This window comes from Heterocephalus glaber, unplaced genomic scaffold (assembly GCF_053883595.1).
Source record: "Heterocephalus glaber isolate CG9 unplaced genomic scaffold, H.glaber_assembly_v1.0 deba00000331, whole genome shotgun sequence".
Taxonomy (NCBI): domain Eukaryota; kingdom Metazoa; phylum Chordata; class Mammalia; order Rodentia; family Bathyergidae; genus Heterocephalus; species Heterocephalus glaber.
Window position 1 is genome coordinate 65,858,784 of NW_028258142.1, and position 71,520 is coordinate 65,930,303.

The following is a 71,520-nucleotide window of genomic DNA, read 5'->3' on the forward strand; positions in this document are numbered from 1 at the left end:
ACAACAGCCACAAAGCCTTGGTGTGTCTGAAAGGCTGAGCTAAGAGCCAGCCTCTGATCAATACCTTTCACAACCTTAGGAAAATGGAGGAGGAAGCCACCAGTTAGCTAATGATTCTCCCTTTAGAAATCGCAGGTGAGGCTGGCTGGCTCCCAGAGAAGGGTCCGGGAGATCACCCTTCATCAGGCCAGTTAACAATGGGGTGTTGTCTCCCTCTCAGAGCCCTGAGTAATGGGAATTTAAGCGGCCTCTTAGTGTAGTAATTCAACAACTATTGATTTTGATGACCTCCTCCCCAAGTTCATTTGCCTAATTAATTTGATTTTTTCCTGTGAGCTTGAAATTACACTAAGATAAAGTTTTCTTCCTTCTTCCTGTCTGTCTTTTCTTTCTTTTTCTATCTTAAAATGTTAACTTTAATTACAAATTAAAGAAGAACCAGCTGAGATTAAGAAATTTAGGCAGGACTTTATTAGCATTAATTGGTTCCAAATAAAATCCTACATGTGATCTAGGCGCTTAAAAGCAAAGAGCTTTTATACATAATCAGTGCCTGTATAAATTTTTGTTGAACTAATGAAAATAAAGATGCTTACTTTCATATAATCTTTGTCTTAGCATATGAGATTTTTTTTAAAAAGTTGTTTATAAATCCAAGTTATAACTCTGATTCATTTTGGACTGTGTTTTCCTGTACTGTATGTATGTCTGGTGTCAGACATAAAAATGGTAAAATAATGTTGGTAGTTGTGCAGGTTGGTTACTAGTTACCATCATCCATCCTCCCTTGGGCCCAGCTAGGGTCCTTATTCTTTCCTTATGTGCCTAAAAAGCAGACTGGGGTTTATGTGGCTCAGATGCTGTCCGCATTTATCACTGACATTCAGGTGGAAGGCAGAAAGAGGACATGTGAGGAAACCTGATGCTGGAGGGCCGTGTCCTGGTCAAAACCTACAGATGAACTCCTTAGAATGCAGAACTCATAGGCTGTCTTCCAGGGAAACTGTTTGAAGTTGCATATGAAACTAAAACCTCTATTTTAAGTTAAGTTTAATTGTCAGGACTCTCTTATACTTTATTGACCTGCATGCACATGAGATGCTGAGAGCCCTGTTTGCCCCCCGTGGAGATCAGATGCCTTCCCAGCAGTTCAAGGGCGGAATGTTATGATGTGTATGTTGGCTTTCACCCATGGTGCTGGCTCAGCTCTCTCCCTCCCTATGGCAGGCATGGAAGTCAGAGAGTAGGTCCAGAGCTGTGAAAAAATAAGTTTTTGTTGTTTAGAGCCATACCTAACTTGTGGCAATTTGCTACATAGCCATTAGGAAACTGATACACTGTAGAATACAGTATTTTTAGTAAAAGGTGCATGAGCACAGCTTAGCAAGGACAGGCCAGTCAGTGTTTGGATGTGCTCAAGGTAATGTGTGCACACGGAAAAGCACTGCTAGTGAGTTTTCTTTCATGGTCTAAGAAACTGCTCAATTATGAGAATTTTGCACAGCTATGAGAAGACTAGTCACACAAATATTTTTTTTTCATTTATCATAGGATCAGGGAGTATGGAAATGTTGGTTATTTATTTTTTCATTCTGTATACATCATTACATCAAAAACACAGTTTTTGTGCACTTTTCTTTATTTTTTTCTTTATTTTCTTTTTTTGTGATACTGTGCGCTGAACCCAGGGCCTTCTTATTGATCTATATCCTCAGCCCTTCTGCTATTCTGTGTTTTGAGACAGGGTCTCCCTAAGTTGCCCAGGCTGGACTTGAACTTGCGATCCTCCTGGCTCAGCCCCCCAGAGTCCTGGAATTACAGGGGTGCGTCACTGTGCTGGCTCTGTATTTCTCTCTTGCTAGCTCCTACCCCAGCGCTCTGAAGAGAGAGGATGGTCAGCATCATATGACAAGGAAGAAAGATGGCCTGTGTGCACTGATGAAAGGAAACACAGCATAAGGAAAATAAGAGCTTACCGGTGCGTGCCTGAGCAGAGGGTATTCCGGAGGGTTTCAGGGAGAGGCGACCTGTAGTGGGGCCTGGATGAGGAAGAAGGGTGTGCAGGAACGGAGGAGGCCGAGGTATTGCTCCAATAAAGTCAGATCCTGGACCCGAGCCAGTTTTCACATTCAGAGCTTGCTGACTAAAGCAATGACGAGTTCCCAGGAGGAAGGACAGAGGTGATTCGCCCAGGATTTGCCTGAGGTGTCCATTTGAGTCACTACACACAGGGAAAACAGAACCCTAGGACTTTTCCAGGAGTGCTGGACACAGGAACTTAGCAGGGACACCTGTGGCATTGGTGTGGCCCCTACCCCCACCTGAGGCTCTGGGCAAATGTATATGGTTTGTGTGCTTGCCCTCAGCTCCCTGTAGCCACATGTCCTCCTAGCACTCGTGTTCTTGGATCCTGAGTGACACCCTTTTCGGCTCCTTGGCCTGTGGATAAGTAAATGCCACCATCGTAGGAGCCTCTAAACTGCCCCCACTATGGGCCAACACAATCAGTCAAAGCAATAGTGCACCGCTGAGATGTGGGCCTCTAGGCCAGCCCAAAGGACACTGGATGGTGGTCTTCTCCCCCACATCTGTCTGGCTAGACAGCCTGGCACCAGTGCACTGGATGGCTGAGTCGCACGCAACCAAACTGCAGCCCAACTGCAGCTGCTGAACACAGCGCTGTTAGCAGTCTGCCAATACAGACTGACACGCCCTCAGGTACGTGGAATTCGACATTGCTTTGACAAATGTGTTTTTTAATATTTTGAAGAGAAACAGTTTTTCTCATGGGGAATGGACAATATTCACTCACTGGTTTTCTCTAAGGTATTATGAACTTTTCCGGGAATCTTCCTATGGAACACTAGCCACAGTGATGACCTGTTACATTGATGACATAATGCTCATCAGGTAGGACAAACTAGTGCACTGCAGGCTTAGGACCATGGAGGAGATTCAGGGACCTGCCACTTGGGTAAGATGTTGGGGCTCCCTGCTCAGAGGTGTGCTGAGATACCTCCTCCAAGCTGGAAGATAAATTCTTGCTCTTGCATCCCCCGCTAGAGAGGAGACCTGGTGCCCCATAGTCACAAGCCCAGGAGGAGGATTCCTACAGTGGAATGTGGTGAACAGAGACAGACGAGCGAGCTGCAGGAAACAGAGATGACGAGAAGTAGTGACGGGGTTGAAGCTTGGTCTAAACCCACTGCTGAAAAGCACAGGTTCACCCCAAAGTATGCAAATAGTGTTAGGGAGTTTGGAGGATGGATACAAACAAGAGGATTGGAAACATGCTTGAAGGATAGTCTTGGAAAAATATACTTTCTGGGAAGAAAAGGCAAAGCAAAAAGAAAGGGACATTTGTCAGCATGTAAACCTATGTGTGCACTGACCTTTGGTTCTAGACATTCCACCTGGAACATGCCCCGCAGATACGCCTCCGGCAGTGTGGAAACACAGAAGCGCTCCCCACACAGCCCCGCTGGGGTGGCTGAGAGACACACATTTTCACGTTGATCTGTATACTGAGCCGCTCGGCCCGTAAACCAAGCTTGAGCCCTCCCCGCCTTCCAGCTGGCGGTATGGAATCCTCCATGTGCCAAGGGTATTAGCTGAGTGCAGGGCTCTGAGACAGCTGCTGTGGGTGTCCTGCGAGCTGGGCAGTCTGTTCACTGGCCGTCCACTGCAAACTGTGGAAACAGTCTTAACTGTCCGTACATGGGAAAGTACTGAAGTTGGAAAACATCCGTACTGTGGAGCGCTATGCGGCTGTGAAAGGGAACAGAGCAGTGCTTCAGCAAACTACATGCAGTGATTTCCAGGATAAACTAAGTGAGATAGGCAGGGTGTGTTACAAAGTATAGTGTACTATCTGTCAAGAGAGAAAATGAGGATTATGCGAGAAAACACATGAGATTTGTTACCTACAAATGTTTGGTGGGAACAGAGAGGAGTGAATGGTATCACTGGAAACTGCACAGTAAGAATGGGCTGCACAGTGAGCTAAGTGTAATAATGCCTAGAACTACACCAGCTCTGACCTTGCGCTTGGGAGGCAGGCTCGGTGCCACTGGGCTAAGTCCCCAGCTCCTCAAATGAGTTAAATTGTCTCACAGATGAATACCACAGCCACAGTGAGCCACACACACGGCCACGCTGGGGCGGGGGGTGGGGAGCACTAATCAAGGAACTTTGGAAAACAGTATTTTTTGCTCCTACAATTGATTGTACAAAGCAAAGACAAAATGAAGTGGATATGAACACTGCGCTCTCCCTGCTGCGTTTGGTTTTCACCGTGGTGTGGGTTAGAAATTGTGGAACTTCTTTGTATGCTTATTGTGATTGAGTACATAAGTAAATGTATGGAAAGTAATGCGAGCCCCAGTCTCTTACTGTTGGAGAAAAGTCACAAGAGAACGGCGGGGGGGGGGGGGGGGGTTGAGGCTGCTAGGATGCTGTGATGTTGGATTCCAGTATGAACTCATGGTTTTTAACCCATACACAGATGGACGTGTATTTCCGAGCTTTGTCCACTGAGAGGGCAGACACTCCAGCTGTAATGAGCATACTGAGTGGCTGGATCAGGGTTTCTAAATAGCGTCATCCAATAAAAGGGACCAGGAATCTCAGGATATGGTATGGAAAACACAGGATGGTCCTGAAACGTCTCATGGTGCCATTAAGTGCTCAAAAAAATGAGGGAGGCAACCTGGGAGATCGCAGGAACCAGCCTGAAGAGCCTACAGGGCCCAATGCAGAGAGCTGGCAACACTGTGACAATGGCAGGGCGGAGCACAGGAGGTCCAGTGCCTATGAGCACACCCTTCCACTGCTACACACGCAAGTAAGGCAACAGGAGGGCACAGCGGATTCCAGAGAACAAACGCAGGAGGAGGAGGGGAATAGGAAACCCATTAGGCCAGCACCTCAGTAATAAGTGTGTAAGCAGAATCACTGATGGGTGCTTCCCTGCTCAGGTGGAGCTGACATCACTGGTCTTAGGACAGCCACTGACAGTTTGTAATAAAGACAGTGAGGCCATTACTCTTTACAGACTAAATTATTCTGACTTACGTTTACACAATTTATATGGACTCTTGACTTCCTTCTCAATTAATTTCACAAAAGAGAATGGACAAACAGGGACAAGATACTGTTGACTACATTACCAGATAGTTTGGGAATTTATATCTCATTTCCAAAGTTTCATGCTAAGTCTTCTTGGTGGACATAGTCTAATTCCAGCTTTAGATAGGACTTCTGAAATTGCCCCACATTGATAAGATTGATATGCAATAAGCCACACATTGTCTGAACTGCACTTTATATGTAACAGTAGAAACTTAAAAGATTTATAAACCTATGATTTATATCTGAACGGTGATTTCATTCCTAGTACTTAGCTTTATAATTCTTCAAAATCCATGTTTCTGTTGCCCTTTGACCAATAGATCAAAAAAGTAGGAATGCCTGTAGTGGCCGCTGCATGTGCTCAATTCATTTGTACACGTTGGGTCTAGTCACTGTCTCCTGGGGTCCTGGGCGTGGGCAGGCCTGGTGGGTCCGCCTGCCTGGCTGAAACACTAGTGCAGCATTGGCTCTTCTCCAGAACCAAAGGGCAAGCAGCTAAGGATGCAGTGGAGAAATCACAGAAGGAGATAAATGCTGTAATCCCAGAGTCAGTATCCTGATGCTACCTGATCTTTGCTCTGCAGCATTCTCTGGTCTTGGCAAATCAGTTATTTAAAGGGAGATGAGAGAAGATAGACAGAATATTTAAAAAGTAGGCAATGTTTGAGTTTTCCAAGGATTTGGACATTTTTACTACCTCTGTAAAAAAGTACAATCTTTTTTTTTTTTTTTGGTACCAGAGGTTGAACTCTGGACCTTGCGCTTTCGAGGCAGGCAACAGATCCACTGAGCTAAATCCCCAGCCCAGAAGTACAATCTTGTGAGCCAATGCAGCTCATAAACTTGTCTTAAACTCTAAGGAAGGCCTCAGTCTGAAGAAGCAGTTCAATGACTGTGTTCTCTTCCATAACGTGCCACGAATTGCATTAAAGTAATTGGCTTCAACTTCTCTTGAACACACCACGAATTGACGAAGGCTAAGGCTATATCATATGAAGTAAAGTACTAAGGACACTGTATGAAGTACATCATACTAAGAAAAGTACTAAGAACATGTATGAACCATATTATACTAAGAACATTAACAATGATGAACATTCCTCCATTACATCATGACATGGGCTTACATATTTCACAGCCCAAACTCTACAAACAAATGATCCATTGGGACTCAGCCACACTTTCAGATTGACTCGAATGAATTGATCCCCTGCCCCAAACCACTTCCTTCCTTCCTTCATTCCTTTTTTTTCTCTCTCTCTTTTTTGTTGTTGTTTTTGGCCTTGTGAGACAGGGTCTCACTCCGTAGTTGTCAGGCTGGCCTTGAACTCACTGTGTAGCCCATGCTGGCCTTGAATTTGCTGGGCTCCTCATGCCTCAACCTCTCAGGTGCTGGGATTACAGGTGTGTGGCACCATGCCTGGCCCATCTCCTGCTTTAGATGTTCCAGTTATGGCGACGATCTTGGTATTTCCACGTTCAAAGTGAACTTCTCCACTGGCTGGCTGGCTGGCAGTGGCCGGGCCTTGTGGGAGGGTTGCCGTCTGACTATAGAGAGGGTCACACCATCTTCATTTGGCTACTAGGCCTAGCCCCTCTTTAGGACAATGGCACTGACTTCTCTGTACAATAAAAAAGGGATCCTCAAACATCCTTTGGTTTTGTTTCAAGGGAAACAGAAATCAACACACATGTATAGCTATAAGTGAGCAATTACAAAGTAAATAATACTAACATTTATTGATTGTTTACAAGAGCCAAATTAAGATATTTAGAAGTATTACCTCATTGATTTTCCTGATAACCTGGTGGGGCAAGAGTTTCCTTACCCCTATGTTATTGATAAGAGTTGAACTCAGGTCTGAGTGAGCCCTGGCCTTTTGAACCCTATGCTATTGCTTAAAACCTCAATAAGTGAGATAAGAACTATCTGAGAGAGAGAGAGAGAGAGAGAGAACTGTTGCAGAATTAAATGATCAACCATTTGTGTTGGACAAAACAAATTTTTTATTGTGGCAAAATACACATAACATCAAATTTACCATCTTAATAATTTTTAAGTGTACATTCCAGTGGTGTTATGTACCTTTACATTATTGTGCAACCAATCTCTAGGACTCTTCTGCCTAAGAAACTGAAACACTACACCCACTAAACAAAAAAATCCCCATCCCATTCCTTCTTCCCCGTAGCACCTGACAACCACCATTCTGTCTCTATGAACTTGACTACTCCAGCTACCCTACATATTTGTCTTTTATGACTGTCTTGTTTCCTCAAGGCCCGTCCATGTTGTAGCATGTGTTAGAATTTCCTTCCTTTTTAAGGCAGAATAATTTTATGCTGTATGTATCTACTGATTTCCTGTTCATTTGAGGATAAGCACTTGGGTTGCTTCCAGGTTTTGGATGTTGAGAATAATTCTGCTATAAACAGTAAATGATTTTATTTTTAACAACAACAAAAATCTCCAGGAAAAGAAACAAAATGCTCTAGAGGAAAACATTAGAAGTGTGTGTGTGTGTGCGCGCGCGCACGCGCATGTGTGTGGGTACCAAAAAGTGCCATGATCCTGAAATGGTGAGGCATTTGCGAAGCTTTTCTCAACTCCTCCAGAGTTAATTACCAACAGTTAACCACCTGTTTCTATTTTTCCATAATTCTTTCCATTTCCTGTTCTTATAGTTGTTCACATACTGAATTATGGTTATTCAAGTTCATTTAGTTCATCAAATTATTCAGAACTGAAATTAGGTCTTATCATTCTTTGTGTCTCCCCCCAGCCTGAAACATGAACTTGGCCCTAAACAGGTCATTAGCTGTACTTTGAATAAGTAGCATAGGGGCTGGGGGTGTAGCTTGTTTGATCCCCAGCACCGCAAAAGCAAAATCAATCAACAACCAAGTAGGACAAAAATTCTCATTACTTTCAAGAAACTCTGGAAAATTATTTTTCATTTGAGATATCTTATTAAGGAGACAAAATTCGACTGTGGATTTAAATCACTAACAAATTTCAAAGGAGTTATAAAAACTACCAAATTATTTTGGCCAAAACTTGGCCATGGATTTAAGTGTCAAGCAAATTATATTTCATAGGAACAATCACATTTTGTTAAATATCTTATGCAAACCACTTACTAGAAGCTTACTCTTTGCCAAGCACTGTTTGAAGCACTTTAAGCACATTATATTATATTATATTAGTTAGTACTTATAATAATCAATGTAGGTGGTATCATTGCAGTCTTAAAGATGAGGCCATAGAGTTTAACTCCACAACATACAGGGCAAAAAAGTGGTAGGGCCTGGATTCTAGTCTGCCTGTGCTCTGGGCCCTGCTTCTACTCCAGATGTTGTCACAGTGTACAGGGAAATCTGTGTGTTCAGATACTCAAGCAGCTGGGCAAGGTGTCAGATGAGGACTTAACATTCATGGGCATCTTGTGATTTCTCCTTGTTTCCTTTAAGGACAACTAGATTAGTGGGAGAAAACTCAGAATCCACTGCAGTCTCAGGTTGTTTCACAAGTGCTCTAATCTTTGCAATTTATATAATAATGGAATGAATAATAGGTCAAGATGGACTCAATGAACAAGGATGGCTTCTATGGAAATGAGTTCATGCAATTGTAGTGGGCAGAACTGTTGGCCCAAGGAATCTAAAGACGCTTCTGTGTGCCCTTTCATCACTGGCTGGGTGGGAGTGAGATCTAGCAGTTGGTGGGGATGCAGGTGATGGACACCCTGAGTCCTGACAGAAGTGAGGACTGGTACAACTCTTTGGATCCACAAACTGCAGTCTATACTGAAATTGGAAATATCCTTCATTCAGTGACCCTATCACTGGGAGTCTCCCTGTGAAAACTAAAGTATCCTAAGGTTAAGATATGCATACAAGGATCTTTATTAGAGTGCTATTTGTTGTGATAAAAACCTAACATCAATTTACATGCTCATCAGTAAGGTAACAAATGGGTCCATAGAAGGTGATCTGTTCTATGGAGTCAACTATTTTTTTTTTTTCGGATTTAACTATTAAAAGACCAAGTGAGATTTATGCCAATGGACCTGGTCAGACAGCTTTAATAGACTATTCGGTGGATAATGCAATTGTGGAGCAATGTGTTAGACTTCTTGTAAATGACTGCAACAAAAACAAGTTATGTTTTTACAGGTGTTTATAAAGTTGGACATGACACGTAACTTGGTAGCTAACGTTGGTCACCCTAAGTGAAGTGAGAACAAGGAATATAGAATTTCTCTTATGCCTTTGGATTTTATCACTGGTTACCATGAGTATATACTACTTCTATAGTGGAAAAGATTAATAGAGAAAAAATATAGTCTTCAAATTATTTTTACATATAAAGATTATTAATCTTATAGTTTTAATACTTTACCTGGTCAAAGAAAAGTCCTTGGATTAAGTTTTTCCCTAACTCTTTTCTCCAGCCTTGATTTCATATGGGGAGGGTTCCATCGTCTTCTCTTAGAATCTGTTTTTTCCCATGGATGTCCAACAACTTTGCCACAGTAAGCACACCAACATATCCATAGTTATGGTTCTAGCACTGCATCCCTTTGATTCATCCTGACCTTATGTGGCTCAATCCTTTTGACTTATTTTAGGAAGAGCTCCTGTGTGCAGTGACTCTGTTTCATTCTTTTTTCTCCTCAGTCACTCAGCCCGTGAATGTTTTCTAGCTCAGCCTTAATGTCATCAGATTCGCCATTGTTGACCTTTCTGACCCACCCTGGGCTTTCATACAACTTTATTCTCTGTACCTACCATTCAGGTATTATAAGCAGGAAGTGACATAAATGATGAGAATTAGGTGCCCATAAATTGTTGGAAGGGCTGGAGGAAAAGGATCTAGACTGGGCTCCCCAGGAATGGCTCTCGGGACATGACGAAGACTAAACTACTCCACCAGGGTGGCTCCTATCTTAGAGTCTGCCCTGGAACCCACAACTTTCGGACACACTCCTCACCTTTGATCCAGGGGTCAGGAAGCCAGGCCACTGCTTCTCCTGTCACACCTTCCATTGGGCCTGCAGCAACAAAGTACCTGTCATACACAGAAGGCTGGTAAGTGGGAACTGGAACACTGCTGAAAAACCTCAAGTCTCTGTGCTCCCACCCCAGCAGAATAGTTGGAAGGGACAGAATGGGGCCTCCGGATCATTTCCAATTCCAAACAGCACAAGCGTGTGTCTCTTTGGTTGAGCCTATTTCATGAACAGGAGCCTAGGTGCAAAAGTGTTGCTTCTACAATGTAGGAAAGCATCGCTGAAGGAAGAGAGAATGGAGTAACTTCATGGCCATGGTTTTTGCTACAGCCTCCTGGTTTTCCTCCCTTGTACCTCCCTGGCCATGCTTCTCCCATCTAGGCTAGCTCATCCTACTTCATGAGATCTTTAAAAATTGTAGTTTCCCAAGAATAAGTACAGGATTCTCTTTTCTCTGTACTAGCTGATCCCATCCATGCCCATGACTTCACTTACCATGCACGCTCAGGACTTTGAGGCACAGCTCTCAAGAGCAGAGCTCCCTTCTGTGAGCTCCAACCAGAATGTCCTGTCAACAACCTCCCTGGGAATGCCTCAAAGGCATCTCACCTCCTGCCTGCATGGCAGCATCAGAACTTGGCCCTCCCTCCAAACGCTTCTCTCCATGGATGGCACTGCCGTCCATCTACCTGAGCATGACAGAGGGAATCATCTCTCAGTATCTCACTTGCCCATACCATCTGGAATCTAATTAGCAACTGATTATTGACTCTACCACTGAAATATCCATCCATATCTTCCTCCATCTCCACTGCATCTACCTTAGCTCAAGGTATCATCTTGTGATATCATCCTGTTATGAATCATAGCAGTAATGTTAACAGTTCTCCCCATCTTTCCTCTATTCTCTTAAATCCAATTATTCTCCACACTGCGACCAACAGGCCTTTAAAAGGTTATTTTCACTTCTCCATGGTTTAGACCCTTTGATGGCTTCCTGTTTTCAAACAATCTGCATAAACTGGCCTCCTGGCCTCAGCTCCTGCTGCTCACTTCTTGCTTATTCACCATAGTGCACTGACTGGCCTCCCCTCCGTGATTCTGAATGAGCTGTGCTTGTGCTCAGCCCAGGCTTTACACAGGCTGTTCGTTCCCTTGATCTGGGATATCCATACCCTTGTCACATCCCAAACTCTGGGCTCAGTTCCCACCATTAATTTCACACCAACCTGGACTCTCTGTTCCTAATATTTACCACAACTGGAATACAACGCTCGTGTAGTTATTCCACGTTTGTCTCTGGCTTGAACGTAAGGGTAGAAGCCATGTCTCCCACTAGTTACCAGAACCTGCCACAGTGCCATGCACACAGCAATGATTTAACAGTTAACACTAATAAAGTTACAGTGCTGGATCCAGGTACTATTCCAAGCTCTTCATTTTTAGTAACTCATTTAATCCTTACAACCAACTATTCTGTTGATGGGACAAAATGCCTGACGTACATGACTTAAGGAGGAAATAGTTTATTTGGCTCATGTTTCCAGAGGTTTTGGTCCATGGTCAGCTGGTTCCAAAGCTGAAAGATTGCAGTGGAGCAAAGCTGCTCTCTTCATGGCAGCTTCAAGGAGGGGTCAGGGGAAGAGCATCAGCGAGAGATATTCCCTCCCGAGGCACACCTTCTGTGATGACCTCCACCTGCACATTCTAACTCCTAACAGGACATTCAGTGGTGAACATCACTGGATTAATCCATTAATGACCCCAGTCACCTCAATAGGACTCTTTCTAGTTAAGTTGACAAGATTAACTGGCACATAAACCCAGGATATAGGCATTATTATTATTATCCTTATTTTATAGATATAAAACAGGTACAGTTAAGTTGCTAAAATATACAATGGAAATCAGGACTCGAATCCAGAAGTTCAGATCTAAAGCCTGTATGTACTGACTATACTTTGCTGCTACCTCAATTTTATTGGTAGCATGTCCATTTAACTGTTCACTGCATTGCATTACTCAGAGAATTGCTCATAAGCACATTCATAATTACAGTGTACTTTTATAGCAAAGCTTGTTTAACTATGGAGAAGGTAGGTACACTTTTATACCATTTGAAAACCACAAGAAATCATCTGTCCAAAGATGAATACTATTAGAGATGTGAACAAGTTGAAATAATATTCAAGCCCTCTTATATTCATTAATTTACTAGAGAAATATGCTTAAGACCATATATATATGTACATACTAATACTTCAAGAGCCCTTTCTGTTTCATTAATCAATTTAAAAAGGACCAAACAATGAAGTTTAGCCCCCTTGTTCCAATATTCCTAATTGCTAAACAATAGATGTCAATTACTCTTCAAATTGCTGCCTTGAAGCCACGTGTGGGGGCGCATGCCTGTAATACCAACACTCAGGGGGCTGAGGCAGGAGGATCACTGTGAGTTCCAGGCCAGCCTGGGCTCTGGCCTACAAAGTGAGTTCGAGGCCAGCCTAAACTACAAAATGAGACCCTGCCTCAAAAAAAAAAAAAAATTGTTGCCTTGATCACTATGGGCTGCCATTTTATCATGGTTTTGGGAAGAAAGGCTTTTTGCAAGAACACAAGAAAGTCAGGCAGGCACTCCTCGTCCTCAGTGTAGCTCTGTTACTGCCACAAAATGCTCTCACATTTAAAATGCTTTCCATTTCCACATTTAACCACAAAAGCAACGGTTGCCAACTTTGGTAAAATTGTTCTGAGCAGCATGTGATGACATTTGTATTTTTACTGCTAAAAAAAAAAAGGTACTAATAAATACCAAAGCACCAACCATTAGTGGACTATTTGATAAGGGTTAGGTAATTCAGGACTGAGTCTTTATTAATGTAATTCCCTAAGTAGGAAAAGGGGGATTAATCCCAAGATGTTTCATGTATTCTTAGAATATCAGCTATTTAATTTCTTGTAGATCTTAAGATCATACTTATATGGTTTTTGTAGCAATATTGAGAAAAACAGTTGATTCCAATGATAAATGGCTTAAAGGGGCAGGGTTTCTTCATGATACAGGATGGAACCTGGAATCTAACCAACCAGGCTTCCCATTAAACCCATGAGGAATGGGCAACTATTCAGGGGAGTGACCAACAACTTCCTCTGTGTGCTAGCTTAATTGGCTGTTTGCAAACTGTAGGTCCTCAAATGCTTTTTAGTAAGGGAGGTATCTATCCAGCAGTGCACGAGCCAGTTTAATCAAAGTCAGCTTGCCCATGAAAAGAGAGCCTTGGGCAGGCAAAAGGTTGTGTGGAGTTTGAGGACTTTCTGGGTGGTCAATTCACAACTAAACATACATAGGACACCATCCTGTGAGCTGTCAACCACAGCCTTTAAAAAACCAAACATTAACTCTCACTTTAATAACGGAGTTTGTGTATTCTCCCTTAGTGAGTTTGATATTTCAAAATAACTGTGAATAAGAGGAATTCCAAGGGAAGGTAAATTTAGAACATGCTTTTCAAACGATGTAGACACTCCCATCTTCCCAACCTCTTCGTGGCTGAAGACACAGCGCTGTGTGGCACAATCTTCTGTGGATGCTGAGTTAAGTACCCTGGAGAGCTCTTCCTGGGTGGGCTCTGCTACCCGGGCTGCTCATGAAAGCTTGGACTCTGGGCCTACGTTTAAGACTGTTCCGTGTATCTCATTCATTTTCTAGACAAACTGGGCAGCTTCTTCAAGCCAGTAGCATCGGTATGTCCTGTTTCCCGGTGTTTCTTAAGGATTTAATCCAAGCGGGACCATAAGACACAGTAAAGGTTTATTTAACAGCCCATTTGTTTTTTTTCTATCTTCGGGGCTGAGTATGCAGGTAACCGGTGGAAGATTCGCCAGCAACTCTGCTGCTGTGATTTTTCTGTTTGGTTCAATTTACTACAGGCTGTCGTGAGTGAGGCTGATGGAATTCGTTCCTAATGTGCGAACTAACAACTGCTCCCGTTCGGGTTGAACATGAATCAAAGGGAGGCGCTGACTAGACCCGAATTCCGCGCTGGACCTGTGGTCACTCCTGGCTTAGGGGTGCCTGGTCAGATTCCCCTATGACACGTGTACATATCTGCTCCTTACGAGAATTGTGTGTCTTCATCTAATCTTGCATCAGTGGGCGAACATCGACGCGACAGAGGACTCTGAGCTTCCTCGGATGTGGAGGGGTTACGCCGGCGCGCCCTAAACGCCTTCACAGGCGGGTCTACACCTCTAGCCAGGGCCTCAGGGCAGCCTGCGCTCGGCTTTCCGCTTCTGAGCGGGAGGCCCGCCCTTCGAGGTCGACAGCGGGGCCAACGGCCACCAGCGGCTGCCAGCACCCCAGTCTCCTTCCCGCCCGCAGCGCCCGGACCACAGCTCCCGGCAGGCACCGCGGCCGTCAGCAGAAGCCCCGCCCCCACGCAGGGCATGCTGGGAGTCGGGCGGGGCGCTCCAGGACTGTTCCCGCTGCTCCTCAACGTTCCCGCTGTTTGCAGGCTCTTAGCTTCGTCCTTGGAACTCGTTGTGACCGAAGGCCTCGCCCTTGTCCTGCACCGCTCTGAGTCTGCCCCACGGGTCCTGTCACGCCTTTTTCCTTCACAGCTGCACCACGCGGGGAGCAGTGGAGAGCCGGAACGCGCCGCGCCGGCGTCGCGGAGGCCGGCCGGGGGGGCGGGGGGGGCGTGAGCGGCTGGCGGCGGCGGGGACGCGCACGTAGGCACGCAGGGGCCGTCACGTGGGGCGCCGAAGATCGCAGTGCGCGTGGCCGCGGTGGCTGTGTGGGGTTGAGTCAGTTGTGAGAGTCGGAGCTGCTGACCCCGCGGCGGCCCCGCGAACTCACAACCGAGCGACAGGCGTCGAGGCCTGAGGCCGGAGCCTGGCCCCGCGCTACAGCTCGGCCGAGCCCGGCCGCGCCCCCGCCCAGCCCGCAGACCGCCGCCGCGGGCGCGCCCCCGCTCTGCGCTGTCTCCGATGGCGTCCGCCTCCGGGGCCATGGCGAAACACGAGCAGATCTTGGTCCTCGACCCGCCCACAGACCTCAAATTCAAAGGTAGGCAGGACGCGGCCGCCTCCCCCGCTCTGCGGCCGCCGCCCGGCCGTCGCCGTCCCCTCCCGGCCCGGAGCGGCCTCCGCCGGGGCCGCCGCCATCTTGGGCCCGGGGCCCGCGGAGCCGCCCGGCCGCGCGTCCTTGGCGGGGCCGCGCGTGGACCGGGGGCGGTGTCTCGCGGGCGCGGCGGGGCCCACTCTCGCCGGCCGCCCCGCGCCCGAGGGCGCCTGCGGTGTGCGGGCCGGGGCCGGTGGGCTCCGGAGCCCTGCGGGCTGGCCGCCGGTGATTTGCGATCCCGGTCGCGTGCAGGTCCGCCGGCTTCCCGCTCTGTGGGGCACTTGGAGGAAGAGTTCGACTGAACACCTTATTTTTAAAAGCCCTGTCGATAGCATGAAGATCTAAACTGGAGACAAGTTTCAGCCCGTCTTTAGTTAGCTCAGCGAAAAGTGACTTCCCTCTTGGAAATCAGTGTGCAGCCTTTTGAGGGCAGCGAAGACAGCAATTTCTGTGAGGTGCATGACGACCTCAATTTTGAAAGGGAAGAAAGTCCGTTATTATGTAAAGTTGGGTCCAGAAGAAAAACAGATTGTTTTCCGTAGAAAAAATTGAGGTAGTATTAGGAATTTAGAAAATTACGTTGTGGCATTGGGCAGGGGTTTTAGTGCACGTGTTTATAAATTCTGTTGAGTGGACACGTAAGTAAACTGGAAAGATAAGGCTTTGAGTTAACTAAGAAATATTTTGAGGTGCACTGAGTGCATTTTGTGGCATATTTGTGTGTTGCATGATTTTACAGTTTTAGCTGGGGGAGGGGCAGACCTTTGAAGAGTCTTGAAATTACTTTTGGCAAAGTAGATATTATTTTCAGTTGAAATTTGAAAAATCTTTAAGGTGTGTATTTTCTCAGGAGTACTTTATTTTTCCATTTTGACAGGATGAGTTTGCAGAGCAGATTTTCTCTACTACATAACCATGTGTGAATTGCATTTGGGGAGTTAGAAGTCTTTAAAAGTAGTGTGGGTTGCACCGCCTCCTCCATTCTGGGGATTGAACCCAGGACCTTCACACTGAGCTACATCCCAACATTTTCTTTTGAGACAGATCTCCCACTCAGTTGCTAGGTTTGTCAGCCTGGGCTCAAACTTGTAATCCTCCTGCTTCAGCCTCCCAGAGTGCCAGGATGGCCACATGCTAAAATTAGTTTTAGACCAGGAAAATGTGCACACAGTCTGAAGGTTTCTCCCTAGAGAAGTTGTGATGTTGCCCCAGTAAGAGATAATAATAGTGGAGAAAGGAGTTTTAAAAAGTCAAAACCCTGCACAGCAACCTAGCAGGCAGGTTAAAGAACCATCAAGTACACTACACAGTGATTTGTCCATATATTTCGCTTATTTTGAGTATTGAGGAATTACAGTTGTGATTATAGAATGAGTCGTTCTTGCGTTACCAGTGAAAATCGTGAATCCAGACCAGTGCGGAACGCAGGCATGGAAATGATGCAGCACAGGCCCAGGTGCACATTCAGTTCCTAGAAGAGCAGGCCCTGAGCGAGAATGCTTGGTGTGTGTTCAGTGTCTGAGTTTGTTGTGTACTTGTGTGTAAAGGTGGGCAAGGGAGCTCTGGGGGAGAGAGAGGGGTGGGCTGAAATAGGAGCTGACATTTGGTGGTTGATTCCTTCCTCAGTGTTGAGCTCTTGAGTAAATAGTTTGCTTGGTTGAAATTTCTTATCGTTAGATATACAGCTCCACCACTGAGCAAGGAGACATTTAAAATCCACAGTATGCTTGTGCTTGGTTTGATGATGGTGTTAAAATCATTTAATGGGAGCCAGGTGTGGTGGCACGTGCCTGTAATCCCAGACCCTCCAGAGGCTGAGGTGGGAGGATCCCTTCTAGTTCAAGGGCAGCCTGGGCTACCTAGTGAGTTCAGGGTCAGCCTGGACTACAAAGGGAGACCCTGCCTCAAACACGCCCCCCCAATCCTTTAACTGGCTTGTCTTCAGTCACCCATAACTCTTAGTTTAAGTGAAGATCTGTTACAAGATAACTTTGAAATTCATTGTCATGTTTTTAAAAGTTTATTTGTTTTAATTCTACATTTGACTAAGATGATTCTTAGGGGGTGACTCATCTGTTCATTCTGAGATTGGGTGGTTTTCCTTTTACATGCGTAATACGTGCACCACCACCACCAGGGATTGAATTCAGGACTGAGACGAATCTCAGTACTTTGTATAGTTTTGGAGAAGTTTATTTTAAAAAATTTATTGTTCCACATAATCCATATACAAAAGTGCTTTAATGATGATATAATGAATTCTGAAGTAGATCTTCTGCTAGTTAGAAAAGAAAAAGAGATACTTTTTTTTCTTTAAAGTCTGTTTAAACCCTGGCAGTAATTTGACTTAGGATTCATATTTGAAATTTGGCATATTATGTGAAGTAATTTTATGTTTTATTTTCTTTTGGTACTGGGGATCGAACTTGGGACCTTGTGCTTGTGAGGCAGGCAGAGGAACCACTGAGCTAAATCCCTGGCCCATTGAAGTAATTTTTTGCCTTTAAAACATTACACAATTTCTTCCTTTGTGTTATGCAACATTTTACTTTTCCCATTAGCAGTTTTGAAGAAAAAATTAAAGTTTACAAAAATACTAAAATAAATTTCAAATATATTTTTTCCCCTAATGATCAAGGAGAGGAAAAAAATAAAATAGGAGCATTGTGCTCAAGGTTGCCCTTAGCAATACAAAGTGGTACAGAAACCAAGCTCTGTGAGCTGGCCAGGGAAGGCGGTGGGTGGCACTGTGAACTAGCACCTCTGGGTAGCAGTGCTCCGCTGAGAAGGAGCTCACGGGGGGATGTGTAGCACCCGCTCTTTGGGTGGCCCGCACATTCGCGGGTTCTTTAGGAGTGCCTCCTGTTTCACTCTGGCTTTACCAGATCTCTGTGGTGACCTTGTCCTTGCTATTATATTCTGAAAGTTGCCAAGTATATTGTCTACAGCATGAAGCTCTGATCTGCTTTTTTTTAAGCATGGCATACAAGCCTTTGCCTGGCGTGCTGCCTCCTCTGAACACCTGTTCATCAGCTTGCATCATACTCTTCATGTCCAAGGCAAGGCTTTGGGTTCCTTGTTTTGGGTGGTTAAGGTAAATGCATACTTAGTCTTGAGGTTTTTTTTTTTCTTTTGGTACCAGGGATCGAAGTTGGGTCCTTGCGCTTGCACATGCGACGAAACCACTGAGCCAAATCCCCGGCCCCATTGAGTTTTAAAAATAAGCAAACACAATAGTTCCTTGATTCTCAGCTTCTGGTCTGTGCCCCTCCTGGTCCTTTGTTTTGCAGTCAGACTTGGAAAACCAGCCCATGTTCACCATCTCTGCAGTTCCTCCTTTCTGTGTACTCTCCATCCTTGTAGTCATCTTTCTGACTTCATTACTTATTGATGGCTGGATTAATCATTTCCAGCTATTTCACCTGATCCCTCTGACAGTTAACATTACTGACAGTTCTTTTTAGGAAGTTTTTGGTTTGTATGGCACCATTATCTTGTAATTTTCTTCTTTGCTCCTTGTGTCTCATTTGTGACCTTTTTCTTAAAGGCAGCTGTTTCTGAGGCTATGATTGGGTTTCATCTTTATCTGGCTCTGAAGTCTGCCTGTTGAAAAGTTTTCTCTTTCTCTTCCTTGCTCTCTGCACATACTGGTACACACCCAAATCTATTTTAATTCAAAATTTAGTGTTAACAGATACTTGTGACAACTTCTTGACTATTTGGATTTGTTCTTTAGACATCTCAAAATCAACACATCCTTAGCTTTTTAAAAGCTACTCAAGCCTACTCTTTCTGTATTTTTTATTTTTACATTTTAGTGGCATCATGATTATTCATACCAGAAACACTTAACACATGTAATAAAGTCTGTTTCTCCCTCTAGATAATCCTTGACTTATCCCCTGTAATGCCCCTCTACTTCAAAATTCATTTTAAGAATTCATTCAGCCCTCAGATTATCTAATGTAATTGCAGTAGATTTGACCATCTGCTCTATGTCAGGTGTCATGAATGAGTGTTGGAACTGCAGTTGTGAGGGAAACACTGCCCTTGTGTTCATGGGCAGTTCTATAGGGAGAGATAGACACTAATCCAATATGGAGGTGAATGAAACAGCTATAAAGATGCCTGTTAGTCCTATTAGAATCTAAAGTAGGGACTTTGATCTGGTCAGAAAAGGTTAGCACAATTGGAAGAAGATTCCAAGAATAAGAAGTTCCCTAGGGGAAAAAGAAAAAATGCATGTAGAAGGGTCTTGTGGTAGGGGGGAATATGAGACATTTACAAGAGGTCAGTGTGACAGTAATGGAAATAACCAAGATGAATATAGTTCTGGTTTATAGGGCAGGTTAGTAGTTTCTTTTTTTTTTTTTTTTTTTTGGTACTGGGGATTGAACTCAAGACCTGGCGCTTGCCAGGCAGGTGCTATGCTGCTGAGCTACATCCCTGGTGAGTAGTTTCATTTATCCTAAACGAGGAGGTAGGTTTTTTTTTTTGGCCAGGAGGTAGTTTTAACTGTGGTGTGGGAGAGGGTTAGTAAAGGTAGAGGGAATGGAGTAACATCACATTTGCTTTGTAAATACTTCTGGTGGCTGTGTAGATTAAGAAGAGGAAAAGATCAATTAGGTAGCCACAGCAGTCCTGGGAAGAGTAGACCTCTTGGGCTGAGATGTATGTTAAAGAAACAATGAAAAGTTTGGAGATAAATCGGTGAGACTATTGGCTATCTGCACTGAGAGAACTGGGGTTTTTGGTTTCCTGTATGGTTTTGAGATTTCTGCTTGTGTAAACCAGATGGTGGTGCTCTTCACCCACCTAGGAAACTCCAGGTGTCTGGATGAGGATCAGTTGTATTTTATTTGGGGCTATGTGGGAGGGTAAAAGGAAGATGTGTTTGGGTCCTTTTACTCAGAGAAGTCCTGACTTGGGATAGTTAAGGTATCTTTCATCTTTTCTCTCCTGGTCAACAGACAGGTCTCCTTTTCTCCTGCATGAGCTTTCTTCAACCTGACTTCCACACTGGAACTACTTTTTGCAAAAGGAGTCTGGTGGTCATGTTCCTTCGTTTAAAGCAGCTGAAGTATTTTACCATCATGTACTTGGAAAAGTCCAAAGTCTCCTGCCTACTTCTCTAACTTTAGTGCTATTTCTCTGCTACCCATAGCCTTGGCTATTATGAAACCATTTTCCCAAACACTCCCAAGCTGTTGCAAGACTACACATTCTCTGCTTGGAATCTTCTTGCCCCTCTCTGTCAGGCAGACTCCAGTCCAAGAGTCACACTATTCTTTTGAAGTCTTTGATAATCTTTCAGTGCAGGTTGGTTTTTCCCTTTTTCACGACACTATGGAAGCTTGTGCTCACCTATTTTTTTCCCCCTGAACTATACTGTGAACTACTTTTTTCTTTTACCTTTGTATACATAGTAACGAAATTCAGTGGCCAAGAGTGATTGCCAAATAAATGTTGACTGGACTAGTAAGACTGATGATTTCATCATAATTCCCATTTTTGGCTTGAATCTTCTGGGGTTTTTTGGGTACCGGGGATTGAACTTGGGTCCTTGCACTTGTGAAGCAGGTGCCGGAACCACTGAGCTAAATCTCCGGCCTTTGAATCTCTTCTGAATTGGGTTTTTTGTCTGCGTGTTGCTTATAGTTGTGTATTTAAACTTTGTTAGTTCCAGAAATAATTTAAGGGATATTTTGTAAAGAGTTAATTATCCCATGGGTAGGTTGCTTCATTTTTCTTTATGTAAAGTGATAGGTGGGACTAGGTAATTTTTGGGGTGTTCTGGCTTTAAAGGTTTCTGACTGTATGATAGGAGGGTACAAAAAGGAAATGGTGTTTATGAAGTAGAAAGATACACAGTAGCTCCCTCCTCCTCCTGTGGCTTTGTGTTCTGTGGTTTCAATTATCCATGGTCAGCTGTGGTCCCAGAATATTAAATGGAAAATTTCAGAAATTAAACAATAAATAAGCTTAAATAAATTTCATGTCATTCTGAGTAGTATGATAAAATCTTGCCTTGTTCTGCTCCCTCCTGCCTGGGCCCGGAGTGCTTTGCCATCTCCATCCTGGATGTGCTGCCCATGTTGGTCACTTAGTAGCTGGCTGCTGGTGTCCTACTGCTCGTGCTGAAGTAACCCTTGCTTTACTCACTGGCCCAGTGAACAGGAGTGTGGTGGTAGTATCTGGCAGCGCAGATATGCCCAAATGTGCCCAAGAGAAGCCATAAGGTGCTTCCTTTTAGTGAAAAGGTAAACATTGTGAACTTATTAATAAGACAAAGTCATGTGCTGAGATTGCTAAGATCTATCATAAGAAAATACTCTGAAATTGTGAAGAAAGAGAACTTCATGTTTGTTTTGCTGTCACACCTCTGACTAAATGTTAAGACCAGTGTGTGATGACTGCTTGGTTGGGATGGAAGAGATAAGAACTTGTGGAGTTTGATACTGTCCACAGTCTCAGGGTTCTTTTGCAGGTTGTGGAACAAACCTGCTATGGGTTGGGAGGGCGTGCTGCATCAAAATTGGGAAAACTTGGTTGATTTAAGTTCTTAAAGATTTGCTGTTTTTGATTGTTAGGGTTGGTGTGCTGTGCACATCTCTGCTCCCCCTTAGACATTGGCTAAGGTGTACAGTGTGGTGTTAGGGTGCACGTCTGACTGCTGCACAGCGTGATGTGCACACATGATGAAGGCGAGGTGTTCAGCATGTTGAGATCTAGCCCAGTGCTGCCGCCTGCCTCACAAACGCAAGGCCCCGAGTTCGATCCCTGGTATCAAAAAAATTAAACCAAAAAAACTAAAAAAAAAAAAAAGAAAGAAAATACAGTGTGCATATAGACACTTTACTCAAGCTAATGTATCTCATCCCTTCACCTCCTTCTCTTGTGAGAGGAGCCGCTGAAGTCTACTGCTTTAGCAGGAATCTCAAGTACAACACAATTTTATTACCTGTAGAGCTCCTGTAAGCCAGCTCTCTAGACTTGTTTACACTCTCTATCTGCTACTTTGCTATCCTTCAACCTGCATTTCTCCCAGCACTCCTTCCTTTTTAAATTGCCTTTGAGATCTTTGTTTTGGTTGGGTTTTTTTGACAGTCAGGCTGGCCTTGAACTCACTGTGTAGCCTAGGCTGACCTCAAACTTGTGATCCTCCTGCCTCCTGCTGGGATGACAGGTGTCCCCACCACACCAGGCCTTTGAGACTTTGACCCATGCAGAGATGCTCTGTGAAGGGAGCCCGTTACAGGCGCCCTTTTCATTTTCTTGTAGGCACTTCTTGATCTTTTTCTTGTTGCCTTTTTAATCTTAAACTTGAGTGACCACCTTTCAAAGATAGAAGGACCTTGCTTTCTTTCAAGCATAAAAGTTTTAGAAGAAAATCAAAGGTAAAAGGACTACTTACTGGTTTAGTATAACTGAAATGTGACTCACATTACTCAATTAAAAATTTTTTTTAAACTTAAAACATTCATAGAAACATATGAACTTCCATATGCCTTAACATAATTTAAATTTTTTTTTTGGTACCGGGGATCAAACTTGGGACCTTGCGCTTGGGAGGCAGGCGGCAGAACCACTGAGCTAAATCCCTGGCCCAACATAATTTAAATTTAATGCCTTAACATTTACCATGCTTACGTGTATGTTTGTATTTGCCTCTGTGTGTGTGTGGCAGTACTGAGGGTTGAACCCAGGACCTTCCCACTGAGCTCTTAACTCCAGCCCTCTTCCTTTTAAAAAAAAATTTATCTTATTTTTTAGTTTTTTTGGTACCAGGGATTGAACTCGGGACCTTGCGCTTTCAAGGCAGGTGGTGGAACCACTGAGCTAAATCCCTGGTCCCCACAGCCCTCTCCCTTTTGTGGCGGGCAGGGTCTCTAAATCACTTAAGTTTCCCAGACTGGGCTCCACGTATCCAAGGGCTCCTGCCCTTGGATAGCCGGAACGTTTTATGCTTTGGTACTTGAATTTACATTTTTAGGGACAAAAAAGGGACCCACCCTTCCTTCCTGCCTGCCTGCCTGCCTGCTTGCATAGTCATGATACTGTTGTTACTTAAAACCAGCAAGAAGTCTTTAATAGTATCGAATAGTCTTTTGAAATTTCTCCCATTTACTCCTTTAATTGCTTTTTCATTTTTGCATTGCATTTGGTTGTCATATATCTAAGTCTTAATCTTAGTGCCTCTCTTTCTTTTTCTTTTTAAATTATGCCATTGGTTTGTAAAAGACCATATCACTTGTCCAGTAAAATGTCCCCTACTCTGGATGTGTCTTACATGTATTTCCTGTAAGTTTTGAATTTAGATTTAAGGGTTGATTAGATTCAGCTTTCAATAGTTTGTGGTAAAAATACTTCATGGATGATATTGTGTCACATCTGTTACAGTCTGGTTGCTGTCCCATTTTTAGTGAAAAGCTGATCCTTGGTGACAGCCTTATCTCTCGGTTGAGAAGTTGCATAAAGTATGATCAATTCATGGTAATATGTGGAGAAAAAGGTCAGAAAGAAAAGAATGTTAGCATCTTACCTCTATTTTGGGATCAGGGTATATTGTTTTCATATTTTTGCTTTTTTATGTGTTTGAAGAATTTTTTTTGTGACAGGGTCTGGCAATGTAGTTCAGCCTGGCCTTGAACTCATTGTGTACTCTAGGCTGGCCTTCAATTCATGGCAATCTTCCTGCTCCAGCATCCGAAGTGCTGAGATTACAGGCATGCACCACCATGCCTGGGTGTGTTAAGATTTCTGCAGTGAATGTGTAGTGCGATAATAAGAGAAAAAACTTAATTTAGTTATTTAACTTGATTCTTTTGGGAGATTAAGGTTAAATTTGTTAGGTGTATGTGGGTGTGTTTGTATCTCATTAATAACGTAAGCATTTTTACACAATATGTTTTTTTGGCATAAAGGAAGGTATGTAAAGATAAATAAAAAACAAATTAGTCTTTATCACCATCTGTAAAAGTTGTCAGAAACGAAATGGAGTGACTTTTGTCAAACCCTACACCAACCAAAGAAGAGTAAGTCAAGGCAGGAGGTTCTGGAGGAGGGGAATTTCATGCCAATAACATGGGACAACAGTAATTATCAAGCAAGATTGCCAGAACCACAACCTTGTGCAAAGGCCACTGCAGCCTTAGAGAACAATTCTGCGAGGGCATCTGCCCAGCAACTGCCCATCCCAGCTTTGGACTACTGCTGTTTTTGTTACTGATTCTTGTAGTTGATGGTTATTGTTTCAAAATATGTCATTCTACTTATTTTGCCTTTAAAACTTCCCCTTCCTTAGCCTTAAATATGACAAGACTGTTCCTATTGAATGCTATGTCCAAATAAATTTATTAATCTTCGGAGAATCTCTTGTTAGATTGACACATCCAATCACAATTCACAAATTAAGGTCTAGCTGAAAGTAAATCTTAATTTATAACTACCTTGTATCACCTAAGTCATACCTACATTAATGTGGAAGTTTATCCATCGTTTTTTTTTTTTTTGATACTGGGGATCAAACTTGGGTCCTTCTGCTTGCAAGGCAGGTGGCGGAACCACTGAGCTAAATCCCTGGCCCACATACAGATTTTTTTGTTGTCATTATTCCTTAATACAGTGTAACAGTTTACATAGCATTTACATTGTATTTGATATTGTAAGCTAGACATGATTTAATGCATAGGGTAGGATGTGCATAGGTTACATGCACACACTTTGGCATTTTACATGACGTACTTGAGTATCTGCAGATTTTGGTATCTGTGGGGTCCTTCGTGAGAATACTGAGGCAGGACTATATAAGTAGTCTCAGTGGCAAAGGAAGTAGAGATGGCCTCACAGGAAGACCAACACATGTGGCAGTAACGGACCAGTCAAGATGTTGATGCCTTCCCTTTAAACACAGTGACTATATAGGTGTCCAGTAGACATTATTTTTGGTGACTTATGCATTGCCTTCTTAGTTGCTTTTCTGTGGTATTTGGGATGTCCTTTATAACTAGAGTTATCCTGAATGTTTGACAGTGTTTGCAAAATCCAGATTTAAAGGAACAAGTTTAGTTACATACATTTTAGCTTGTTAAGGACATGATTAGGAGGGTCACTCAGGCAGTGTGTTTATTTACACACTATCCTAAGTATCGCTGGGGCAGGTTGTCATTTCAAGCAGTTGATTCTTACATTGAAGAAATTTTATAAAATTATTCATATATTACCTGGTATAAAAATTAACAAAGCTATGCAATTTTTGGTCATACTGTATTTAAATAATTGGACTAGTTAGTGATTAAGAGAATCACTTGATAGTGTGGAGTGACAAATTTCTTAAGTGCCAATGAATTTGATAGTCCTTTATTTTGTATCTTATATTTTACATAGGAATATAGAGTGGGTTTTAATTACAGTGTTTCCTATTTAGTTTGTTTCTCTGTAAAGAAAGTTTACTTTTTTTTTTATAAAACTCTGGGGGAAGAAGAATCTCTTGGTCTTTTTTCTCCTGCTAAAACCCTTAGTAAAACAGAATCCTCAGATGATTTGTTTTTCTGAATCTTTTTAGTTTTTTCCTCTAGGACTTTATACAAATAAAAAGTTTTATAGGCAAATTAAGTTATTTAGTATGTAGGCTTGAAAGTTCCTTCTGATTGTAAAATGTACCCAAAGAAGAAATTTGGAAAAGTGAGTAGTATAAAGCAAATCAGTATCACTCAGTGGTGCCACCTAGAAAAAGCCAGTGTTGGCATTGTTACGTAGTTTGCTGTGTGCAAGCTGCATACTTACATTCTGTATTTTAGTTGGTATTGTGGTCATTTTCTCATTTGCCTCTACCAGTAGCCTTAGTTTTATAGATAGTATGAAAAATGTTTAGTTCAAGTTCTCCCCCAACGTCCATTTTCTTGTATTTCATTGTATCCTATCTAGATTATAGCAATTATATTTTCAATGTGGATCACCGATTTGTTTTAATAGAGTTAGTTATGTACATGCACATTTCATATTGTCTTGAACACATTGTTTTTCATATAATTGGGTATGTGCATATAATTTTATTTAAAGGCTACGGAATAGGACATATCAATTGATATTAAAATGTTGCAAATAAAATTCTCCCCTTCTGTGTAAAGAGAGTTTATCTCCCTTTGTTTTCAAGTGTGTGTCACTAAGATTGTTTAGATCAGAGTGAATAGTCTGTATCCAAATGACTCAAAAGCATGCCCTAGATGTTTAAGATAACTTTAGACAAAATGTCAGTAAGGCTGTGGTGCCCGAGGGTTGAGTTACCTTCTCCGTTCTTTACCTCTGGATAGAAGACATTCTTTAAGGTAGTAAGTAAAATTGTTCCTAGTGTCACATAATTTTAGAACTGGGAGGAGCCTTAGAGATCATTACCTGTTCTAAAATGAAAGGGGTGAGACTGGGCTGAAGAGGTTGAGTTGCCTGTCAGTCACCTCGTTTGGGAGTTTAACCCTCACATTCAGTGTTTTTAAAAAAGTCATAGTAAATCAGTAACAGCAGCTTGCCTCTCCTTGTCCCCAAAAGGTTTTTCAAAGGAATGAAGCAGTTGGTTTAACTTCTAAGTAGTGTTTTTTTTTTTTGGTACCGGGGATCGAACTCAGGACCTTTTGCTTGCGAGGCAGCTGGTGGAACCACTGAGCTAAATCCCCAGCCCTTTAAGTAGTTTCTTTTAAAGTGAAGGTGATGGGCTATATTTAACTATATGCCCAGAACAATACGGCACTATATAAAGTGGTCCAGAAGAAATGAAAGGTACAGTCCCTGCCTATTTAACTTCTAACTATGACTTTCTGTAGGTCCGTAGAACAGGAAAACTTACTAGTTTTAAATCACCACACTTTACTGTATTAAGTGGATTTCAGAATTTTTTCCACAATACATCCTGACACTGTTAATTGAAAATATAATACAGTATTAATAACAAGGGCAGTAAGCAGTTTAAGTAAAATTTTTAAGTATTAGAGGCTTAATGAAGTCTTGTTTTTGCATGAATATCAGGATCCACAGTTTTGTAATTATGTTAATGAAATTGTATAGATTATTTTAGTACTTTAGTAACTAGGTCCTTTGGATAGAAATAGAACTCATATGACTTTTTCAGAAAGAGACAGTCTGTCTATTTGCCCAGTGATAGTTGTACAATAATACCTGCCAGTAACCTACTGTGCCAAGCATTGTGCTATGCATGGCACAGCAGCGAATAAGACTTCAAAGATCCACTGTTTGCAGGGCTCCCTTACATTGCCTCTTTGATTTCAGTGCAGTATGGAAAAAGGCAAATGGGGTGACTCCATTTAAAAATTTGCGATGAAAATTTTTAGAGCTTTCTTGGATGTAAAATGTTTAAAATATTTCCTGTGTTTGATACTTCAGGAAATGTTTTGGAGACTAAGAGAAATACAATATCTATTTAAAAATCTTTTCAAATATTGCCAATTTGACTTTACTTTCATGTTTATTTAAGATTTATTTTAAAAAAGATGGCCTTTATAGTTAGGTGTCTTTTATTTTCAGCCCTTCAGCTCTTTAGTATTTTGCGGCACTGAGAATCAAACCCAGGGCCTTGGCATGCTAGGCAAGAACTCTACCATTGAGTTACACCCTCAGTCCCACCCCCACCCCCCCAGAACATGAAATCATTTGAAATTGTTTTTGGAATAGTTACTAGTGGGTGTTTTGCTTCCTATCTGGGCATATTTTTTTTTCTCCTGCCTCCTCCAAAGTAAAAAGTAAGTTCATTTTTAAATTAACCTGCATAAATCTGTCTTTAGGCTTTTCTTTAGCCAAGAGCAAAATGGCTGTAATTTTAACATCTCTCTTAAAAATGAGGGAGGATATACTGGTTTAATTCAGGCAGAGCTGTACCAGCTTTTTGGATTGCTTATAATTTTATGTTCGGGTGCAGAACCAAAGCCTAAAAGCTTAAAAACTTGTATTTGTAGTGTGTAACCACAGTAGACATAACCAACACCTACCAAATAGTATGAATGGATGAATGAATGAATGAGTAGGTCCCCCAAACTTAATTGAGAGACAGGAGCACTGGTGCTCTAGGGTGTAGTGTCTTCTGATAGAGGGATTTTTGACACTGGTTTGAAGACCATTGGAGAATTCTGGTATTTTCAGTAATGCAGTGAGAGCATACTGTAAGAGTAACAATTGTAGACTGACTTCTTAGATTGAAACTTGGAAAATACTTTTTTAAGAAGTGGCAATAATGATGTTTACTGTGGAGATTTTGTGGATGATGGTCAGGAATGAAAATGAAAAGTCAGTACACCTCATTTCTAAGTCTGCCACCTGAAGAAATTTTACCACTGTTGGCCATTTGGTAATATCTATGTGTGCAGAGATCAAAATATTAATAAAATTGCTGCTACATTCATATAATTTTGATTTTGTGATTCCAGTTAATTGTTTTTCTCTTTTGTTTTTAAAACTCATAGGCCCCTTCACAGATGTAGTCACTACAAATCTTAAATTGCGAAATCCATCAGACAGAAAAGTGTGTTTCAAAGTGAAGACTACAGCACCTCGCCGGTACTGTGTGAGGCCCAACAGTGGAATTATTGACCCAGGGTCGACGGTGACTGTTTCAGGTAGCAATTCATGTCCTGAACTTAGAGTTTTGAATTTTGACATTTTAGGACCATGTCTAATTTGGTTTATCTAATAGTGTTTCATCTGGAGGGAAGGGAATACTTTTTGTTCTGACTTTGCCTTTAAAGATGTTCTTACACTAAAGCTATCTTACTGTAATGTGCACAGTTCAGAGAAAATTTCTCAACTTCCTGTTTTGTGTTGGAGGTTTGTATGGTTAATTTGTAAGTAATTGTTAATTTAAAACTTTGTATCTAGTTCTTCTTACAGCTCAGTGCATTCTCTGCCTTTATTATTTTGTCTTTTTTTTTTTGGTACTGGGGATCGAACTCGGGTCCTTCCGCTTGCGAGGCAGCTGGCGGAACCACTGAGCTAAATCCCCGGCCCTATTATTTTGTCTTTGACAATACCATTTTTAGGATTAGATCTGTTGTGTATTACATGAAACTTGAGAAATTTTTCCTGGGTTCTAATTCTTTTGCTTACAAAAGTATGGTGCTTTTTTGCTTATGTCAAAGCAAATGAATCTTGATGCCTGTTACTGTAAATGCCCAGTGTCTTGCACTTGAAAATTTTTAAAAAATGGTACTGGAGATTGAACTGAGCTGCATGCCCAATCTTTTTATATATATTTATTTTGAGACTGTTCCTTATTTCAGTTGCCCAGGTTGGGCTCAAACTTGAGATTCCCCTACCTCAGCATCCCAGAGAGCTGGAATTGCAGGCGTGGGCCACCACGCCCAGGAAAACCTTTATTTTTATTATTCCCTTATGTGTTTACTTATACTGTAGTTGAAGGTATGCTTGTTTCCTGCCAGATATGAATCACTCACTCTTGCTGTAAAATCAGTGCTGGTGTCAGTAGCTTCCTTTCCTTTCTCAGACAGCCCTCAGGCTTCCCAAGAGCGTACCCCTTAGTAGTCTTCTGACACAGCTGAGAAGTGGGAAACCAGTATGAGGATGCGTGTGGCCTCTAGGAGAACCTCTCTTTGTAGCAGTCCTTCTCAGGTCCCACTGTGTTGTAGTAACACAGGGAGCAGGAACACGCAAGGATTCATCCTCTCCAGGAGTGCTCTGCCACTGAGCTATACCCCAGTGTTTTTAAACTTTTTGATTTTGAGATAGTTCTGGCTAAGTTGCCCAGGCTGGCCTCAAGCTTGTGGTCCTCCTGCCTCAACCTCCTGAGTAGTTGGGATTGTGGGCGTGCACCACCATGCCTGGTTTTGTCATTGTTTTTGTCCACAAATTTTTGTTTCATGGTGATGAGCCTATAGCAATTACTCAGTAAAAGGTGTTTGTATTTTGCTTTGTGTATCCCAAGGTCTTTATCTTGTGTTTTTTCTGCTGCTGTGTATTTGCCCCTTTGAAATTTTTTTTTTGGTACTGGGGATCAAACTCGGGACCTTGCGCTTGTGAGGCAGGCACAGTGCCACTGAGGTAAATCCTGGCCCTGAAAATTTTTTTTAGGGAGTTAACCACTTAGAAGTCCAACTATTTAAAAACAGGGTGACCAAAAAATTGCAATTTTTGTTAATTTTCATAAGATAAATATAACAAGAAATATAAAAATGACAATTTTATCAAGTTTATTCAATACAAAAATGGACTGGTTGAAATGACTCCTGCCCGAGTGGTGCTCGGGGTAAGCTGCTAAGTGGTTAATAGACTTCTCAAACGTACCTTACAGATAAGATTTTGAGTAATCGATATTTCTTGCATTTGCTTAATTGCATTTGTTTTTTTGAAAGTGTTGACCAGAGTTCAGAGATAATTAAATGTTAGTAGGGAAATAATTTCTATACCATATGCATAAGTTTAATAATTGCTTGTTTATTCCTTAGATTTATGTCTGTAAATTTAGCATGACTTATTACCACATTGAACCCTAACAAAGCCTCTTAGAGGCTCCTGAAATTCTTAAATGCTTAGAAAAAATTATTTGAACTTGGGCCGGGGATTTAGCTCAGTAGTTCTGCCACCTGCCTTGCAAGTGGAAGGTCCCGAGTTTGATCCCGGTACCAAAAAAATTTATTTGGACTCTAAATTCTCCATATTGAAAGATTATATGATTTTCTTTGATGCTTTTTTCTTAGAATAAAATTTAAAAAGTAGATAAATTCTTCTTGAGTAGTTTATTTAAATCCATTTTAGAAAAGGTAATTATATTAAAATAATATGACAGAGGGTTCTTAAGTCACTAAGTATTTCTCCTGTAAGTATCTCAGTTTAGTTAAAATTATCACTAGGTACTAAAATGAAGCATAAATTCATTTTATAAATTTTTTTGGGGGGGTTACGGGGGATTGAACTCCGGTCCTTGCGCTAGTGGGGCAGGTGGTGGGACCATTGAGCTAAATCCCTGGCCTTATAAGTTGTTTTAAGGAGTCATTGTTGGCAAAGGTGTGAAAATTTTCACAAACTAAATTTAGAGGAGGCAGTTGTAGATTCATATTTATCTTTAAGTACCCATTTGTTAATTTGTGGATTGTTAAAAGACTTAGCGAGTCAGAGAAGTGAATGATTTAAAAATAATAGGAATTCATAAAGTTGATTGTAGAACTTTAGTGTAAATAATGTAGTATGTGGTATCTTGAACTCATCGTGGTTTTTAAAAACTTGTGTGTTAGGTAATGGGAATGATAAACTTGCGGATGACAATATAACATGTCCTTCTTATTTAGTAATGTTACAGCCCTTTGATTATGATCCAAATGAAAAGAGCAAACACAAGTTTATGGTACAGACGATTTTTGCTCCACCAAACACTTCGGATATGGAAGCAGTGGTAAGTGTAGAAGTTGAACAGATTTTATTTTGGGGAATGTAGTTTGAACTGTGGGTTTTGTTTAACTCCTAACAGGAAAACTCAAGTTTTTAAAATGTAAGAAAAAAACCTGTGGGCTGCCAGTGTGATTTCATCAGATTTTGACTGGAGGTGTAGGGGCATCTAAAGGTTCTGTGCATTAGTGAATGACAGTGGCAGGGCGACCACCACAGAGTGCTGCGGTGTGCTCTGGCCTGGCCACACACGCTCCCCAGTGTCCCACGCCACACTTACGTCTCACTTGTCCCTTCAGGTGAGACCTGTTTGCCATGCTCCTGCCTTCTTTTTTTTTTTTGATACCGGGGCTCGAACTCAGATCCTTGTGCTTGTGAGGCAGGCGCTGGAACCACTGAGCTAAATCTCCGGCCATGTTCCTGCCTTCTGTGTTGTGTCTCACATTGCTTTGTTTGCTTTTAGTGGAAAGAGGCAAAACCTGATGAATTAATGGATTCTAAATTGAGATGTGTATTTGAAATGCCGAATGAAAATGATAAATTGGTAAGTAGAAATTGGAAGTTGTTGAATATTGAATTCTGTTTTTGGCCTTAGGGAGTGTACGATATAGCCCTCTTAATGAGACTTAAGTTAAAAAAAAACTTAATGTGCTTTTTTTCATTTTATAACATTTTGTTTGTTTAAGAAGAAAGAATTCATTTGTTAGATCCAAGTTGCAGGATGGGGAAAACCTAATTCTTCCAAATTTTGTTAAGCCACTTGAAACTTTTTAAAAGGGAGGTTAAAAAAACAACATATACCTAAATATAGCTAGAACAGAGATAAGCTGCATTTTGGCAACTGTATATTGACAGTCTGGGAAGAGAAGGTTTAATTTACACGAATGAGCAGCTTATTCCAGATTTAGCCTTTCCCAAATACTTTGCTTATTACTGTTTTTTTTCATCAGAATCCATGTGATTTTTGTTATTAAATAATTTATTGTTGCTTATCGATTAGTGAGAGGCAAGTAAAGTTTGAGGGACTGAGAACAGCTAGATGTGTTTAGTTAGAATAATAACAGTAATAAAAACCAAACCAGTAGTCTGTAAATGTATGGGGGGCCTCTAGTCACTTTTTCTGTCTCCTTTCTGGATTGCAAATTTGCATTTTTTTTCCTGTGGTTTGTAGGAGGGACTAGAAAGTTAAGTTTTTTGTTTTTTTGTGTGTAAGTTAATACAGTAATTTAGATAAATACCATTGGCACAGTTTGATGCAGACAATCTGACGTGAGTTTTGCTTTGATTTGGGGATCATTTGTTCTGTCTGAAAATATGCGGACTAAATACACATGCTCAGTTATTGTGTTACATTTTCAGGAAAGGTGAAGTGAAAAAGCTCCAGAGTGGTATGGTAATTAGGTGTTAACCAAATTAGTGAATTTTTAAAATGCCCCTTTTAAGGGATGTGAGTCATTTGCCAAAAATAAAAAATGTGGCATGGTTAATGCTTCCCGTTTGGAGTTTGTTTATGTTCTGTTTCATCTTGGCTGCTAGGAAAGTAATAGTTTGCATAGCTTTTCTTATTTGAACAAAAATAAACCATAATAAAAAATTGTCTGAATTGACTTGTTATAAAAAAATACTTTTAGGAAAAAAAATACGTTTAGATGTTTTCTTACTTAGTTGGCTAATTTTTTAAAATAAGAATTTAATAAACTGCCTTATATCTGGGCTTCCACCGTGCTGTGGATGTAAGGCAGTTTGAGGCTGGCTGCGGTGGCGCCTGCCTATAATCCCAGTTCTGGGGAGCTGAGGCAGAAGGGCTGCTGCAAGTTCAAGGCCAGTCTGAACTACAAAGTGAGATCCTGTCTCAGGGGAAAAAAAGTTTGAGATTGTAGCTGGAATCCAGGGTTAACGCTGTTACGAGTAGCTCTGGCTGCTTTAGAGCACAACAGAAGGCTAGGGGATGATACAGCGTGCAGCAGAGCCAGCCTCTCCATTCCAAAAAAGAGAGGGGCGGGGTGCTGTGGTCATGCAGGGGTTCACTTGGGGTCTGCTTGGGAACTTGGAGCACAAGCCCAGGGCTATGTGTAACTTCCGAGTGCTCCAGAGTCTTGAACTAGCATCAGAATGCATTTTCACTAACCAAGCTGCTTGGATTTGTGGTAGAAATTGTAATTAAGCTGTAGAAAATCTCTGCTAAAGATCATGATTTTTTTTAAACAAAAAATTATTTTCCAAGTCTGGGCATTAGATGACACCTAGAAAAAAAAGCAGGAAGAGTAAGTACAATAACCCTGTTCATGGTTATTATTTCATCAAACCCCAGGGCTTTATGTCTCACATACTATTTTAAGGCAAGTACGTAAGTTCATCTGTAACTTGCCATATATCTTTCAAAGGCCTTAAAAAAGAAAGAATTTTAACGTTAATACTATTAGTTGTGCCTTTCAAAGTTTTATGTATTATTAATATCAAACTATCCAGGCAGCATTCAGATTTATCTCACAAATGAATTTCATTAAATTTTGATGGATTATTACAGTTTGTTTGAATTGAGATTGAGATAAAAAATTCTCTTTTTTGTTTTGTTTTGTTATTTGGAGATAGGGTCTTGCTGCGACTCCCAGGCTGGTCTTGAGCTCCTGGGCTCAAGGGACCCTTCCCTCTCAGCCTTCCGAGTAGCTGGGCCAGGAGGTGTACATCACCGTAGTGCCTGCCTTGTTTCTTTCTTTCTTTTTTTTTTTTAAACTAATGGTCCATTTTTACTATGATGTTTTGATCTTTTTTTGGTACTGGGGATTGAACTCGGGTCCTTGCGCTTGCGCAGCAGGCGACGAAACCACTGAGCTAAGTCTCCAACCCTCACTCTGTATATTGTTAAAGCTCATGGGTTTAAATGAACATTTGAGTTTCAGCTCCTTGTTTTATTATCATTGGTGCTCAGATTGAATTAGGAGATTCTTCAGGTTGGATCTTGAATCCTCTTGTCCCTAGTAGTCTTTGCTACCTTTTTTTTGGTACTGGGGATTGAACTCGGGACCTTGCGCTTGGAAGGCAAGTGGCAGAACCACTGAGCTAAATCCCTGGCCTTAACTTTCTTAATACCTAATATGCCAAGATTTTTCAAGGCCCAGATCTGTTTTTGTTGTTCTGTTTTGTGTTTTGAGACAGGGTTTCACAATGTAGTCTAGGCTGACCCTGAACTACATGGCCCCCTCTGCCCTCAAATTCGCAGCAATCTCCTGCCTCAGGCTCTCAAGTGCTGAGATCACAGGCCTGTGTCACCATGCCTGGCTTCAGGCCCAGATCTGGAATCAAGCATTTCTTCAAGGAGCTCTGGGGCATTTTTGTGGGAGATGTTATTTCAAAAACACAATCGGTACTAGGGTAAAGATTGACTTTTTCTTTCCTGGTACCAGGGATTGAACTCGGAACCTTGTGCTTGCAAGGCAAGCATGGCACCATTGAACTACATCCCCGGCCCCCAAAGATTGACTTTTAATTTTGTCAGAAGTTCTGTCAAACCTTGGCTGAGATTAGAGTGGAGACCCATTTGTTATTTGAAAGTGCTTTGGAAAGGTGACATTTTAATGATAAAATTGTGTCCAGTGCACATAGAGTTACAGTGGACCCTTGACTTATAAACTCAATTCCTGAGGGTTGCTTTTAACCCAAGTTGGTCAGTGAAGGCTCAGGCTCCTCGACACAGCCTTCAAAGTCTCTCTGTTGTACACAGGCAGATCCCAGTGTCCTTAGAGAGACATTGATCGGCCCATTCAATGAACCCCTCATAGGAAAGGATGTTGTAACGTTCCATCCAGAGCTCTTTAGGGTTAAGTATACCTGAGACCATCCGGAAGCACAAACCACCGGCATTCAGATCTTAAGACTTTGGTTGTAAATTAAAACTAAAATTCTGGTCATAACCCAAGTTGTTCGTATGTCAGGCTAGTTGTAACTTGAGGATACACTGTATACAGATCGTTTTATTCTTACAAATATTGCATTTATGGGTAGGAAATGCTTTTGAAGATCTTGGATAACTTAGAGCATGCACAATCAAACAGTGGTTCTGGGAAGAGTAGAGCCAGCTGAACAGTACACACACACAGTTTAACTTGTGATTGTAATTTTTGATGGCTGTTCATTTCAGTGTTTGGAGTTCACAGTTCAAGTTTTGCATATAAAATGACACTTTTCCAGTATTTCCTTTCAAATTTATATAATTCAAATATACAAAAATTGTATCTATAATGTACAAGTTAGATGTAGACTTAATATATTCAGAAGAGTTGTTAAAATACAACTGTAAGCTAGGCGTGTTGGCACACACCTGAAATCTGATCATTCAGGAGGCTGAGGCAGAAGGATTGCCTGAGTTTGAGGCTAGCCTGGGCTACATAGCGAGACTGTCTCAAAAAATGAAGGCGAAAATCAAAACAAAACAGAACCAAAAACAAAAAATCCCCAACCAAACAGCTGTATTTTATTTATTTATTTTTTGGTACTGGGGATCAAACTCAAGACCTTGTGGTTGAGAGGCAGGAGGCGGAACCACTGAGCTAAATCCCCAGCCCAACATCTGTATTTTTTAAGGCAGTATTTCCCAAATTGTATTGTATTGGAAGAGTTAGGAAAAACATGGAAAACAATGTGTCTTCTGGAAAGAATCACATTGTGTATTTACAAGCTGAAAGCTGTGACATCTGCATTTAAAGAAGTATGCTTAAACTAGCATTTAAAAAGCTTAATATAACGGAATTCTCCTGGAGTATCTAACATTCTGAAAAACATACTTTAAAAAATACTATTCTGTTTGAAGGATCACCATGAGCTCAAGGCCAATCTGGGCTACATAGTGAGTTCAAGGCCAGCCTGATCTATGTAGTGAGATACCCTGCCTCAGCAAAAGCCCCCCCCGCAACCAAAACAAAACTCTTCTGTGTGCACTCTTGTGGAGGTGTGAACCTGTGGGTGCTGCAAGGAATGTTTATGATGAGAAGATGTGCTTCAGTCAGGTCGTCTCCGCAGGCTCAGTGCCATTGCGGTCCTCAGTTCATTCATGGCTTCCTGTCCAGCATCAGTTCAGTCCTGCCTTTGTGCACAAAGTGGAGTCTTTGTGATGGTGTAGAATTTGTGTAAGAATGTTTGTGTTTATTTATAACAATTAAAGATAAAACTTTTGTAACTATGTATGAGGTGTGATGGAAATATATGGCAAATGTTTAAATTAAAAGATTTATTACAGGAAAAAGACACGTTGCCATTAATCATTCTCAAAAGACTCTCCTGTGCCTTGAGCACACTGATCCCATCATCCCTTCCACTTTCCCGGGCATTCTGGAACAGGCCTCTTCTGTGAACGTTTTTGAAATGGGATCAGAGTACAGTAAGTGCTGCTGCCAGGGGGCCATCCACCGAAAAGGCAGGCTCATAAAAACTTCCGTGTGTCCCCATCCGCCTTATTCACTAGATCTGGCACTGTGCAACTGGCTTTTCCCCAATGTCAAAATGATTATGAAAGACAAAAGTTTTAAATGAATTAAGGACATCGAGGCAGCCACGGCAGCACAACTAAAGACACTCAGGAAAGAGGACTTCCAGAACGGCCTTCGAAAGCAGCAAGGATAATGGGATAAGGTGTGTTGTTTGTTTCTTCAGCCATGCTAGGACCTTAACCCAGGGCCTTTTAGATGCTAGGCAAGGCCTCTACCACTGACCACACTCCCAAGCTTGGTTTATTTATTAGTATGTTGTAATAAGTATATCATCAAAATTCAGTTTGTAGGTGAAAACTTACAGCGTGATACATGTAGCTGTCTGGATGGCACACGTACAGTAGTTGGTATTCAGCCATGTGCAGTGTTTGGAGCAGTGGTAGGTCCTGTACACATTTACATTATTATTATTTTTGTTTCCGTATGTGTACATTGTGAAATAATTGCCACTGTGGAGCTAATTAACATATCCATCACCTCACTTAGTTACTAGGTTTTTGGGTACTACTTAAAGAATTGGTCATCAGAATTTGATCTTTATAGTCAGCCTGGAAACATTTGGTAATTAGAGCAGTTAGATTTCACAGTAGATGTTTTCTTCCCAAACATGGACAGACGTCAGATGTAGGTGATTTTTTGATTTAATGTTTCTTAGGTAAAACCACCCCACCCACCCCTCACTGTCCTGCCCCACCATGTCTTCCATACCCCGCAACAGAATGTGCAGGCATTTAAGTACTGTAGATTAAGTATACCACACTTGTTTGAGGATCTTTATTTTTAGATAAACTGTTAGTTCTTAGGCATTCACATGTTCTTAAAACAGTGGGAAAAGAATGTTACTACTTATGTTGTTGGTTTCTTTAGAATTTTAGGACTGTGTCATTGAATACATAAGAAAATGATAAAAATTTTGTGATCATCTTGTATGATATTAAAAGGAGGCAGCTTTAGAAGTATAATGGTTTAGTCCATGTTTTTAGCTTTATTTATTTATTTATTTATTTATTTATTTATTTATTTATTTATTTATTTATTTTTTGGTACTGGGGATCGAACTCAGGTCCTTGCCCCTTGCGCAGCAGACGGCGAAACCACTGAGCTAAATCCCCAGCCCAATTTAGTTTTATATTTTAAAGAAGTTATTTTTTAAGTTAGTTCAAATTTATTTTATTCATCTATCATTTCACGGTAGGCTTCTTTTGGGGAAAAAGCTTTTTGGTTTGGATCATAGATGGATGACTAAGGAAATCCAGGAACCCATTAGACTATAGGGAGGTACTATTAATTTTTCCTGGACAGCAGGAATAGATGAATACTGTCCTCAGCTACACTGATAGTGTAGTTGTCTTTGCCCTGGGGAGCAGCAGTGCGTCTGTGTGCCTGTCGCTGTCTGCAATGGAGCTGTAGTGAAGGCTAGGACCACAGAACCACTTGGGGTGTTTGCTGGGTGCGTGACAGTGCATGGCAGGCAATGCTGGTGTGCTGGCTGTTGTAGGAGATGGACTTCTCAGGGTTTGACATAACCAGCTTTGTATGACAGATGGTGTCCGATGAGTGATGGTGGTTGTTTTTAGGACTGAGTGGTTGAGAAATTTTTGAGGCTTGACAAGCTCTCTGCTTGACATTTTTTAGATTTCTTGAATGTATTGCATTTCCTTTATGCCTTGTAGCTAACCTCTGATGGTGATGTATTTTCCAGAAAAAAATACTAATTTGTTTTGGGGAAAGCTACAAAGGCTGTAAAGAACAGGGATTTCAGGGATATAAATTTTTATGGTTAAAATATACATTTCCTATTGAGACAAAGAATAGATAATGTATTTTAAAGTCTGTTCTCACCTTTTTGTACAATATTTTTATCTGTACCAAAGGAATTTGAAAAGATAGGAAGAGAATTATGGAATTAATAGTAAGCTAACCAGAAGGTTATATGAGTCTTTGAATTCATTTATTGGTCTGGTATTTGTGTGTGTGAGCATGTGTGTGTGGTTATGTTTGTATGTGTGTGTTTTTCAGTGTAAGAGGTTTACAGAGCATTACATTTTGAATTTCAAAGGGTAAAAGTTCAAGTTGAATGTTATCAAAAGTAAGAAAACATGAATATATTCATTTAATAAATGAACATAATGCAAATAGACCATAGCTAATTTTATTTGGGAAATATAAAAAATTAGTTCAGAAACATTTTTGTTTTAATAAAGCTATTATTCATTAATACTGTTTCTTATGCATAATGCATATTTATAGAGTTAAATGTGACTGCATTAGAGCCTAATGCTGTCTGTGTTAGGCATTCCCAGTGTCACACAGGAGGAATCAGTCAGATGTGAATCTGAGCATGTGTTTCCATCCGCGCCATCTCAGGGTGTAACTCCACCAGGGACAGCTCCGCCCGTCAGCTTGGTGAACAGAGCCAGCAACACAGCTGCAGCACCCGCCACTCATCCCAGGACGAGCGAAGCCAGGAAACTCAGTGTGCTGGCACAGGAGAAGCAGAAGGTTTGTCACAGGGAGCTGACAGACTTAGGGCTCTCCCAGGGCCACCGCTAAGTTCCTGTAGAGACCTAGCAGAGAGTGGTATTGATTTTACGTTAGGTAGATTTTCCAAGTGTATTTAAAATTACAGTAGAAATTCAAAGCACTTAAAAATCATGCACACAGATGATTCTGTTCTAAAAAAACCTAATACTTAGGAGGAGCATAGTAGTGAGCAGGACAAAAGCAAGTGAACGTTAAGTTAGTGAAATGAGATTTGGGAGCATACGCTGTTGGAGCTGGCAGACCCTGCTCTTCAGACAAGTGTTGGTGTTTATAGAAAAAAAGGTAAATTATGCTTTACATTTTATTGTCAAATACGGATGTGAGAACCTCCCTGTAACTGCTATTGTTGATTATATACAAACCCCCGGTGGAGGAGAATTTATAGCTGAAGCCCTAAAAAAGGTCATAATGTAATTTGTTAATTTTGTGTGTGCGTGTGTATGTATATGAATGTGTGTGTTCTTAATATTCACTCAAGTAAAATGCTGCTCCACCAGTAAGGTAACTGATTTTTTTTTTTTTTGTTATTGGAATGGATATACCTTTTTTTACTTATTTGGGTTATGAAAATACTTGCATACCAATAAGGCTTTAAAAATATAATTCTTTAGGGCCGGGGATTTAGCTTAGTGGTTATGCCACCTGCCTTGAAAGCACAAGGTCCCGAGTTCGATCCCCGATACCAAAAAAAAAAAAAGTAAAAATATAATTCTTTAAATAGCCTTTTTGTGTGTGTGATTTGGAGTTACTTACTTCTAGGAATCATGGGATTAGAGAAACAGTAAAATGGATGCTTAAAGTAGGAAAGTGTTTCAGGGAACTTTGGTTTTCACAGGACTCCTTTTTTTTTGGTATCGTGGATCGAACTCGGTACCTTGTGCTTTCAAGGCAGGCACCAGAACCACTGAGCTAAATCCCCAGGCCAACTTTGTTTTTTATATATTGTCTCTTAATTCACAGGGTAAAACTTCAGTTCTGACAGTTCATCCTGTAGGTCTTGCCTTTGGCCTTACCCCTTTGTACACAGCGATGTCCCTTTCTCACAGGAGTCAGAAGATTGTAGCTCCCTGTTTATGCCTTTTACGCCTGTGTTCAGCCCAGGGCATCCTTGAAAACTTGCTCCGCCAAGTGTTCCGCCTGATTCCCTCTTTCTGATTACCTCCAGTAGAATTACTTGTAATACTGAGATTAGAACTCTGATGGTTGTTGAAAATGAATAGAGACATACAGTACATACATTAAGTAAAATAGTGGGATACTGTGTGTACAGCATGTGATGTGTTGTTTTACCTTAATTTACACACACACACAGCCTTGATCTTTCAGCTTATTTTAAGTTGCAGTGTTAAATATAAATTAAGATAATTTCACCACTTACCAGTTTTTTATGAGTCACAGTGTGTTGAGTCCTGGATTGCTTGTTTCGTGGTTCTCAGAACAGCCAGTCTCCTGGATTGGTCTGAAGCAGTTCTCAAGGACCAGGCTCTTTCCTCCCCAGGGGAGCTCCTGGGGGGGGAAGTGTGTGCTCAGTCACAGCTGCTCAGTGCTTCCCGCCAGGCTCTTCGGATCGTCCCCATGAATAACTTGCCCTTCCCTATCTTAGTTCCCAGCTAAGTGAGGTTACATGTGTTACACATTCAGTGTTCATAAATAGATTACTTTCCATCTGCTGTAGATGTTAACTGGTTTGTAGGGGGCTTAAATGGCCTGTGTTCTGTGTAACTTTTAATGACACACAACATATGTGACTCACTTTTGAAGTGTGTTTAATCCTCACTATGTATCCTTTGGATTCTAGCCTTAATGTTTTATGCTCTACAAATGGAGATTTTCTTTTTGTTATAAAGCCAGTGTAACTTCATTAAGAAAAACTTGAATATAAAAAAATTATTTCTACCACTAGAAGAAGATATTCATTGATTCCTTATTTAAAATTGCAAAGAATGGGAAGCTACCATCCAACTTCTAACAAATGTTAATAGTTTAAATAACTTTAATAAAGGATAAAATACACTTATTTAATGACATTGTATCCTTTAAAATGATAATTAAAGGAAATGCATGTACATCAGTAAAACAAGGCAGTATTATATAGGCTGATTTTATAAAATGCATTTGGAAAAATTGGAAGATAATGTAAATAATTTTGTTGTGTTAATGAGGTAACAGGTGATAATTTCCTCTTACAATTTTAAATTTGTGAGAATTTCAAAATTTGAAAATTGAGTTATGAAGAGCTTGATGATTCTTTGCTTTTTTTCTCCTTGTTGGCCTTATTTATGTCTTCTTAATTGGTCAGCTTTCTGACATGAGTATGATTTTCCCTCCATTCTTAGCCAAAACCTGAAGCTCTTTAGTTGCCACCTTATTGAACAGTGCTTTCTTCACCTTGTTGTCAGACATTGGACTTGTGCGGGTTGGTGTGATGGTGTTCAGGCATGCTCAGAAAATCATTTTAAGTAAACCTAGTTACTAGTAAGGAACAGAGTAGAGGAAAGAATGTTGGCAGTGAGCAAAATCTGTATGCACCAGTTTTTTAGTAGTAGAGGTAGTTGGAAACTGGGAGAAGAGGGTGAAGAACAAAAAAACTAAGAAGAACTCAGAAAACACTGAACTAGGTTTCTTCAAACCCCTCTGGCCCGTCCCGTGATGCCTGAAGAAAAACTGAAAAGTGCACACAGATCCAGTGTATAGTGTTGTACATGAGAACTTCATTGTAACATTAAATTTTACAAGTATTTAGGCATACTGATAAAACTACGTTGTCTTTATAAGAAACCCTGGTTTTGCCCCTTGAACAAAGACTTTTCTTACATGTGAATGAATACTGTGGAATGCATGCTTTTGTAAATGCCTTTGCTGGCAGTTTATGTCTGAATAAAGTAGGTTTTATGTCTTTATCTAAAACTGTGTGTGTGTGTGTGTGCACGCGCGCGCACTGGGGCTCTAACCCAGGGCCTCGTGTGCTAGGCAAATGCTTTAACTGAGCAACAGCCTCAGCCCTCTAGATTTTTTAACAATTAAACATCTCATTAAAATAAACAAATACTTATGCACTGATGCTGTTATGGTGGGTGGTGGCATAAAGGCTGCTGAGAGGAAGGGTATTGAGGCATTTAGGGCCATGTACTGCCATAGATCCTTAACTTGGTTAATGATGCTGGTAAGAATGAAAAATTTTCACTTCTCCATAGTTTAAAAGTATCTTAAGTACTGCTTAAGTAGAATTCCATAATGAATCACATCCGTAAAAGAAAACAATATTACTAAGGATTTAAAGGAATCTTAAGATTAGCCTTCTGATCCCCAGCCTCTTCTTTTGTTGGAGTGGTATGTTAGTGTCACTGTCTCCCTTTAAATAGTTGTGTGTGCTTCAGTTCTTTTTCCATTAATAGAAGTTAGGTGTTTTTTTTTAAAAATGTTTTTTCTTAGTTCCTAATTTCATCTGGAATGATTATGATAACATTCCCCTGCCTCCCTCCCCATCCTCATTTGAATTGCAGAATCAGCACTGAAAATGACCTTCATATTTGGATTTTGGTTGGCATCAGTCATCCAGCATACTTTAATTGAATAACTACTATTGGCCAAAGTGCTGAGTTTAGGGAAAATACAAGGAGAAATGGTTCTTGCTCTCCCAGCCTTTGAGGTATTATAGGAAAGAACTTCAGAGATACATTATTATGGTATATAATAAATGCTCTGGTAAGGTAAGTGCTAAGGATTATGGGAGTAGAGGAGGTAGTGGGCTGCCTATTGATTTACCTAACTGGTGACATTTACTGATTTAGTTCTTTTAAAATTGTTTGCAGATGACCGTAATTTGGTATTAAAAAAAAAAATCTTATCAATGAAATTGAAAAATTTTCAAGGTTTTTTTTTTTTAATTTTGAAAAGAAGGAAGTAGAATTCAGAGTTTTGTTTAAAATCTGTAAGATTTGGTTAGTTTAAAAGTTCCCAATGTCTTTGTAATGCAGAACGATATGGAACCTAGCAAAGCTGTCCCGCTGAATGCATCTAAACAAGACGGACCCATGCCAAAACCGCACAGTGTTTCACTCAGTGATACTGAGACGCGGAAGCTCATGGAAGAGTGTAAAAGACTTCAGGGAGAAATGATGAAGCTGTCAGAAGAAAATCGACACCTGAGAGTAAGTTCTGCTGGTGGACACTAAGTCAGTTGGAACAAAGGTGTGAGACCTGTATTATTAAGCCACTTCGCGAGCATTTCTGCTGTTCCTCTATGGTTAGCTCCTTCTCCTTTTCCCACTTGGATTGTGTCCTGGCCTCTGCCCATGTCCCATCCTCTTTAACAGTCTTACTGTGGCTTCTGGTGGCCCACGGATTTCTCTCCTTAGCAGACATCTTAAAGAATTCGTGGAGTGGCCTGTGACATTGCTTACTTCCTCCCTTGTTTCTGCTGTCCTTTATGTTCTGTGTCCCAGTCACAGTGAGTCACCTACCACTGTGCTGTCATTTAGTGTCACTAGTCTGTGGAGCTGTTGAGCACTTGAAAAGTGATTAGTTCAAATTGAGATGTGCTATGAGTGTGAAATACACACCAGAGTTGGAGACTTAATACCAAAAAAGGTAAACTGTCTTTTTTATATTGTTACATATTTAAATCATATGTTGGGTAGATTGGGTTGAATAAATATATTACAATTAATTTTGTCAATTTATTTTTACTCTTTCAGTTTGCTATTAAACACATAAAATCACACATATGGCTCGCATTTGCTGCCCATGTTGTGTTTGTGTTGTAGTGTGTTGAACTAGAATACCCGAGAAGCAGCTCCTTTGTCACTCCTCTTGCTTCGGCATGAGCTCTCCTCACTGTATCTCCAAGGCCTTGGACCTGTCCTTCTGTACCGCACAGTGTGCACACTTTTCACTATCTAATTCTTGTCTTTTTTGTATTTTTTCAATGTAGTTTTCTCTCCCTTCAAAACAAAAAAAATTGTCTTGGACTGTTGTTCATTTGTGTTCATGAGTGTCTGCTACCTCCTACCACTTTCCCTGTCAGGAGGCTTTCTCCCTGGAGTGTGCAGTCCTCAGGGGCAGGGCTTTACTGTCTGCATCCATGTACGGCCAAGAGCAGTGACTCATGTTCTGTTGAACGCTGGACGTCTGCTGGAGGGACTGACATGGATCTATATATATTTGAGGCTTCTGCATAATTTGCTAGTAATGAGTACTTACTTCGTTCAGTACCTGAGTACTTTCACATTACATTTTAGACTTTAAAGCCTTCACTTCATCTAGCCTCTGCATCTGAGTCACCCAGTGAGCCTTTAAACACAGACGGCTAGGTCCAGCCCAGACCCAGAGATGGTTTTAAAGTTCTAAAGTGTTTGTAATGTATGGCTGGGGCTGAGACTCATTGCTGTTCTTATCTGGAATTAATAATTAACATAAGACCCGACCCGCCCTGCCCCAGAACCCAATTCCAAAAAATAGCCGCAGTGCAAAGAAAATAGTATGATGTTAGGTCACTCAGGTGTATTCTTTCGGAGTATTCTTTTCACATACTCCTTGAAATACTTCATAAGTTCATCCTAAGTTCAAAATGTTACTGAGTTAAAAATGCAGTGGTACCTCAGTTCACAAACTCAGTTCTCCATGATTCTGGTTGCAAACTGAACTGGATGAGAACTGAATAAAATTTTCCCATAAGGTCAACAGTGAACTTAAACATGGAATTTGATTTGGTTCTCGTCCAGCTTGGTTTGTGACCAGAATCGAGTTTGTGAACCGAGGTGCCATATGCTCAGTACACCTAAGCTGCCGTGCATCCTCTTTAGCACAGCACGCTACAAAACAGTGTCCCCTTGTTCTGGAGGGCCGGCTGCAAGCCGCCCAGCATCTCCAGAGGGGATCAGACTGCATCTGCTAGGCCGGAGAAAGGTCACAATTCAAACTTCAGTCAGCTGGGCCCTCATGAAGTTGGGGGCTGTCTGTATACAGAAACATAGAGGAGACATGTGAAATGTGACCAACAGCCTGCTGTTGTCGGGCTGGTGATGGGGTTAAGGCTAGCTGCCTAGTTCACAGGTGTCAGTATCTCCCCAGGTCACTTCCCCGTAGTGTCCTGACCCACTTTGAGTGACTGCTGCTTTCCTGTGGGAAACCATGTCCTGGTGACCTAGCATTTGGGAAACTTGCTGTGTGAGACCCTTTCAGTACAGAGGAAGTAAGCCACCCTTGCCTGGAGGCCCTGAGTCACTGATACAGAGAAGCAGGCTCAGTTCCCAGTCCAGGTGAGAACTTCAAACAGAGGTTCTGGTGTGTGGCAGTCCACGTCCATCTTTTTGGTTTTGGTACCAGGGGATTGAACTTGGGACCTTGAGCTTGCAAGGCAGGCGCCGGAACCACTGAGCTAAATCCCTGGCCCGATGTCCATCTTAATTTGTAGCTTTTATTGTATTCTTCTTTTTTTTTGGTACTGGGGATCAAACTTGGGGCCTTGTGCTTGCACCGCAGGCGCCGGAACCACTGAACTAAATCCCCAGCCCTAATTTATAGCTTTTAGAGAAATAGAATTGTGTGGTTTTTGAAGTCCAGACTTGGTTCGAATCCTTGCAGACACATCCTTCCTTGCTTTGCTTTAGAGTATATAAAAATGTTGCATTATTTAGAGTTCCTCCTGAAACCCCTTCCCCAAATCCTGTAATATCTCTTCTACAGAGTATGCCCTGTGCCTGTCCTGTGCAGGCTCCTGAGTTGTAGGGTCAGCAAACCCGTCAGACTAGGGTTTCTTCCTGGTTCTCTGCCTGATTGAGCTAGGATAGGTAAAACCAATTTAAAATATATGCACAGGATTAGTATTTTAGGATATATTTCTTAGTTCCAGTTTTAAAGTCAGTATTATTGAGATGTAATTGTGTGTCCTATGGAGACACTCATTGTGAGTGTACGATTTAGTGATAGTAACTTGAGGGGATTGGGCAGCCATCACTAAAGTCCAGTGTTAGAATGTCCACAGAGTTCCTCACTGGGCTAGCAGTTAATCCTTGCTTCCATCCCTCTGCTTTCTTCTCTGCAGTCTTCTAGCTTTGGTGTCATGTGTATGCATATTTGTGTTTAAAATCTCTCTGTGTGCATTTTCCCCTAGGAGGAAGGCTTAAGGCTCAGGAAGGTAGCACATTCGGAGAAGCCTGGCTTGCCCTCGGCCACGTCCTTCAGAGACAACGTCACCAGTCCTCTCCCCTCACTCCTCGTTGTGATCGCAGCCATCTTCATCGGGTTCTTTCTAGGGAAGTTCATCTTGTAGAGTGAAGCATGCAGAGTGCTATTCCTTTTTTTTTTTTTTTCTCTTGACCAGAAAAAGATTTGTTTACCTACCATTTCACTGGTAGTATGGCCCTCAGTGACCATTTTTTTGTGTGTACAGCGTCAATACAGGCTTTGCCTCTAATGATCTCTTATGGTTAGAAAACAGTAAAAACTGTTGGCTGCTGGACAGGTTGTCTATCACCAAGTCATCACTAGCAGGGTCAGTGGCACACTCAGTCCTTCATGAAATTCATAATAAAGAATTGTTTTCTTTGTGGTTTTAATAAGAGTTCAAGAATTGTTCAGAGTCTTGTAAATGTTATTTTAATAATCCCTTTAAATTTTATCTGTTGCTGTTACCTCTTGAAACATGATTTATTTAGATTGCTAATATCACTCATTCAGGAAATGCCAAGAGGTGTTCTGCGGGGAAATGGTGCCTCTTACCGTGTACGTTTTCTCCTTTACCTTTGCTAATATCATGGCAGAATTTTTCTTACCCTTGTGAGGCAACTGTTCACTGAGTTTTTCATCCTTACAATCCTGTCCCATGGTATTTAACATAAAAAATAAAACTGTTAACAGATTCTTGCTCGATAGCTTGATTGTGTCTGTGTTGTCATTAGAGGGTGTCAGGAAGGCCACGGTGTGGTGTTTGAAATTTAAAATGCATAATTTTCTCCAGCATTGAAACTCTTCCTTATAGGTAGTACAGTATTTATAATTAAAAGTCCTCATTCTATTAAGGAAAATCATTGATAAAATTTTAACTTGCCTTTGGAAAATCGTAATTGGTTTGTTTTCAAGAAATACAGGCAAATGCAATGAAAATAAAAGTGCTACAACTTTAGTGAGTATATGTGTGTCCCCAGGCCACTTGATAAACCCATTCTTCATCGGGTTCTTTTGGTGTCTTCACCGAGGACATACTCCAGGTTTTCAAGTATTTACCCAGCCTAATAATTCTTACTACTTCACACACGTTTCATAATAGTCAAAAGTAGCTGTTTTTTCCTGTCCAAGTTGACACTCAGATTTTCATTATGGAAATTTTGTGTTACTGAGCAAGCCTTGGAGATTTTTTTTTGTGAAAAGTGATCTTTTCCTTTGCAAATCTATTAAGCACATGAAACACATTGTCCATGTGAATATTCCTTGCAGGGGCCAATACTTTCTTGTACTTAGTCTTCTGTCTTCATTTACTGAATTCATACTAGGTTGGAAAGTTTTGGAACCAGGGAACATAGCTGAGTGCATTCTAATACAACTGAATTTTTATTCTTGGAAATTAGTGTTAGCTTTGTGAAAGGAATTTGAGTTTTGAGACTCTGTGTGGTGCAGTGAAGCGTGGTAGCCCAGGTCTGCATACACATCTTTAAAAAAGTGAAGTGTCCTGAAATAATTTGGCTGTTTCATTTCAGATGTGTTTTGAGTTTGTCAGATCACGTGTGTTGTGTTCTTGTGCTCTGATAGCTTTTTATAAAACCTCTTGCTTGTGAGCAAAAGTTACTAAAGCAAACACGAGTAATTCCTAGTCAGTACTAGCATGCTGCTGCTGGTACTGTTTCCATTGCTGTATGATTTACTGTTATTGTAAACCCCTTCTTTTCTGATAACTGGAAAAGCATGCTGAAAAAGTTGTATTTCCATCCCATACACGCAGTCAGTAATTACTTGGCCTGAAGCTCTCTTATATATAACTGTCATCATTGATAAGTATCAAGCTTGATATTTCATAAATACCTTTTAAAATGTTTTTCAGTTTTCAACAGTTTAGCAAAATCCCGTTTTATGGGAATGCTCCTTAGGATTCATTTTGTTCAGCTCCTTTGTTTGTAGTTGAGGGAAGAATCGGAGGCCTTCTGAGGGTTTGGGAGAACTTTCCTCTCTCCTGCAGGTAGGTAGAGACAAAGCTGGCGTTAGCGTTCTGACTCCTGACTCCAGCTTTGTCTTTACTGGCAACTTTGTAGGAAAGGAATTGTCCTCATTTGAAAGACAGCTGAAATAGTGAACATAAGATGCTATTTAATAAGTGGTTGTGAGATTTTCTGTCATAAGACCGTATTTACAGGCCTGCTGTGTCTCATGTATGTAATGTAGTGTTTAGGTTAGCAATGCCTCCCACATGGGCCATAGACATTACTGTGTATTTTTAGGAGGCATTTTGAGAAAAACTGTAGTCTTTGTTAGCATCTTGAGAAGTAAATGTGGGTTTCTTAACTGTGTATCAGCAGATGCTTTGATTGGTTAGGACTTTTTAATTGTTCTGTGAAATGTGATCAGGTTATTTTACTACCAATACTTAATGCTTTCAGAAGAGTCTGCCTGTACTAACTGGCTGATGATTTATGAATTGTTCATCGTATGTTCAGAAATGTTTGCTTTGTCGATCTGCTTACTGGTGTATGTAAGCATGGGGGTTTACACTGTTGCTAGCACTGAAATTTCAACCAAGTTAACTTAAGGCCTTAAGTTCACATGTGATGCTAAATACACTACTTTCCTTCATTCTTTCTAGAACTAATGTACCTTAATTTTGCCCAATTGTGTATTTACAAGAAGCAAATTTAAGAATTGTGTTCTGAGTATGGTATATTATCTTTAAAGGAAAGAAGAGAGATGACACTTGGAGAAAAATATCCGATTCAGAAATTCTGGTCAAAGAAATAATATTCTTAATTTTTCTTCGGTGAAAAGTTCTGAAATTGATATTACAGTATATGAAAAGGGAATACTTTGGGCTGTACTCTGAAAATATGATACTGCTTTGAAAAAGAATTATAACACTTGTTAAAAATAAGAACAGATCACGGAGTATGTCTCTAAATTGTGATCTACTTTAAAAACCCTTAAATGATAGTTTCCATAGAGCTTTGCACATTCCTATTAATGACTTTGGTGTGTGCATAGATTTTAAACATTGACCTTTAGGAGGGTTAGGGAAAGAGCAATGCTTAATAGTATGGAAAAACAAAATCAGAAGATAGGCTTAATAGTATGGAAAAACAAAATCAGAAGATATAAGCGATCTTTATTTTCTAGCTTTCAAGGGAAATTAAACTATTGTGAGTAAATAAACTGTTTGAAAATGTGGTGAAGTGTCATTTTCCTTTCCACAATAAAAACAAATTTTATTTCAACATAATGTGATGGCTGGTACATTTATGTTGTTAAGGATCGGTAGCCAGTACTCCTGATGGCAGGGTCTTGCTTACAGACCTGGAGCTGGGCGGCCGGTCTGCAGCTCCACCCTGAAAGCCCATGTGGGAGAAGCCTCGCCTTGGGCTCTGCAGGAGCAGTTACCTTGGGGTGCCAGGCAACTCGGGCTGCAGCAGAGGAGGGTGAGTGTACAGGCCCTCCCACCTCCATTTCTCAGAGCAGAATAGCATCTTAAGCAGTGTGGAAAGTGAATTATAAAAGGCCAAATTATGGATCAGTTTTCATGAACATGTATTTCCCTATGATGTTTATGCTCTTTAAGCAAAATTGTAAGTTTTATACAATGTGTTCTATTGTCCTTTTCACTTTATTCATTTCTCTGGTTCATTGGAAATTAAGGTCAGGGATGGCAAAAACACTTGGCTTTCACAGTCACTTTCTTTCTTAAGGTGATGGGCGTTTCATCAGGTCACACCTGGCTGGCCTGGCCGCCAGGAAACGCCTTTACTCACTCCGTTTAGCGCATTGCCTTTGTTTAGAAAGTTTGTTTTCCACTTGTTCTTGTAACACTCACCTAAGATTCTGTATCTCCAATACAAGGAAACCTTGGGATAATGTATTTTTCTTTTTAAAAGCATTGGGAATCATCTTTAGATACTGCTTAATGCAAAAGCTATCTTTATAAAGTTATGTTTTTAATATGCAAATGTCAGCTGTCAGTGCAAAACTAAAAAGCAGTTTGAGAAATTTTACAAGCTTTAGTTTTAAATACCACTTTGGTACTATCCATCTAAGATCTATTTTGCCTATCATACTTGTTTCTCAGCACTTAAGATGGTTTTTTTTTATTATAATACAATTTTTAATCACTTTTGGGTATTATTTTTATGTCAATCCATCGATTTTAGGAGATGGAATTGGGAGGACACTGGGAATGGAACCCAAGGGCCTTTGCACTGAGCTACATCCACAGTCTTTTAAATTTTAAATTTTGAAATCGCCAAGTTCCCCAGGCTGAGCTCCTAGTTGGGATCCTGCTTCAGCCTCCTAAGGTACTGGGAATTAGACCCCAAAGTGGTGCTCTACCGCTGAACTACATCCCTACCCCTTTTTATTTTGAGACAAGGTCTCAAGTTACCAGACAAGCCTCAAACTTGCTGTGCTACCTCGGCCTCCTGAGTGACCAGGAGTATAGGGGGCACCACCACACCCCCCTAGGGGACAGATTATGGGAGGCAGGAGATGGACTGTAGAATAATACTTCTTTTCCCATTTGCTTTGGGTTTTTTTCCCCTGATTTTTCCCTGGGAAACATCTTTATTTTCATTATTTGCTTTAGATCTTTTTTTTCAGGGAGCAAAACACAACAAAGTGTGATTGAAGCCCTCTTCAGTCCTTTTCCTGACCGTATTTCTCCAACCACTGACCTGAGGTGTGTCTCGCCCGTGTATCAGCACTTGGCTACACATGTATGTGATTAAGACCAGCATGTAGTACATCTTGCGGGTTTTGAGAGGCTGCAAGTGTCCCTTGCTCAGAATGTTGTCTGACATGCACCCCCAGACACCTAATGCCGGGAGAGTGAATGCACTGTTTTCTCCCATGCTGAACCAGGGAGGACCTTCTGGTGAAGTTTTCTGTTGCCGTCTTCCTAGGGTCACAGTGAGGGTACCGGGCCCTGCAAAGGCCTCCTACGCTGCTGAAGCCTCTTGGTCCAAACACGGCCTCCCGGAACTTGTGTGCCGATGGTGTGGGCACCACGCTGGACCGCTCGGCTCTTCCGTCCCAGACCCTGTGGTGGCTGGCTGTGGAGGCGCAGGCATGGAGGCCGTGCAGAGGGTAGGTGGCCTGACGGACTGTCCTGGAAGCCGTCTGCTGATGTGTGACTATGCACGCCACGCGTACATGAGTGAGACGCCGGGTCCAAGGCCGAGGTGAGTGTAGTGTGAGTGAGCCCTTCAGGCGTCTGGTGCCACCTACAGCCTGGGTCAGTGCGTTTTCCTGGTGTATTTGCGAAGTGGAAAAACAGCATGGAAATCTGAATTCCTGCGGAAGGAAGTTTGGGATTTGGGACTTGCATTGCCACGTGGCGACAACTCCAGCTGCACTGCAGTTTGCCCGCAGTGCCCTGTGATTCCTGTGCCCACCTGGTTCCGTGGCCTTTGGTTTGGTGCTCCTCATGTACTGGCAAATGCAGAGTATCTGCTGGATGTGGACGCACGGGCAGGGTTGGGGAAGGGAAAGTGTCAGAGTGGAACGCACGTAAGGGATCCTGCTGTTGGGAGGCTGAAGCAGGTGCTTGCAACTAGTCAACAGCTAATTGGGAACGTTGGAAGAGTAATAAAAGCTGCTTAATTACAGTGTACCTGTTATGTGTCAGTTACTTTACACACACTGTATACACTCTCTTGTCTTCAGAATAACATTTGGAACACCCCACCCCCACCTGCAGTACTGGGGATCGAACCCAGGCCCTCTGTGCCGAGCTACACCCCTAGCCAAGATCAATAGTGAGTGGCCCAGGCTCCAACTTGTGACCCTCCTGCTGCAGCTTCCCACCATGCCGGGGGTACGGGGTGTGCACCATCATGCCCTGCCCCTTTCAAACTTCTTAGCCCAGATGAGAATTTAGGGGGAATGGATTTGTCCAAGCTTACTGTGCAAGAGCCATTGAGGAGGGGAGCGTTGATGGTGTTGAGTTGGGTGACAGGCCTTGCCGGAGTGCAGAGTTGGAGATCTGCTTCTCTGGCTTTGAAAGCCTGACGGGAACATACATCAGAAGGCTGGGACAGGACGTGGTGGAGGTGGCTAGAAGTTGGGTTGTGGTTGTGCGGTGCAGGCTGTGTATCTGACCCACATTACCAGCTACAGAATGGTAGTTGGCGTGTAGTTTGAACCTGAAGCTTGAGCGACTGCCTTAGGAAGGAGGCCTGTCAGTGTGGCAGGATCCTGGACCCGACTGAGCTAGGTTACAGTTCAGGCTGTCACTTCCCTAGGCGTGCCCTGCGCAGCTGTGCTGTGTGCCCTAGTGACCTCAGTGACACAGGCACTCCCAAAACCCCCACCCCAGAAAAGGTCCAATGCAGAGAGCAGACCGGCACAAAGCGTGCTCAACAAATGGCAGTGTTATATATATGAATGAAGTGAGAACACGGCAGTGGTCTGATTATTTGGGTTAAAAATGAAGATGCAGACTGGGTATTTGGCTTGTCAGCATTTCGAAGTCTAACTGGTTCTGTAGCACATGGCACCACCCAATGATGCAGCAGCCTGCTGCAGAGAGGCAGTGGGAAAGCAGCCTGGGCTTGGGAGGACAAACTTTTGCTTAGATCTCCACCTAGCTCCTGACTCATGGGCGCCTGTGCACAAACGGTGGGCCCTCTCCGAAGCACAGTTCTCTCGCTCCAGTGCCTTCTGAGTTTCACTCTTCTAAACTTGTAAGATGCTGAAGGCCTAGGAGAGTTTAAAATAGTTGCATTCTTACTCTGTCCTTCGATCTGTAGCACAGGGCACCCCAGAATTTTAAGCGTTTCAATAGCAGTTGAATGATAAAAAGAGGACCTTGAGGTGGAAAATGTGAAAATATTTCAAAGGTGGAGTGTTCTGCAGGTGAGCAGCCTGTCTTAGAATGCGCAGTCTTTGCTTTTGGTCAGTTCTGAATATGAAGGTCACACTTGTAGATTACAGTAGTGCCCTGTCCATGATTCCACTTTCCTGTTACAATCAGCTGAGCTCCAAATATATTGAATGGAGACTTCTAGAAATAAACAGTTCGTATGTTTAAGAAGGTGGGCAGCTCTTCCACCATCTCAGTTGCAGTCAATTGAAGTTTGAAAACACCGGGTGGAAGAGGCCAGAAGTATCCCGTTCTGTAAGTCTGAAAATGTATGCAGCTCAGAGGAGTGTGCTGAGACCTGTGCCACCCTGTTCTGTTGCAGCAGGTATGGGAGTCACCCTCCGCCTGTGGGAGTTGCTAGTAGATGCTCGGTTATCAGCTGCCACTGTGTTGCAGGACTTGTGTGCAGGACCCTTAATTTACTTACTAGTAGTGACTTAGCAAAGTTAGCCCCTTAATGGAGGAGGCATCGCGTTCGATGGCATCACTCAACTGTTGGCTGGTGCCAGTGTTCTGTGAGCCTGAAACAGGCAAGTCCAAGCAATGGTGCCTGTGGGTTAGGCCTCTGAAGTGTTTTCAGTATTTCAGTTTATGAGGGATTCATCCCTGTAAGTCGGGCAGCATCAGCATTAGAGGGTTCATTACTGCTTGTGGCTTCAGGCATCCTCCAGGGGTCCGGAGACAGATTCCCCAGAATCAGGGAAGACTACTGTATGGGAGATTGGAAATTTCAGAAAAGTACATTATAGGAAAATTTCCAATATCTCTCCAGAGGTAACGTATGTTCAGTGTCATTGTCCCAGTTCCCCAACCCTGTACAAAGAGGGTTTAAGAAGTGCCTGAGGAGCACCCTGGAAGGCTGGCTGGGATTCTGAGAATAGCCTCACTGCGAGCGGAAGACAGGGAGGGCACATGGCACCACACGAGCGAGCGTCATTCACCTTGATCTCACTCCTCCGCAATCCTCCGCAATCCGATCATTGCCATTCCTTATGGAAAACTTAAGAAAATAAGGTCTCCGGAGTGCTGCAGTGCTGAGCGCATTGCTTAAGCTCACACAGTGTCCTCCTGTGATAAGCACCAGGCTCTCCTCATGGTACCCTTGTGCAGGCATGCCTGATTTCTGATCTGAACGCCTCCCAGAGAGGAGATCCTGCTGCTGCGTGGCCATGAGGCCACTTGGCCAAGGTGAACGAGGAGGTCTGCCCAGCCCCTCCTGCCTGGAGCAGTGTGTGCTGCCCACAGGGCCCTGCACCTGCACGAGGTACTGCAGAAGCTGCTCTCACAGAATCCGATGACTGGCATTACCTGGCAGAACACATTATTATTATTATTTTAGAACACATTATTTTTATTTGGATAAATCTCTGAACATTTGTAGAAAACTTGGAGCTTTTCAGTGTAAAAATATAGCTAATTTCCAAGTTCTCCAGTCTGTGCGCAGGCATTTTGAATCCATTGGAAGCTGCTTTCTGTGAAGTGATTTTATGATGTGTTTGCTTGGAACCGTGACTGCCGAGGACCAGCATATCCTCCCTCCCCTCTTTTTGGGCCAGGTGTGGCCTGGTGTGCTCTGGACGGGTGAAAGAAATGTCCTGTCCAACCCTGGCTCCCTCTGCCTTGCTAGCTCAGAGCCGACCCACATAGTCACAACGTCAAGCAGCTTATTTGGGGAGAGGCTTCAAGTGGCACTGATTTTATTCCATTGCTTTGCTAGGGGCTGCAGCCTCCTAGAAGCTTGCTTCTGACATGTGAGAAATGTGCATCAGTAGCCCTGCCGCCCACAGGTGACGGCCCACGGGATGCTACCTGCTTAAGACTCCTCACCAGGTCCAAACATAGCTTTGTTTTGCACCCAGACTTCATCCCTCTGCTTCCCGTAGTCCTTCGTGATTTCCTTCCCAGCGCCTGTATTTGTTTCCTATTGTGGAGGTCCAAGATGACCACAAGTTCAGTGGCTAGGAACAGCACACGTTTGTGATCTAAACACCTGTCTCACCTGACTGAGTATCTGCAGTGCTCCCGGGGACCCCAGGGGAGAAGCACACCCTCTGCTCTCCAGCCCGTCCTCTTCCTGCCACCCGGGCTCTCCGTGTCCTCCTTCCTCTGAGCATGAGCTGCGGGAGGACTCGGCCCTGGAAACTCTCGCCTCACAGAATCACATCTGTACGTAGCAAGGTGTGCCGTGGGTTTGGGGCACATCTTCCTCTCAGCGCTTCAGGCTGGACTCCACGCCGACACCAAAGCCAGCGGGTATATCCATTTGACTCACAGGCTGGACAGGAACCTGACCAGAGCCCAGTGAAACAAATTTCACCCAAACTGGACTGGTTTGGACTCTCCCATGTCGGTCCAGGCTCTCGCTCTTTTCAGAGTCCACATCGTCTTAAAGTTCGGGACAGTGAACTTGTGCCGATACCGCCCTCAGCAGTGCTCTGCTCGGAGCCCACCGCAGCATCGCCTGTCCCTCGGCTGCGGGGAGGTCACTGGCTTCCCAGTCAGGGCTCCTGCTTTCCCACCGGGCATGTGCGGATCCCTCTGCATCCCAGATCAGTGAGGGCCCGGCTTTCTCCCTAGCGCCACGGCAGAGCCCCATCCTCTCCTTCTGAGGCTGCCTTGTGCCAGGCCCAGGAAGTTGGGGTGGAGGTCCCTGCAGGAGGGCGCCTCGGCTCTCTCCTCTCTGCCCCACGCTTTACCCTTCTGCTCTCCCTGATATCTCCCCGAATCCACTGCACACCCGGAGTAGACGGAGCTGCCTCTGTCCCCGGGGGAGGATTCAGCCAACTGCAGATCGAAGACATTGAGGAAAAACTTGCATCTAACCCAGATGTGTGCAGAGGTTTATCTGTTATTCCCGCAAGCGATGTAGTACAACCGATTTATGTAGCATTTGCATTGTAGTAGGAGTCGTTGGTCATTCAGCAGTGACTTAGAGCACGTGGGAGGGTGTACCGTGTGCCCGCACTGCACCACATTGTGTGAAGGGACCGCAGCGTCTGAAGGTCTTGGTGTCTGGGGCCTCTGGGGAGCACTCCGGACGCCGTGGGATGAATGTGGGCCCCAAGTGAGCTCTGGTCTTCACCGGGTCCTCCACATCCTCCCGTCAGCCTCCTCTGGCCAAACCCGGGGAGGCGTCTGTGACTGTTTGCTTTCGCCTGCCACACCCAGTCTTGTTAAAAGTCTGTTAGCTCTCCTCTCAGAGACACCCACAAGCCCCAAGTCATTGCCACCTCTGTGACTCCCACCGCCTTCTTCATCCCCTCCTTCCTCGGGTCTTGGCAGTTCTCCTTGACCGACTTGGTGCCTTCAGTCTGCTCCTTGGACAGGAAACGGAAGCGAAAGGCCATTTCCTGTGCCCGAGGGCCCGGAGCCTTCCCTGTTTCCTTAGGAGTGGCTGGGGACCTCACAATGCCTGTGGCACCCTCTCCAGGCCTGGTCTGGGCCGTGGCATGTCCTGCCTCCCCAGGGCACAGCTGGTGGACACCTGGGATGACAGAGATGCGGGCCAGCAGGAGCCACCTGCTCCAGCCTTGTGTTCTGGGGGAGCGCTGAGGAACCCTCTTGTGCTCGACTCCATCATCTGGTTTGGAGGATTCCTGTGGCCTTAATTTGGATCGTTGGGTCAAAATTTCACAACAGTAGTGGGGATAGAGAAGTTTTACTGATTTAAAAATAGGAACCTCCTTGTTCCCATTTTTCAGGGTCATCAAGCTTCAGTCTTCCCGAGGAAGGGCTGAGGGGCTGGGTCACCTGCAGAATGACCCTCGTGGCGGGGACCTCGGGGCACCTTAGGGAAACAGGCATCTTCCACCCCCACTGTCACATGGAGCTGGTGGCTTGACACCCCTCCTTGTCCATAAACTGTTGGCAGTTGAGTTAAATCATTTTTTTAATGAAATTCTCTTTAATATCAGCCTTGATATTTTAACTTTTGTGATATGAGATGTGATTGAAAGATATGGCAACTGTTTAAAAAACTTGTTACAGTAAAAGATATTACTATTAACGCCCCTTAAAACCCTCCCCTTCACTTCGGATACGCTTATCCCGTCGCCCCGGCCCCTTCCTGCAGCAGTCCTGGAGTCCCTTCCTGGGTGTCGTCAGTTGCCTTGTCCTGGCTGCCTCCATGTCCTGAATGGATTCAAAATGTTTCCCTTGCATGGTCATTCTCACCTGGGGAAGAGCTGGAGGTTGCATGGGGCCAGATCTGGTGAATGAGGTGGATGAGGACACGGCGTGACATTTTTAGGACCCTGTCTTTCCACTGGATGGCACGTGGCAGCAGTAGTCACTGTATTTTTTCTCATACCTTGTAAAGCCACTCGGGAAAGAGGACTCCAGAATGGCTTCAGAAAGTGGCAAGGCTGATGAGGTAAGCATTTCCACAGCAAGGGTGAGGATTTTCCGGGGGATTCATGGCAGTGTGTCTTTTACTGTAACAATTTAAAAAATTTAAACATTAACGTATAGTCGGGTCAGCCCTTCGTTTGAAATGGGAATCGCAAGTGCTCGTTGAATTCCAGTACTGCCTGTGTGTAGAGGTTCTATTTCTAGGCTTTCTGAAGCCGGAGGGCAGTGTTTCCCCTCCTCTCTGGGAACGTGTTTCACACCCCCTGGGGCTGCCTCAACCCTCGGAGTGTATCAAACTCTGTATCGCCCTTTCCCTGTCCATGCAGGCCTGACCTTTGATTCATAAAAGAGGTAACAGCTGATAGAACAGGACACCTTGGTCAGTACTCTCTAGTAACAGTTACGTGAGCCTGGCCTGCCTCACTCTCCGCAGAGCCGAGCTGCCAGCTTCAGGGCTCCTGCGTGCAGGGCCAGCGTGAGGGTGACCAGGCCAGCGCTGCGGCAGGAGCACCCTCGGACTCTGCGTGGGCAGCGCGCACGGTGTGGACAGAAGGGCTTCACATCGGATGGGGGCCGAGTGGGAGTTCGTCAGGGTGCTCGGAAGGGCAGCCTGGGGTCCGCAGGCCACCAAGACCTCCCGATTCTGCCCTGGCGCTCCACCCCAGCCCTCTCACTTAGGGACTGGGCTTGTGGGTTTTCTAAGAAGCCACAGAAAGACTTGGCACTCAGAAAAGTGTTTTGTTTTAATTCGACAGCCCCAACATCCCATATTCTTTCATCTTTCTGGAATTTAAACTATAAGCATTTAAAAGGGCGTTTCATTTTTAACTAGGGTTGAGCCGTTGCAACTAAGTGTTGTAAAGCTCGATCCTGCCACCAGGTGGCAGTGTGGCCCCGGGTCTGGAGGCTTCGGACCTGGAGAACCGGACGGTTTATCCCCTCGGGGCTAACATGTAAATTCCTCCCACAGATGCACACCTCGGACAAAATCAAACCATTATGCTTTTAAATACAAACTGTGATCACTGCAGAGCGAAGGAGCTTTCCTCTCGATCTAAGGATAGATGTAAAGCGCTCTCCCTGCCTTGGAAGAGGTCAGATAGTTGAGAGTTTGTTTTCCCAGTGCGAAATTGGCTAATTACAGTGACAGCCTGGGCAGGGCCTCGCGATGAAAAGATACAATAGAATGAGACCTGCACCTCATTACTAACTTTCATCTAGGTAATTACTTTGTTGCAAGCGTTAATTTCTCATAAAGCCTCATCGCTGCGAGCGGAGCCCCATCGCGCCTTTGTCCTTCTGGGTCTCCGCAGATGTTGCCTGCCTGACTGAAGGACGGCCGTGGTCGGGACCTGGGCTCCAGGGCCCGCAGTCCTCGGAGCTTGGACGAGGACTTAACTATAACAGCAATGTAAGAAGCAAAACCTCCTGTTTTTTGTTGCTAAACACTTTGTATGTAGTCGTCTCTGAGTTTACCGTTTTGGACTTCAAATGAACACAGTCCTATTAACGCTGTTACACCCACTGGGCGCTACACGCAGCCCTGGCTTTGATCTCAGGCAGGCGGGCCTGTCGCTGTGGTGTGGAACACACGGCTTCACAGGCGCCACACCTGTGCACTGCGCACAAAGCCCCCGTGGAGTCGGGCTGTGGCCGGGCAGGTGGCCGGGAGCTGGAGGGGCTGCGTGGGCTGGCTGTCAGGTGGGGGCACTGCAGGCCAGGGGCCCCGCCTGGGGTCCGCCCTGGGGAGCAGCAAGCAGGTTCCCGGAGGGCGGGCAGGTGGTGCCCTGGGCCGGGGTGCACCACACAGGGAAACTGAGGCAGTGCCAGCATCTGGACTCGGTCAGCTGACCTCAGGTGGGGTCCCCTGGCACCCCAAGGTGCTCAGCTGGGATCAGGGGCAGCGGGCACAGTAGCCGTCGAGCTGCTGGCTGTGAGGAAGGGGCCCAAGGCCTTCAGAGCTGTGGAGACAGAGGCTCCTCCTCGGGTGCTCAGCTGCTGACTGGGCGAGTCTGGGGGCCCAGCCAGGTCTGTGCTGAGTCCAGCCCCGAAGGTGCCGCTCGGCTCAGAGACGAAGGGAACCCTCACCTTTGATTCTGCTTGGCTTGAACTGGAGTCAGTACAATAACTTTAAAACAATCCCTTCATCGCCATGCACCAAACTAAGGTCGAAGTGGATTAAAGAGCTAAATATCAAGACAGAAACACTAAACTTGCCGGAAGATAAGTTAGGTAGAACTCTTGAAGACATTGGCATAGGAAAAGACTTTATGAACAAAACCTCAGTAGCACGGGAACTCGCAAAAAGAATCAACAACTGGGATCTCATCGTATTAAAAAGCTTCTGCACTGCAGGAGAAACCACCAACAGAGCTAACAGGCAACCTACTAGGTGGGAAAAAATTTTTATCAGCTGTACCTCAGACAAAGGACTACTATCTAGAATATATAAAGAACTCAAAAAATCAGACTCCCAAATATAAAGACCCAATTCAAAAATGGGCATCTGAAATGAACAGACATTCCTCAGACAAGGAAGTAAAAGCAGCAAATAAATACATGAAAAAATGTTCAACATCACTGGTCATTCGAGAGATGCAGATGAAAACAACACTGAGATTCCACCTCACCCCAGAAAGAGTGGCTCCTATCATGAAATTAACCAATAACAAACGCTAGTGGGGCTGTGGGGAGAAAGGAACCCTTCTCCCTTGTTGGTGGGAGTGCAGACTGGTGCAACCACTGTGGAAGTCAGTATGGAGATACCTCAAAGAACTAGGGCTAGAGGTCCCATCTGACCCAGCTATTCCCCTGCTGGGTATCTTTCCCAAAGAATTAAAAGAATCATACCACAGTGATATATGTGCACCCATGTTCATAGCAGCACAGTTTGTAATAGCTAAAGCTTGGAAACAGCTCAAGTGCCCATCAACTGGAAACTGGATAAAGAAGATGTGGTTTTTTATAAAATGGAGTACTACTCAGCCATAAAGAATGAGAAACTAGAGTTTCTCATTAGCTAAACGGATGCATATTGAGGCCATCCTCTTAAGTGAAATAAATAGGACACACATATGTAAATACCAAATAGTTTCTCTGGTGTGAGAAACTGAAAGTGTAAATAAGGACTAAAATGATTAAAATGAATAATTGATAATTTGAAATAGGAAGAATACGTTCAAAGGGGTAGGGGTGGCAGGAGGGGAAGGGGAGAGATCAGAGTTACAGGCCAGAATCTGGAAAGAATCCATATATAGATTGTGTTTAAAACCATAGGAAGAGATGTAGACGGAGACTAGGCTGGAGCTCATCAGTGGGCTGGGAAGGAAGAGTCACTGAGATCAAAGGAGAGAGGGGTGTGTTTCCAGAAGAAGCACATACAGCTATGTACAGTACACAGTACTCGACAGTGTGATAAATGACTGTTACTGTTTTAGGTACTTATCATAACATGCTCTGCTTTTCATCCTTTAGAGCATAATCCATTTTATGTAAAAGAATTTACTGTAAGACAATGTGCTGCTATGCCAGTGGTAGCCTCATGTATCTCGTGTTTAACTGCGTATTTGGATAATATCAAGGGGCCTTCACAGGTGATTGACATATACCTTCTCAGTTTGCACTTAGAAGTTGGCATTCTGTGTGGTACTTTGCGATACACGCGGATGAAATTGCCTAATAACATATTTCTCAGATTATATTTCCATCACGTGTCACATGACTGTATTGAAATTTAAATTTACAAAAATTTGGCCTAAGGGCTGGGGATGTAGCTCAGTGGTTCCGGTGCCTGCCTCACAAGAGGAAGGGCCCGAGTTTGATCCCTGGTACCAAAAAAAAAAAAAAAAAAAAAAAAAAAATTGGCCTATGTGGAACCTACTAGCTAATTAGAATTTTTTCTCCAGACCACTATTTGTCCAATATTAGTTTTGAAACTCTTTCTAAAACAAATCACATCTTCTGATGTCTTGTTAATGCTTCAGATGTTCTTTTCAATTATATGGAAAAATGTTCAAGTACTTCCATTTTTGCTTTGGTTAAGTTCTACTGTATTTGAATATTATTATAGTTTTTTTCCCTTGCATTGTTTTTCTTTGAATAATTTTAATTTTTGTATATGTGTGTGCTTGATAATAAAGTTATACAAAAAACCAAAATAAAACAATCCCTTCAGGCCAGGGAGAGTTCTTACTGTAATAATTCTGTTTTCAGGTCCTCTGCAGACCCCTGCTTTGTCCTGGCGAGTCTGTCAGGCCCTGTGGGCAGCGGGCTCCCCGCGCTCTGGGGATCGGGAGCCCGTGGAGGGCAGGTGTAGGCCTGACCACAGGGCAGGTGACGGTGGGCGTGGCCGGGCAGGGCTCTCTTGCATGTAGGCCAGCGGCTGCACCCGGAAATCTGAACCCGGGTCTCCCCAGCTTGTAGACTCCTCTGCTTGGGCTCGCTCACCCTCTGCAGGGCCCAGAGCCCGCTCGCCTTGTGTCGCTCATCCGGCTCTCGCTTTGTGGGTGTCGCTCCCACCTGCCCTCCTTCCTTCCGGTCCACTCAGGATGGCCCTGGGTGGGGTTGAGTTGAGGGCTTCAACTCCGGGTTTTCAGCTGCTAGAGAAAACGCAGTTCCTCCCTCCAGCTCGGCCTGTTCCTGCATCTCATTGAAGGGCCAAGCACCTTCCCTCTGTTGCCCACGGCCAGAATCTGGAGACCTCAGAACTATGTGCTGTCAAGGGGATGCAACATGCACGCTTCCGGTGTGCCCTAGGCGCCCCTGCGGCCTGAAGTGAGCTGGCTTCGGAGCCTGGCCTCGGTTCGCAGTGCTCACACCCAGCAGGCCTGGGCAGGCTTCCGGGGCAGAGGCTGGCGGACCTCTGGGGAAGGCGCGGTGGTGGGGAGAGGCTGGTGTCTTCCATCCCGCTTCCCTGGACGGTGTGGTGCGGAGAAGGGAGGCCCCGCTCTCCAGCGGAAGGAGCTGGGGGTTAGCTGCCGTGCTGCTGTGCGTGCCAGCTCGCCGTGGGCCGCGGGCCCCAGAGAAGGGCTGCGTAGGGCCGTCAGCACCCTTAGTCTGCTGACGAGTAAGCACATTTCCCAGACCTCCCAGAGGAAAAGAGCAAAGTCTCAGGGTACTTTCAGTTAAAACAAGATTTTGACTTTTTGCGGAAGAGCTTCATATATACTCCTCAAAATGCCGTTTCCTAATGGTGCTCTTTGACTTGTGAGAGAGGCTTTTTAGTTGATCATAAAGAATGGAACAGTCTGTGGTGTTCAAACCATGCTCCATCTGCAGAAAAGCAAGCAAGCAAACCAGAAAGCGCTGCACAGAAGAAAACGCACTTTTAAGAAGGCTTTCCCCGCTCGGACTGAAGGCGTTTGGAGTCCAAGCAGGCATGACAGTGAGTTTTTGCGCACAGAGTTAACGAGTTCCAGGTGTGAGGGGCTGGCAGGGAGCCGCAGCTGCCTCTCCCTCCTCCGGTGGACGGCTGCCTTCATTTGGGTGGCATTGTGCCCCACTGAAAACATTACATTGGGTGGCCTTCTTAGCAGCTGGGGGAGGGTCACGGGACGCTGTCCTGAATAATCAGAAAGGGAAGACTGCCGGGATGCGGGAAGGTTTTGCCCTTCTCCTGGTGTGTCTTTCCCCTTCCAGCATGCATTTGGCTGGCTGCACCTCTGGCAGCATCTGTGGCTGGGAGCTGAGGCTGAGACAACCATAGAACTCTCAGCCCCTGGATGTTTGAACTGGTGAACAAATGCCCACTGATATGGGGAAAGCAGGAAAACTCCTAATTTATTTATTTATTTATTTATTTATTTATTTATTTTTGGTAGCGGGGATCAAACCTGGGACCTTGCGCTTGTGATGCAGGCACCGGAACCGCTGAGCTAAATCCCCAGCCCTAATTTATTTAAATAAGTTGTGGTCAGATTTTCTGCAGTGCCAGTTTATGTTACATTTCATGGATGTAAATATAAATATATTTTTTGTTATTAAAGCACTTCAGCTGCCACACGGCCATCTTTGCAGGAAGGTTGTTCTTCACACGGAGGCCTCTCCCCCTGTTCTCTTCAGCCCTCGCAGCTGCCCAGAGGCCTCCATCCTGTCCATAGTCAGGTGGAGAGAACCGGAAAGCCTGATCACACAGGGCAGAGCTAATTGCTCACCACACGATGTTGCCGGAAACGACTTTAGGGTGTGCTGAGGCTTTATGATCTGACCGACCTTCCTTCCTTCCTTACATCCTTCCTTCCTTCCTTCCTTCCTTCCTTCCTTCCTTCCTTCCTTCCTTCCTTCCTTTCTTTCTTTCTTTCTTTCTTTCTTTCTTTCTTTCTTTCTTTCTTTCTTTCTTTCTTTCTGTCTGTCTCTCTCTTTCTTCCTTCCTCTTTCTTTCTTTCTTTCTTTCTATGCTTTTCACAACTTTATTTCAACATAACCATGCTTACAGAAATATACTCATATTGGTTAAGAGAATGCAATTTAACTTATCCAACACAATTTCAACCAAAAAGTTGGTACATGGTTTAAGATTTTAAAAAGGATTTGTAATCTGGTTTATTTTTATCTATTACAAATGTATAAAAGATCCATCAAATGCTGCTAAAGCAGGCAGCCAAAACCTTGAGAAATATACCTTTGATTTGCCTCAGAAAAGTAACAAGTATTACCCTGTAAAGTTTATAAAATTGGTGCGACAAAACATTGCTGTAATGTTACAATGCCAGTTTACAAAGTTCAGTAACTACTGGATGTGGGAGGCCTTGGGGGAGTCTGTGTACGCACATGGAACTGTAAAAGCTATCTATTTTACTAATATTGCATGTGGATTATAAATCTACACAAACCAAGATTCAGTTAATTTCTTAAATCTGAATTAACACTATCCGCTCACTTCATCTGCTGAGGCCAATAAGAGACTTTAGCACATTTAGCTTTTTAAGTTTTTCTAATCTATGCAAAGAAGAAAATTAAGTTTCTTCCCCAACTTCTCAGTCCAGAAGTGACGTATACTACAGACAAGGCACTCCCTCCTTTTTCAACATTGTGGGATGACAGGCGATGCGGTCCTCTTGGGTTTTAATTTGTATCCGTGCTCATACCCAAACAGTATGAGCTGACTTTTCTATAGCATTTTCTTTCTTTCTTTTTAAAATGTATCCAAATATGTCACAAATGCAGCTTCATTCTTGAAGGATGTCTTTCCTAGGTATACATTTGTAGATTTTCCATTGTTTTCCTTCAGTCCTTTGAAAATGCCATTCTATTGTTTGTGGCTTCCACTCTTCCTATAAGTGGTCAGCTGTCAGTTTACTTACTGCTTCTTTAAGTGAACTTGTCTATTTTTCTTAGGCTGTTAAAGGATATTCTCTTTGCTTTTCAGTAGTTTTAATATGATGCAACAAGAGATGGGGTTTTGTTTGTCTATGCAGTTTGGGCCTTGAAAGTCTTCTGGATTTTGTGACTTAATATTTTTCATCAATTTTAGAAAAATTTCCATCATTATCTCTCTCTCTCTTTTTTTTTTTGTGTTACTGGGGATCAAACTCAGGACCTTGTGCTTGTGAGGTGGCCACAGTGCCACTGAGCTAAATCCCTGGCCATAACTATCTCTTCTGATATAGCTTCTACCCAAATTCTGTCTTCTTAGTTAATGAGGCTCTAGTTACTTACATGTTAGACCTCCTCATTTTATCTTCTATGTATCTTACCCTTTCTTTGTATTTTATTTTCTATGTCTTTCTATGCTTTATTTCTGGGCATTTTCTTCTTGATCTGCTTTCCACTTTAGTGTTTCTGTCTTCAGCTACATCTAATCTGTAGTTTATCCTATATTATGAGATTTTTTTTTTTTGGTACCGGGGATTGAACTTGGGTCCTTGAGCTTGCGCAGCAGGCGGCAAAACCACTGAGCTAAATCCCCGGCCCGTGAGATCTTATTTTTGATTCCTGTATTTTTTTATTTATAGAACTTAATTTTTGGGGGAACTGGGGATTGAACTCGGGACCTTGCACTTTCGAGGCAGGCAACAGAACCACTGGGCTAAATCCCCAGCATATTTATAGAACTTTAAAAAGTAGTTTCTGGCTCTTGACAATATTTTAAATTTTATCATTTATCACTTTGCACTTACTAAAGATAGCTATTGTAAAATCTGCACCTTAAATTCAAAGGGTCTATTTCTGTTTTGTTGTGTTTTTTTTTTTTAGTTATTTTAACACCAGACATTGTATATGCAATATGGTAGAATAATTTGAGACCTATGATGATTTTATTTTCATACAAAGAGAATGTGAGTCAATATAACCTTAGCATATTCTGGATGGTCAGAATCTCCAGGAAGATTTTATTATTTAAAACAATTTTTTTAAATTAAAAAAAATTTTTTTTTTGCAGTGCTGGGGATCAGGACCTTGTGCTTGCCAGGCAGGCGCAGTGCCACTGAGCTGCATCTCCAGCCCTCCAGGGAGTTTTAAAAGACTAGTATTGTTTAAAATCCAAGGATTCCAACTTACATCAGTCTGGAGTTGAGGTCTGGACATTAGTGCCTATGATTGCTTTCAAAGTGATTGTAATTAGTACCACCCTAACATAAAGTGCAAGAAAGATAGCATAAAAAGGGAAAATAGCAGTTCAATCCTTAATCTCACTTGTGAATATAGCTGCAAAGATAGTGTTGGTAATAGAGTGCATTGTTATAAAAAAGAACAAACTCTGACTGAATAGACTATTCTAGAAATGATGGAGTAGCCTGCTAAATATGTGCTGGAAGCCGGAGGCTGGTAGCTGAGCTCAGGGAGGAAATTCTGAATTTCCTTCAGCCTCCAGATTTCCTAGAAACACATCAAATTCCTTTCAGGTTCACCTGCCTACCCAGTTTCACAACTCTGAGGCCCACACAGTCACACCTATGGGGGCTCAAATCCCCTGTTGACCTGTGTTGACCCTGCCTGACTCAGTGGCCTTATTTGCATACATTTGCATTGTGGTTTTGATCCCCTCTCCATGGGCTTGGGCTACCAAGCTTCTTCTGACTAGGACAATGTAAGTTCAAAAACTTCTCCCAAAGTAAGGGTTGAGTCTCACAGATGATTGGAAGAAGCCCCAGTGGTCATGGATTCCAACCACCGTCCAAATTCTAGGAAAAAGCACACACACACACACACACACACACACACACACACCCTAGTCCCTAGGCCACCTCTGGCTCTGCCTTCTGGATCCCTCCCAAGAGATCCTCTCAAGGAGGATCCAGAAACTGAGACCTCACAACACAAGGCAGAGACCACACATCTTGAGCCCAGGGCGATCCCAGTTCTGGGAATAGAATCACACACGGATGGTTTCCTCACAGAAAGTTTATGAGCACCATTTATTCCATGACATTTCCTATGGAGAAAACCCATAGGAACACAGCGAAATTTTAACAACTAAATAAAAAATTTTAATAGGAATGGAAAAAATTGCTGAGATGTGCTGAAGTCTACTGGGTGGTTAATGGTCCCCGGATCGGTCTTCTACTTCCCCCTGGGGTCTAGCTGCTGTATGTCCTGACCCCCTCGTGTGGAGGCCCTGTGTGGCGCTGGGTAAGGGGTGGGGTGTGAAGTGTGCGCCATGTTGTGCCAAGGAGGGAGGAGGAGTGAGACCTTGTGTTCTCGCCTGCCCTGGTGATATGGCTGTTGTTGGTGGCCAGCATCCTTCCCGTCCCTTCACGGGGAACGGCCAACCTGGACATTCCTCTCAGACCACAGCTGGCCTTGTGGGAATGAGAAGCAAGCGTGATCAGCCACTGCGATTTGGGAGTTGTTGGGCCCACTGGGTGGCCTCCCTGGACCGGAGGTTGTTGGAAAATGCTTTCTACAGAGGACTAGATAGCTGAGACTCTGCAGCTCATGTGGTCTCTGTCACAGTGACTCAGCTCTTCCATTGTAGCAAGAAGTGTCCATTGATGTAGATGCACGAGTACACCTGTGTTCCAATAAAACTTTATTAACAAAAGTGTAGATGAGATGGTGGATGTATTCATGAGTCATGGATTGCTCTTGATTAATGCTTTTAATTACTCATAGCTTATTACAGATACCATTCTGAGAAAATCCTAAAGCCATTCCAGTTAAAAACAGGGACAAGGGGCCGGGGATTTAGCTCAGTGGTTTCGCTGCCTGCTGCGCAAGCGCAAGGACCCGAGTTCGATCCCGGTACCAAAAAAAAACCCCCCAAAAACAAACCAGGAGCAAGTAGGGCTGTCCACTATTACTACTTCTAAACACCATTTTAGAGAATACAAGCAATTGAAGTAATTGATGTAAATAGAGGAAATTAGAATTTTTTTCTGGAAACATAATTATATATCCAGAATATCCAAGAACACTAATAAAAATGGATAGAATTTACAGGATAATTTGTTAAGATGAATGAATTAGATGGGTATACTGTACAAAAATCAATAGCTCTGTGTCTGTGTGTGAAATCTTCTATGTGTACCAAATAGCAGACTCCTATGTAATCAAACAAAAAAATGTCACAATAGGAGTAAAAATTAACTGGTCAGGAGTAAATTTGACATGAAGCCTATGCTATCTCTACAAAGAGTCTGAGATGTGTTCAGAAGCTGTCTCCAGATGGAAAGGTTTAATGTCACAAGAATGTCAGAGGGGAGCTTGCGATTTTTCGATGTCCTGAGTTAATTCAGGGCTCTTATTTAAAGCTAGTCGCCGTGATGTGGGCTGGGGGAGTGGGAGGCTCCAGTTTCTTCTCTGGAAGGAGCAGAGCAGCGGCCTGACCGCCCCCCCCCTCCCCGCCAAGGGAAACATTTGCATCTACTTGGGGATAAACTTGGGGGTAGGGCCTGAGTCTGAGCCTGCAGGCACCCATGTGGCAGGCTCACCTTTTGTACACGCTGAAGGTAATTGTATGCAGTATTTTTGGTGCACCTGGGTTTTGCCATGAGGGCAGGTGTGGAATTTGCCACTTGAGGCATCGTGTCAGCACTCAAACAGTTGTAGAGTTTGGATTTCTGATTTTCCGATTAGGGCGCTCAACCTGTGCTGCCCAGAACGCACCCCACCCCACAGAGTGGTCTGTCTGATGACAGCTTCCCTCGCCCTGAGGTGGCACCCACCTGACAGCCACAAAGGAACTGGGCACAGGAAGCACATCAGCCTTTCCACGGACCCCAGAGCCACTGCCCTGTCTGCCAGCACCCACCTCCCGCTGCTCGGGGCCTACGCAGCCCTGGGTCCCCGCTGTTTCCTCCCCGTGTGCCTATTGTCTGACCCCTTGGCAAGAGCACAGCCCCTTCCTGACCCAGCGGAGCTCGTGGGTGGCCCAGGGCCAGCACAAGACCCTGGCTCCTCCCTCCAAAGGACCACACTTGTATTAACCCTGCAGCAGTCACAATGTCCCAGTACTGAAAGTCAGCTTCATTCTCACCTGGGACCCACTTCCTCCTGTTCCCACTAAGTCTCATCTCCTCACCTCTGCTTCTGCTGGACCCTGGGGTTTTGATGTAAAGTAGAGAACGGAGCCACAAATCCAAGTAGGGCACCCCTGTTCGGTCCTGGGAAGGCACCTCGGAACCAACAACTGAAAGAACAAATGGGAATGAGAGCGCAGAATGGCCGGGCACAGCGGGCTGCAGCCTGGGCTCCAGTGAGGGCCTGGGTCGCACGGGTGTGGTCCCAGGCCTCAGGAGGCTGAGGCACAGGCGCATGAGTTCCAGCTCAGCCTGGGTTACATGGCAGGGGCAGTGGGCATCAAAGGTGAATGAAGCCCAAAGTGCATTTCCTTGACCATCAGGCCCCTGTCAATTTCAGCCCACTGTTAGTCTCAGCCCCTTGGTACCAGGTGGCTCTGGGGGCCACGGTGACAGCCCTCCTCCCCCGAGCACAGCTGGGGCAGGGCACAAGCACTGTGGGGCACAGGCAGAGGCCCCCACACCCCGACTCCCTTGACCCCCGAAATGGGCTGGTTTTTCTCACTGCAAGTATTTAGCACTCAATTCTTTCCTTCACCCTTGATCTGCGGTCTCTAAATTGCAGTGGTAGGAAAAGAAGTGGACAGAAGGGGAGGTCACGTAAGGAGACTAGTGGAATACACATCTGCTCCTCTTCTTAAAAAAAGAACTGTGGCCACTCAGTCCTTCTGTGGCCAAAAGCCTCAGGTGGAGACGATGCCACAGACGTCCCGGCTGGGAGAGGGTGTCAGGACTGGGCTCCCTTGGTGAAGTGGGGGACCCCGGCATGGGGCACGGGGCTGAGCTGGGCCAGTGTGGCCCAGGCCCTCGCTGGAGCCCAGGCTGCAGCCCCTGAACCCCTGCCCAGGGCCTGGTCTGCTCCCCAAGGCGGGTGGTGAGCGTGTGTTCCTGCCCACTCACAGGGCTTGGGGTTGATCAGCAAAGATGCTCATCCAATGACCCTTGGCTCTTCCTTTGCTCAGGGCTTTTGGGTAGAAGGAAAATGGAGCAGAGTTTGAGCTTTTGCTTGAATGTTTCCAAGCCTCGGTTGCTGCTGCTACTGCAGTGTGCGGGCAGCTGCTAATGAGGCCCCGCCCCACACACCCGGCCAGGCAGGTGCTGTGTCTGGTGTCCGGCCACCTGGCGGCGCCTGCAGGCCCTGGAGTGCATTTGACGGCCGCACCTTTGGGGGTGCTGGAAGTGGCTCCATCTGCTTCCTTTCGCTGGGACATTTATGTTCTTCCAGATGAAGAAGGAAAGGATGACGTTTATTCGGGCAGCATAGTAATAATTACGATGTCCACACAAATTCTGTAGGGTTGGTGCTCTTAAGTACTGAAATATGTGCCACTCTCCTCTGCTCCTCCTTTCCAAGTTGTAAAGTAACAATGGCAAGAAAAGTGGTGAGCCTTGGAGAGAGACCCCACAGAGGGAGGCCCCACAGGCCCTGCTGGTCACTGCGGACCTGCCACGGCTTTCCAAGAGGGTCGTGACATTCCCCACCTGCACTTGGGGACCTGCCAACAACCCCGAGGCTGGGTCCCAGGGCACTGAGCGCGTGGCTGGCTAAATGCAGGCACAGAGGGAAATTTGGATGCCCAACATGTTATTTCTTGAAGAAGATCATAATCTGTCTTAGAGGAACAGGCACAGGACGTGGGAGTAGAAGGAGGCAGAAAAAAACAGATTTCATGCTGAACCCCTGGAGGTTTAGTCAGGGAATGACGCGCTCTTACCGTGATGCTCGCTTGAGTCAACTTTTTGTTTCCACAATGAAATTCCAAAGCAGGAGGTTTGGACAGAGGTTTGCTCGGCCCGCTGTCCTACAGCGGAGGGCTAGGACGCATCTTATTCCTATTAGACACCCAGCAGGGCCCAGCTCGCCCAGAGCTCCCTGGATATTTGTTGAAGGAGCAGACACTTCTTCAAGCACAGCTTTCCCCCCCCCCACCCCCCTTTCGCTCTTACGGAGACTGCACCTGCCAGTCTCTCT

General features: G+C 43.5%; 1 protein-coding gene and 1 long non-coding RNA gene across 3 annotated transcripts; one reads left to right on the forward strand and one right to left on the reverse strand.

Moving 5' to 3' along the window:
* Positions 1–1,515: 1,515 nt before the first annotated feature.
* Positions 1,516–14,764, reverse strand: LOC147830180 (uncharacterized). The gene is made up of 3 exons (XR_015444826.1): positions 13,683–14,764; positions 10,125–10,201; positions 1,516–3,768 (listed from the first exon to the last, which is right to left on the reverse strand). It is a non-coding gene; the product is annotated as an uncharacterized LOC147830180 (long non-coding RNA).
* A 146-nt stretch (positions 14,765–14,910) lies between these two features.
* Vapa (VAMP associated protein A) lies at positions 14,911–47,563 on the forward strand. 2 transcript variants are annotated; one of them, XM_004853238.4, is made up of 7 exons: positions 14,920–15,210; positions 28,731–28,883; positions 31,566–31,669; positions 32,126–32,206; positions 39,513–39,647; positions 43,667–43,840; positions 46,804–47,563. In XM_004853238.4, the coding sequence occupies exons 1-7, from the start codon at positions 15,132–15,134 to the stop codon at positions 46,960–46,962; spliced, it is 885 nt and encodes a 294-aa protein (XP_004853295.1). In that variant the 5' UTR covers positions 14,920–15,131; the 3' UTR covers positions 46,963–47,563. The 2 variants fall into 2 exon arrangements, with proteins under 2 accessions (XP_004853296.1, XP_004853295.1); XM_004853239.4 differs by lacking the exon at positions 39,513–39,647 and having other exon boundaries at positions 14,911–15,210.
* Positions 47,564–71,520: the final 23,957 nt, after the last annotated feature.

Coding starts and splice junctions, on each gene's coding strand:
- Vapa (XM_004853238.4), top strand. CDS start 15,132: ATGGCGTCCGCCTCCGGGGCCATGGCGAAACACGAGCAGATCTTGGTC. Junction 28,884..31,565: donor GTCGACGGTGACTGTTTCAG/GTAGCAATTCAT, acceptor CTTCTTATTTAG/TAATGTTACAGCCCTTTGAT. Junction 32,207..39,512: donor CGAATGAAAATGATAAATTG/GTAAGTAGAAAT, acceptor GCGCCATCTCAG/GGTGTAACTCCACCAGGGAC.